The sequence below is a fragment of the Pecten maximus genome, chromosome 7 (assembly GCF_902652985.1).
Source record: "Pecten maximus chromosome 7, xPecMax1.1, whole genome shotgun sequence".
In the NCBI taxonomy this organism is placed as follows: domain Eukaryota; kingdom Metazoa; phylum Mollusca; class Bivalvia; order Pectinida; family Pectinidae; genus Pecten; species Pecten maximus.
In genome coordinates this window covers 20,470,153-20,542,241 of record NC_047021.1, presented here as the reverse complement: position 1 = coordinate 20,542,241, position 72,089 = coordinate 20,470,153, and the positions used below count along the sequence as shown (strand labels likewise).

At 35.2% G+C, this 72,089-nt stretch overlaps 3 protein-coding genes across 3 annotated transcripts; 1 reads left to right on the top strand and 2 right to left on the bottom strand.

The window, feature by feature from the left end:
• The first annotated feature begins 25,091 nt into the window (after positions 1-25,091).
• On the top strand, positions 25,092-28,475 carry LOC117331118. The gene is made up of 3 exons (XM_033889713.1): positions 25,092-25,147; positions 27,183-27,407; positions 27,899-28,475. Exons 1-3 carry the CDS (start codon positions 25,092-25,094, stop codon positions 28,473-28,475), a joined length of 858 nt encoding a protein of 285 aa, XP_033745604.1.
• A 4,332-nt stretch (positions 28,476-32,807) lies between these two features.
• Positions 32,808-40,828, bottom strand: LOC117331860 (transmembrane protein 168-like). The gene is made up of 4 exons (XM_033890814.1): positions 40,697-40,828; positions 37,837-39,104; positions 36,939-37,219; positions 32,808-36,249 (listed from the first exon to the last, which is right to left on the bottom strand). Exons 2-4 carry the CDS (start codon positions 39,039-39,041, stop codon positions 35,687-35,689), a joined length of 2,049 nt encoding a protein of 682 aa, XP_033746705.1. The 5' UTR covers positions 39,042-39,104; positions 40,697-40,828; the 3' UTR covers positions 32,808-35,686.
• A 4,927-nt stretch (positions 40,829-45,755) lies between these two features.
• Positions 45,756-71,833, bottom strand: LOC117331859 (carbohydrate sulfotransferase 4-like). The gene is made up of 7 exons (XM_033890813.1): positions 71,643-71,833; positions 61,120-61,209; positions 60,874-60,966; positions 60,613-60,702; positions 59,234-59,386; positions 52,645-52,831; positions 45,756-52,107 (listed from the first exon to the last, which is right to left on the bottom strand). The coding sequence occupies exons 2-7, from the start codon at positions 61,187-61,189 to the stop codon at positions 51,297-51,299; spliced, it is 1,404 nt and encodes a 467-aa protein (XP_033746704.1). The 5' UTR covers positions 61,190-61,209; positions 71,643-71,833; the 3' UTR covers positions 45,756-51,296.
• Between the last annotated feature and the right edge of the window lie 256 nt (positions 71,834-72,089).

Below are 72,089 nucleotides of genomic sequence, written 5' to 3'. Positions count from 1 at the left end.
GACTGAATTGTTCTGTAGTACCAATGTAAAAACTTTAAGAAATTTTGGAAAATATTTAATTCAGGCGACGGCCAAAAGGAAGTCACTGTTACTTAGTTAATAAGTTTTTATATGTTTGATTAATAGTAAATTAATTAGTAATTGCACAATAGTTTTTTCTTTATCAGAACCTCCTAGAGAAAATATGTCTAGGAATATAATTTCAAGTATGTGATTGTCTTTTTATGTCTTAAAAATTCGTGTATTTTAAAATTGCAATTGTTATATTGTAATTGTATGATATACACTTTTTGTGATGGCAAAAAAAAATATATTAACACATGCTTTATTGAAATGTATAATACTTGGTGTTACATTGGCTGTGTTCTCCGCCGTCTTGCGCAAATGTAAATTGTTGTCATGTGTATGTATATTGTGATCCTATATGCTATTTGCATACGGAATAAAATAATTGAAATTGAAACAGAATCTACATAATCCCTTTGATGATTAAAGCAGTGCGATAATTATACCCAAGTTATACCAAAGCTGGCGCCTCTGTACAGCTGTCTAGGTCACCATGTGCGTTCAGGCAGAACTGTCCGACACACCTGAAATCACAACTATGACCGGGTAACGTGTGAATTAATTCCAGGACTTCGTTTCTGATCGAACTATGATAAATTGTGCATTTCCTGCTGCTACTGCACTTGTCAACACGTGATCTGTGCCGATACATTTGTGTATGTATTATTTGCCGCAGACTTCGTATATTGTTTTTTTATGATTTTTAAAGTGATGAAATTTTGTGTTAATCTTCTCGTCTTTCACTCACTTAGAAATGGCATGTCGGACACGACTCCCAATCACAAATATACTGGCTTACTTGATTTCAAAACGATATGATAGTATTGTATCATATATAATTTACTTTTTAGAAATGTCGTGTCTAGCATAGATAATAAATACGATTTTGTTATGATTAGTATTTGAAATCAAATAGGCGTGTTTCTGTTAAGGATGCGTGTTTATGCAGAGACCTATAGGTCTCTGGTTTATGTAAATGATTTTTATAGATATAATATACTAACACGTCTACCTTGAAACTCGGTTAACAGGAAGACTCGGATAACTCGAAGTTTTTTCACGATCCCGACGACTTCGAGTTAACGAGGTTTGACTGTAGATATACATTGTATGTATACATGAGTATCTGCATGTAATGTTTTAATGTCATTTATTGTGTTATAAGATACAGTGTAGGCCTACATTTGTAGAGAAATAATTGGGTCCAAATGAAATAATACCAGTTAAAAAATATTCCCTTTAAAAACAACGATTTAGTTCTTATATTTAGCTTTGTTTTTCCCACTCTCTCTCCCTCTCTTTTTTTTTTTTTTGCTTTTATTTGTTTTTTGGGGTGGGAGGGGGGATTGTTACACTAAATTTCATCATTTCATCATTACTGTATTTTGTATCAGAATTATCAATATTTATCTCTATGAATTTAATTTAGACTTTTACTTTACATCAGTATATTATATGCATTTGTATGTAATCATACTGGTACAAATAGTAAAAAGTTCTTGTTGTGTTTGCCAAATTTCTGTGTATATATGTATGTATCAACTAAAATTGGATAAATTAGATTTTATTTCATTTAACATAATGAAATAAATGCGAGATGAAAAAGTGAAACCTTTTAGTGAATTTCAGTTTTGCAACAGTGGTATATATAATTAAGAAAAAATGTTGCACGGTATGTTTGTTGATAGAGTTGAAAAAGGATTACTGAATATACCAAATAGCTGTTCTTGAGTTATCTGGTTGTGAATTCTACAATGTTTGGATCATGGTGTGCTAGTATAGGTTGGATTCATACAAATGTAATCATGTTACTGTTAGGGCACATATCCCCAACCCCATATATATAAAGTTTGTATAGTGTTACTGTGCTTACTACAAATGGATGATGATCAACATGTGACACACCCCAGCTTTGGTCCGAATTCAAGCATTACTGTATATGTTGTATCAGACTTTTTTTATGTAAAATAGACTGATACATGTATAAATTTATACAGATATAGAGATATAGATAGATGCACATGTACCAGTAAGTATTCTATGCCAGTAAAGGCTAGAAACATTGTTGAAAGAAAATAATTTGAATAAATCAAACATAGACAGATACTGTGTTGGCAGATATGATGCTGGTTAGCTAGTAATTATCATTTTATGCTTCATTATGATTCATCCTCTAGGGATCGATGCACACAAGACAGAAATAATAAGTAATTACAAGTTTTCAGAGTTATTATTAGTGAGGAGGATGGCACTGAAGCAGGATTATAAACATGTATTTTTCAGAGTTTCCTCTGACCTTAACACCAAACATAAGACACTTTGATAGAAAGTTGTCCTTTATGAGACATATAATGATCTTACCATCAAAATGTCTTAATGTCTGGCAATAGGACAAGAAGAAACTTACTGGTGTGCTTATTTGGATTTTCAGACCATTGTTACATGTATGAGTATTTGAAACTCAGACTTGGTGATGGGATGGTCGAGTTTGTTTAACTTTCTAGTTTCTAAAAGTTCATTTCAAGGCTTTTTGAAATATTCCACATTAATAATCTCAAGTTAATTTGTTCTTGTATTTTTTAAAAGGACCATGGGAAATAGGATTTTTTAAAGTGAAACAAGCAATCAGTGGTATGTGAATATAGTTTATTTTGTATTTCAGATATTGCCCAATTACTTGTAAGGTCTGGAGCTGTCTCAATTTTACTAGCAAGCCTGGTGTACACAAATAATGAGAGCATTGGCTTATGGATGATTCTGCCTAATATATGACATCAAAGGTAAGCTAATAGATGTATCTTATTAATTATAAATGCACTACAATTAAAATGTTCATTATCTTATAGTTTTGTTTGAATTGATCATAACTTTTTGCTTTCCTATCCAAATATGTGAGCTCATTTCCTATACTTCATTATTGACTGTTTAAGTTTCATTTGAAATTTTGAAGTGTTCTTTAGAATAAATCTGTAATGCCTTGCAAATAAATTTTTTTTAATTAGTGTATATATCTGGATGCTTATGATATTGATTTTCTCCTATTTCAAACTTCAGGTACATCAGCTTTAGGACTTTATTTATATGGATATTTGTGGTGTGACCAATACTAGAAGATAAATGCCATCCCCTGCCACCAGAGACAGCAGATTTAGGCATCTTTTCCCTATAGCTACCCCTCCTACTATTCTGTCATTGATTAAAATTATATAACTTAATATTTGTGTTGGTGTTGTTTTTCAGCTGCTAACAAGCTGAATCATGCAATTCTGATCTTAAGTAAATTATCATTTTCAAAAACATGGTACATTAATATATATATCATTTATACCAAATATCATATTAAATAAAGTTCAGAATTCTTTATAATCCATAACCGACATGTAGCCAAGGTTTAAGTGTTTATATCAATCAACTTGTTTGTCTGCCAAACTGGATTATTCAAACTGAAAATTTCATCAATAACATATGTTCCTTTGTTGAATTTGGACTTTATTCACTTGTCTATATATTTCTACCTGTCTTTTGTCTGTGAATAAAGTCTAGGACTTCTCTACCAGGAAGACATTCACACACAGAATGATATGGGCAAAGATGGTAATAACCATTTGATTTGCATGCCTTCAATAATTTTAGTTTTTATTAGTATAATCTGTTTTTGGTATACTAGTTATACCAGATGCTAGTTATTATGACCTTCGTACTATCTCTGTGAACAAGTATCTAATTATGATAGGTATTGAAAAACTAGAACAAATACAACAAGTGAAGTAGATATGAAACATCAAAAGGGTCAGTTGCTAAATTGGTAGCCATGGCAACTAAAAATGGATACAGTATGTACATACAGTTGAAGAGAGAAATTACAATTTTACATTGTCTACATAATGGTAAAATTCGAATTGATAAAATCAGCTTCAATATCATGATTTGGCTACACATGGTAGCTGTTGACAAAAATTATAAAATAGGAAAGGAATAAATAACTAAATATAACTTTTGAAAGATTAATTATTAACGTTAAAACCATGAAAACAACAACCTAATTATAAAGTATGGTTTATGATTAACATTTATAATCCTAATACATTTGGTACAGCAGTCTAAGCTACAAACAGTTTTACATTAATCAGATGGGAGCATATGTGGATGTTTTTTCTAAGTAAAATATCGCATTTTTACGTATTATCACTTCTGGCTGCCATGGTAACGTTTTAAATCCAAAAAATAAAAGTTTTGTCATAAAATCTGGATAGGTCCTCTTTACAAGTTTCAATATATATATATATAGACTGCTGACTAAACCATTATACCTGTAATACAAAACTAAATTTCTTACAATGAAGGCTAGGCAAAGAAAACGGAAATAAAAACTTTTACAAAAATCACTGCTTTTATTTTCAGTCAGTAACCATGACAACAACTGAAAAAAATTGAAAATGCTACATTTATTTGTGTTTATCCTCATTCCTCAAGAGTCTGATATATCATTAATTTTATATATCAGCACTTATTTCACTCTCATCAGCTTAAAATGTATAAACATATGAAATAAGTAATTTTTGTCATAAAATCATAAATTTTGGTAACCATGGTAACGTCAATAATGCAAAAACACCAATTTTGTTATTTGATTTGAAAAGCTTATATTCTCAAGTTTTTAAATATATATGGGTTGTTTACCAAAAATGTTGACGCAAAAGGATGAAAAATCATGATGAACTAAAATGTCGGATTTTTTTCAGTTCCATTAAAAATCCTGGGAGTTAAGGGGTTAATGGACCATAACCAAACAACTGTGCCGAACTCTCTGATTTAATGGACCATAACCAAACAACAGCGCCGAACTCTCTGATTTAATGGACCATAACCATACAACAGCGCCGAACTCTCTGATTTAATGGACCATAACCAAACAACAGCGCCGAACTCTCGGATTTAATGGACCATAACCAAACAACAGCGCCGAACTCTCTGATTTAATGGACCATAACCAAACAACAGCGCCGAACTCTCTGATTTAATGGACCATAACTAAGCAACAGCGCCGAACTCTCTGATTTAATGGACCATAACCAAACAACAGCGCCGAACTCTCGGATTTAATGCACCATAACCAAACAACAGCGCCGAACTCTCGGATTTAATGGACGGTAACCAAACAACAGCGCCGAAATCTCTGATTTAATGGACCATAAACAAACAACAGCGCCGAACTCTCTGATTTAATGGACCATAACCAAACAACAGTGCCGAACTCTCTGATTTAATGGACCATAACCAAACAACAGCGCCGAACTCTCTGATTTAATGGACCATAACCAAACAACAGTGCCGAACTCTCTGATTTAATGGACCATAACCAAACAACAGCGCCGAACTCTCTGATTTAATGGACGGTAACCAAACAACAGCGCCGAACTCTCTGATTTAATGGACCATAACCAAACAACAGCGCCGAACTCTCGGATTTAATGCACCATAACCAAACAACAGCGCCGAACTCTCTGATTTAATGGACGGTAACCAAACAACAGCGCCGAAATCTCTGATTTAATGGACCATAACCAAACAACAGCGCCGAACTCTCGGATTTAATGCACCATAACCAAACAACAGCGCCGAACTCTCGGATTTAATGGACGGTAACCAAACAACAGCGCCGAAATCTCTGATTTAATGGACCATAAACAAACAACAGCGCCGAACTCTCTGATTTAATGGACCATAACCAAACAACAGTGCCGAACTCTCTGATTTAATGGACCATAACCAAACAACAGCGCCGAACTCTCTGATTTAATGGACGGTAACCAAACAACAGCGCTGAACTCTCTGATTTAATGGACCATAACCAAACAACAGCGCCGAACTCTCGGATTTAATGCACCATAACCAAACAACAGCGCCGAACTCTCTGATTTAATGGACGGTAACCAAACAACAGCGCCGAAATCTCTGATTTAATGGACCATAACCAAACAACAGCGCCGAACTCTCTGATTTAATGGACCATAACTAAACAACAGCGCCGAACTCTCTGGTTTAATGGACCATACCCAAACAAGCGCCCAGCGCCGAACAATGTCCAAAAATCCTGTATCAATACAAACAAAATTGCAATTAATTTCCCCACTTGTACCTCTACAAATGATGACATCTGTATGAAGTATGATAGCGAGCCAATCATTGTAGACAGACTATTTATATCCATGCGAACTCCTCGAATATGGCTGGCACAACAGCCAATTATAATGCTACAATCCTGATGGCAATAATCATTTGAAAAAGGTACACACGCTGACACGTTAAAGATTACATTATCGATACCCGCGCTTTTCGACGCATAGTTCTGACTCACTGTCGATATATTGCACCTGAAACGTACGTCCCTACATTTTGTCAGTTATATATTCATGCAACAAATAGACTTTTAATTGATGACAATAACATCACAGAATGTAAAAAGAATAAAGAAAAAGAACATAAAATAAAAACATGCTTCATTCACACCGTAAGAAAACATTAAAAATATGTCTTGTGACTTCGAGCCGGCTTTTCCTGAGAATTTGTTCCTATTTTTACAGTCGCGGTCAAATATTGCTTTGTTGTTTCCTTCTTTATATATCAAATGAATAGAAAATCGAAGCCTATCTATTGAATATTTGGAGCCTGAAGTTGGTTCCGAGTTCCGTTTAAGAAAAACTGATTATGTATGAGCTTTATTGGTTTTTGGTCTCAGTTCCGAGTTCCGTTTAAGATAAACGGAACTACTATGTAAAAGATTTACGGGTATTGGTCCCTGTTCCGAGTTCCGTTTAAGATAAACGGTACTAGGAACCAGCTCCTAGTTCCGTTTAAGAAAATATTGCATGTGTTGTAACTTCTGGGGAAAAGGATAACAACACGACTGGTGTTGTAAAATTACGAGACATTGTTGTGTTGTAACCTCCAAAAGAGAATGTTACAACGCAGTTTTCGTTCATGGTACATTTCTTTTTTTTACCCTTTCGTAAATTACAAGTAGCTTGTTAAAGCAGCTTTCTAGATATCGCGAAATGTGGGTCCATGGAGGGAGATATGAGTTTTTATTTGTAGTTTATGTATCTATATGTGTAAAGTTAAAGTACACAAACAAAGCAATAACTGCAAAGTATATTTCATACACCATTTTGTTTTTCTATATGGCTTCTACTGTTGAGGTGAAATGTCTATATGACGACGGGGAAAAAATGTTTAATTGGTATTACTGAAGTTTTATTCAACACAAATAAAAAAAATACAGTTTCATTGAATAATATTGAACAGTTCTTTCATTGGCACCTGGAAACATAGAAATACGCGGGGTAGCAGGAAACTTCTAAGGAGCTGTTGCCAAAAGCCTTCCTTGTTATTCGCTGTCAATGATTAGACTAAATGATTAGATTAAATCTACAATTTGTGATATCACTAATTCGAATATTTGGTATCATTAAATGATTTAACGATATCATGAATTCTAATTTATGATATTACCATTTAATGAATAAATTATATTAACAATTCGTATTGATATCACTTTATTCCTTGAATTAATGATATCAATAATGGAATTATTCATATAAATAAATCGAATAAATGATAACCATTAATTATGTCGCCCCCGTAAGTTTCGGAGAGACATACATGTATTGCTTTGTTCCCGCGAGGAGGGGATGCTTGGGATTGCATTTGAGTTTTGTAAGTCAGAGCTCACATGATCTGCTACTGAAAATATTAAATTTATTCATACGTTTGTTTCCGTGCGATAACTTGTATTCTTGTTAAAAAAATCGTCTCCATTTTTTTTTTTTTTTTTTATTTATTTATTTTATTTTTCAAGTTTTTCAGCATAGTAAAATACAAAAATATAACCCATATACGTTTATCTTAAACGGAACTCGGAACTGGGACCAAAACCCGTAAAGCTTATACATAGTTGTTCCGTTTTTCTTAAACGGAACTCGGAACTGGTTAAACGGCTGGTTCCTAGTTCCGTTTTTCTTAAACGGAACTCGGAACTGGGACCAAAACCAATAAAGCTAATACATAGTATTTCAGTTTTTCTTAAACGGAACTCGGAACTCGGAACCAACTTCAGGCTCCCTGAATTATTCCGATATCCTGTCATAGGCCTATCGTGAAATACATGTAGATGTTATATTTAACGGGAAACCATTCAACATTGTCTATCTTTATCTTACCATTCACTGTCTCCAAATGAATGCGGTATTAGTAGGATTGGTATATCATTCATAACACAGGAAAGTATTTTTTAACACTCTAACAAGTAGAAAACTGACGTGAAGATGTACTGTACTTTCACCAATGCCATTACCCCGATTCTGATTTTGAGAACGTGATATATGTATATATTTTATTTATTTTTTAATTTTTGAAGATTTACATTTACATAATACATTTACAATTCAATTTTTACATACATCATACACACAATCATTCCATTCCTCATAATTAGTTAAAATTCAACAGTATATTGAAGATGATATATAACACACGTCCTTCTGGACTCAATTTGGCGATATTAATGAGCTCCGAGGTCAAGATGATTATTATTTTTACCGTTTGTTCTGGAAATATGATAGTGGATGGCGGTATGCGAGTTTGGTGGTATAACGGGTGGCAATATAACGGGGTTTTACTGTAAATGATCTACAATGTTACTGCAAAACAATTGATATGTACTGTATTCAAGAAAGAAAGAACGTGATATAATGTAAATAATATATTTGATCCTTGATTTACGGGTATCATCGATGAATCAGAATACGCTAAGCATTCCGGAACACATGGGGTTTCCCCTGTAATCAATTCCAAAGTCTTAGTATGCATATATGATCTCCTCTACACGTTATTATACAAGTCTTCCCGTGGTTTTTGTTGTCCGTTGATATTCTTTCCCTGACTGTTCTTCCTTAATGAGAGAATTCTATCTTTAAAAGGCAATTATCATTTTACAAACACCTGATTAATTGCTTTGACGTCCCGGTAGTTTTGCCCGAAATGCAGGATTTTAAATGTATCGTTATTTTGAAAAGCATAGAGGTGCTAAATTATTAAGTCTAAGTATACCTGCTAATTGATATATCCTGTATACTTACTTGGTCGAGACATTGTAGCCTTGGTGTTATTGTAAGTACAGATATGTAATTCCGTGGATGTTTGTGTCTGTTACATCACTACTAAGAAAGTGATGTCGATCAGGTTCCGAACACATATCGTTCTTGACGAAGATTAACCTAGGCGGTCAGAAATATATGCGAAAACATGTATCCGAGAAAACCCGTGACGAAATGAATGCAGCCTAGAATATTTCTCTCTGGACTTGGTGTCTCCCCAAAAGGGCTTTTTTATATGGCTGCATTCTTTTTGCCGTTTTAAAACCTTTGACAGGTCTTGACAAAATGCAATATCAACATGAAACTAGTGAATTTTTTGTGCACGCGAGTATAGCATCGGCTATTTTTAACCTCATGGTATATAAAGTAATAGGGAATTTACCAGAAGCTGCAGAATTTTTTTACCTAAATATGTTACGTCACTGAACCTGGTGTCTAACTGGAGTCTCACTGAACCGTGTGTTTCCCTAAATCCGTTACGTCACCGAACTTGGTGTCTAACTGGAGTCTCACTGAACCGTGTGTTTCCCTAAATGTGTTACGTCACTGAACCTGGTGTCTAACTGGAGTCTCACTGAACCGTGTGTTTCCCTAAATCTGTTACGTCACTGAACCTGGTGTCTAACTGGAGTCTCACGGAACCGTGTGTTTCCCTAAATATGTTACGTCACTGAACCTGGTGTCTAACTGGAGTCTCACTGAACCGTGTGTTTCCCTAAATCTGTTACGTCACTGAACCTGGTGTCTTACTGGAGTCTCACTGAACCGTGTGTTTCCCTAAATCTGTTACGTCACTGAACCTGGTGTCTAACTGGAGTCTCACTGAACCGTGTGTTTCCCTAAATCTGTTACGTCACTGAACCTGGTGACTAACTGGAGTCTCACTGAACCGTGTGTTTCCCTAAATCTGTTACGTCACTGAACCTGTTGTCTAACTGGAGTCTCACTGAACCGTGTGTTTCCCTAAATCTGTTACGTCACTTAACCTGGTGTCTAACTGGAGTCTCACTGAACCGTGTGTTTCCATAGATATGTTACGTCACTGAACCTGGTGTCTAACTGGAGTCTCACTGAACCGTGTGTTTCCCTAAATCTGTTACGTCACTGAACCTGGTGTCTAACTGGAGTCTCATTGAACCGTGTGTTTCCCTAAATCTGTTACGTCACTGAACCTGGTGTCTAACTGGAGTCTCATTGAACCGTGTGTTTCCCTAAATATGTTACGTCACTGAGCCTGGTGTCTAACTGGAGTCTCACTGAACCGTGTGTTTCCCTAAATATGTTACGTCACTGAACCTGATGTCTAACTGGAGTCTCACTGAACCGTGTGTTTCCCTAAATCTGTTTCGTCACTGAACCTGGTGACTAACTGGAGTCTCACTGAACCGTGTGTTTCCCTAAATCTGTTACGTCACTGAACCTGGTGTCTAACTGGAGTCTCACTGAACCGTGTGTTTCCCTAAATCTGTTACGTCACTGAACCTGGTGTCTAACTGGAGTCTCACTGAACCGTGTGTTTCCCTAAATCTGTTACGTCACTGAACCTGGTGTCGAACTGGAGTCTCAATGAACCGTGTGTTTCCCTAAATCTGTTACGTCACTGAACCTGGTGTCTAACTGGAGTCTCAATGAACCGTGTGTTTCCCTAAATCTGTTACGTCACTGAACCTGGTGTCGAACTGGAGTCTCAATGAACCGTGTGTTTCCCTAAATCTGTTACGTCACTGAACCTGGTGTCTAACTGGAGTCTCACTGAACCGTGTGTTTCCCTAAATCTGTTACGTCACTTAACCTGGTGTCTAACTGGAGTCTCACTGAACCGTGTGTTTCCCTAAATCTGTTACGTCACTGAACCTGGTGTCTAACTGGAGTCTCACTGAACCGTGTGTTTCCCTAAATCTGTTACGTCACTGAACCTGGTGTCTAACTGGAGTCTCACTGAACCGTGTGTTTCCCTAAATATGTTACGTCACTGAACCTGGTGTCTAACTGGAGTCTCACTGAACCGTGTGTTTCCCTAAATCTGTTACGTCACTGAACCCGGAGAATCTCTAAAACTGTTATCTTTCTGAACCTGGAGTCTCCTTAAACCTGTTACTAGTACCTCCCTGTACTTTCTGTTTCTCTAAAACTATTATCTTTCTGAACCTGGTGTCTTCCAAAACCTGGAGCCTCACTGAAAATGGTGTCTGGAGTGTCTCTAAACCTGGAGTCTCGGTAAACCTGGAGTCTCCTTAAACCTGTTACTAGTACCTCCCTGTAGTTTGTGTTTCCCTAAAACCAAAATCTCTTGAACATTGAGTCTCGCTAAAACTGTCATCTCCCGAAACATCGAGTCTGTCTAAAACTGTCATCTCCCGAAACATCGAGTCTGTCTAAACCTGTCATCTCCCGAAACATCGAGTCTGTCTAAAACTGTCATCTCCCGAAACATCGAGTCTGTCTAAAACTGTCATCTCCCGAAACATCGAGTCTGTCTAAAACTGTCATCTCCCGAAACATCGAGTCTGTCTAAAACTGTCATCTCCCGAAACATAGAGTCTGTCTAAAACTGTCATCTCCCGAAACATCGAGTCTGTCTAAAACTGTCATCTCCCGAAACATCGAGTCTGTCTAAAACTGTCATCTCCCGAAACATAAAGTCTGTCTAAAACTGTCATCTCCCGAAACATAGAGTCTGTCTAAAACTGACATCTCCCGAAACATAAAGTCTGTCTAAAACTGTCATCTCCCGAAACATCGAGTCTGTCTAAAACTGTCATCTCCCGAAACATATAGTCTGTCTAAAACTGTCATCTCCCGAAATATAGAGTCTGTCTAAAACTGTCATCTCCCGAAACATCGAGTCTGTCTAAACCTGTCATCTCCCGAAACATCGAGTCTGTCTAAAACTGTCATCTCCCGAAACATCGAGTCTGTCTAAAACTGTCATCTCCCGAAACATCGAGTCTGTCTAAAACTGTCATCTCCCGAAACATCGAGTCTGTCTAAAACTGTCATCTCCCGAAACATAGAGTCTGTCTAAAACTGTCATCTCCCGAAACATCGAGTCTGTCTAAAACTGTCATCTCCCGAAACATCGAGTCTGTCTAAAACTGTCATCTCCCGAAACATAAAGTCTGTCTAAAACTGTCATCTCCCGAAACATAGAGTCTGTCTAAAACTGACATCTCCCGAAACATAAAGTCTGTCTAAAACTGTCATCTCCCGAAACATCGAGTCTGTCTAAAACTGTCATCTCCCGAAACATAGAGTCTGTCTAAAACTGTCATCTCCCGAAATATAGAGTCTGTCTAAAACTGTCATCTCCCGAAACATCGAGTCTGTCTAAAACTGTCATCTCCCGAAACATCGAGTCTGTCTAAAACTGTCATCTCCCGAAATATAGAGTCTGTCTAAAATTGTCATCTCCCGAAACATAAAGTCTGTCTAAAACTGTCATCTCCCGAAACATCGAGTCTGTCTAAAACTGTCATCTCCCGAAACATAGAGTCTGTCTAAAACTGTCATCTCCCGAAATATAGAGTCTGTCTAAAACTGTCATCTCCCGAAACATCGAGTCTGTCTAAAACTGTCATCTCCCGAAACATCGAGTCTGTCTAAAACTGTCATCTCCCGAAATATAGAGTCTGTCTAAAATTGTCATCTCCCGAAATATAGAGTCTGTCTAAAACTGTCATCTCCCGAAACATCGAGTCTGTCTAAAACTGTCATCTCCCGAAACATTGAGTTTGTCTAAAACTGACATCTCCCGAAACATTGAGTCTGTCTAAAACTGTCATCTCCCGAAACATCGAGTCTGTCTAAAACTGTCATCTCCCGAAACATAGAGTCTGTCTAAAACTGTCATCTCCCGAAATATAGAGTCTGTCTAAAACTGTCATCTCCCGAAACATCGAGTCTGTCTAAAACTGTCATCTCCCGAAACATCGAGTCTGTCTAAAACTGTCATCTCCCGAAACATCGAGTCTGTCTAAAACTGTCATCTCCCGAAACATAGAGGCTGTCTAAAACTGTCATCTCCCGAAACATTGAGTCTGTCTAAAACTGTCATCTCCCGAAATATAGTGTCTGTCTAAAACTGTCATCTCCCGAAACATCGAGTCTGTCTAAAACTGTCATCTGCCGAAATATAAAGTCTGTCTAAAACTGTCATCTCCCGAAATATAAAGTCTGTCTAAAACTGTCATCTCCCGAAACATAGAGTCTGTCTAAAACTGTCATCTCCCGAAACATCGAGTCTGTCTAAAACTGTCATCTCCCGAAACATCGAGTCTGTCTAAAACTGTCATCTCCCGAAACATAGAGTCTGTCTAAAACTGTCATCTCCCGAAACATCGAGTCTGTCTAAAACTGTCATCTGCCGAAATATAAAGTCTGTCTAAAACTGTCATCTCCCGAAATATAAAGTCTGTCTAAAACTGTCATCTCCCGAAACATAGAGTCTGTCTAAAACTGTCATCTCCTTGAATCTGGAGTATCCTGAAAATGGTGACTCCCTAAACTGGAGTGTCTCTGAGCACGAAGACTCCCTAAAACTGTCATATTCCTGAACCTAGATCAAGATCTTCATAATATGACATAGTATTCCTTTGATGTTAATCATATTGTGTATGTGATTTCCTCCCCCCCCCCCCCCCCCCCCCCCCCCCTCATTTTCATTTATTTATTTATCTAAATTTAATATTTTCATTTGCTTCGGTTTATTTGGGCATGATAAGAGTAAAGCAGTTACCTCCCTTTAGCACATTCTGCAAGTTTCTTTCAAGTTTCGACTTCTGAGCATTAATATTGATATGAACGCCCTCAAGGCATCAGCAACGGTCAGAGGTCAAATAATCCATATGCACAGCTCCTGTATAATATTTGTTTACTTATATATTTACGTCTCAACTCATTATCTTATATATAAACAAAATATCTACAACATTTAAAAGTACTGTACACGCGTTCACCGGTCATTGCACTAAATGAGCCATTCTAGATTGAATGATAAGAGACAGATTAAATACTATTAAAAATGAAATACATCACAAATGAATGGATTTTATGACAATTACATACAATTCATCATTTACACATTATCACATACACACATTATCAAATACACACATTATCACATGCAGTTTATCATTTACACATTATCACATACAGTTTATCATTTACACATTATCACATACAGTTCATCATTTACACATTATCACATACAGTTCATCATTTACACATTATCACATACAGTTCATCATTTACACATTATCACACACAGTTCATCATTTACACATTATCACATACAGTTCATCATTTACACATTATCACATACAGTTCATCATTTACACATTATCACACACAGTTCATCATTTACACTTTATCACATACAGTTCATCATTTACACATTATCACATACAGTTCATTATTTACACATTATCACACACAGTTCATCATTTACACTTTATCACATACAGTTCATCATTTACACATTATCACGTACAGTTCATCATTTACACATTATCACGTACAGTTCATCATTTACACATTATCACGTACAGTTCATCATTTACACATTATCACGTACAGTTCATCATTTTCACATTATCACATACAGTTCATCATTTAATATTTACATTTACACTGCAGCCCCACTCTATAACTTTCCCAAGCTCACTAGGAAGTTATGAGTCCATAACTTCCAAATCTTTATTATGACGTCATTATTATAGTGACGTCATAATTGTAACGTCGGCGATAACGAAAAATGGCTGTTGAAAAGGCTGTTCCGTCTTTGACGATAATAATTTGTTTATTCATTATCAGAGTAAAATTCCTGGATATAGTCTTTCAAATTCGTTGTCAAATGTAAATATAAGCATTGAACTGCTTTCATTTGGAAGTTATGGGCTGATGAATGCCAACTGGACGAAGGCAAATTTAATGAAGCGCGCTAGCCCATAACTTCCAAATGAAAGCAGTTCAATGCTTAACTCATTCTCACATACAGTTCATCATTTACACATTATCACATACAGTTCATCATTTACACATTATCAGATACAGTTCATCATTTACACATTATCCCATACAGTTTATCATTTACACTTTATCACATACACACATTATCACATACAGTTCATCATTTACACATTATCACATATATACAGTTCATCATTTACACATGATCACATACAGTTCATCATTTACACATTATCACATATATACAGTTCATCATTTACACATTATCACATACAGTTTATCATTTACACATTATCACATACACACATTATCACATACAGTTCATCATTTACACATTATCACATATATACAGTTCATCATTTACACATGATCACATACAGTTCATCATTTACACATTATCACGTACAGTTCATCATTTACACATGATCACATACAGTTCATCATTTACACTTTATCACATACAGTTCATCATTTACACATGATCACATACAGTTCATCATTTACACTTTATCACATACACACATTATCACATACAGTTCATCATTTACACATTATCACATACAGTTCATCATTTACACATTATCACATACAGTTCATCATTTACACATGATCACATACAGTTCATCATTTACACATGATCACATACAGTTTATCATTTACACATTATCACGTACAGTTCATCATTTACACATTATCACGTACAGTTCATCATTTTCACATTATCACATACAGTTCATCATTTACACATTATCACATACAGTTCATCATTTACACATTATCACATACAGTTCATCATTTACACATTATCACATACAGTTCATCATTTACACGTTATCATAGACTGTTCGTCATTTACATATCTTATTACAAAGTGGTGCCACTCCAAATCGACATTTTGTGGAACCTTTTTTTTTTATATGTTAATATGAACAGTTTGTATTGAAAGTATTACATACAACGGGAAAAAAACTTCCGCAAACTTTTGTATGCATAAACAGTGGTTATGTTTTTCTCGTACAGTTTTATTTTATTGTTCTTTTTATTCCTGATGGAAAAAGCTTAACAATCGAAAATAATCCTAAATCTCATCCTATCTAACACTGCTGCACTGCAAAATTCGTCCCCTTCAGGGTCTCTATGGTCATTTTACTAAATCGTTACTGTACACCACGAAGGGCGACAACTCTTTCAGGTATATGTGCTGAAGTTTGCAAATTCGGTTGCTTGCCTAGACAGGCGCGTTAACTCCGGGACGACCACAGTGGCGTAGGAAGTAGGGAAAATGTGAGGGGGCAAACAATTTGCTTTTTTTTCAAAGTGAAATCTTACATATGTTTTTTTCATGCACGTGTGTTACAATTGATTTATTTCTTTATTCATTGTATGTATGTGTGATGGACAAAATAAATTTTGCCTTCATTATTTCGTAAGTAATGTTTTTTTATGAAAAAAAAAGTTATATTTGAATCGGCCGTTATAACTAGAGAAATAAAAACTACATTTTGCATGGTAATTTTGATGCGTGTTAAGGAACGCGACGTGGCAGGAATTTTTTAATTTTTTAAAATTAATTTTTTATTTTATTTTTTATTTATTTATTTATTTTTTTTTTTTTTTGCCATACGTTGTTTTGTTTTTAAACCTGTTCACGCATAATGAAGATAAAATGGAAATTATAATAATCACACGTAATAGATCTGCATGATGCATTAGATGTGCAATTATCTGCCTCTGCAATAAAAACCATGTTCAACTCTGGAAAAAAATGGAAATAACGTTACTGGTAACTTAGTTACATTTTAAGTTTTTTAATTTATCTAGATACTTATTTTAAAACTAATTCATTTTTCCTTCCGTATTTTATAGGTTTTTAACTTTCCAATTCAAACTCATGCAGTCGACTGACAGGTCCGAGGATTGATATGGTACACTGTAGTAGATATTATTGTATAAAGTTCTGAACACCGACAGATATGATTCATTGAAGTAAACGATTGTATCAACTCATATTCAATATAACCATACAAAATAATAATTGAAATTCATATTCAATATAACCATACAAAATAATAATTGAAATTCATATTCAATAAAACCATACAAAATAATAATTGATTTATTTACTTTTAACACCACATAAGATGTTTTCTAGTTAATTATAATGGTGTTTTCATGGTCAAATGTTTGTAATTTTCACTTTGTATGTTCATTTAAGAATCAACACACAAAATGAAAACATATTATCGTGAATTATCGTCAATAATCCCTCATCCTCACCTAGACCGAGTCATCGTGAATTATCGTCATTAATCCCCTCACCATCACAAAGACCGAGTCATCATGAATTATCGTCAATGATCCCCTCACCATCACATAGACCGAGTCATCATGAATTATCGTCAATGATCCCCTCACCATCACATAGATCGAGTCGTCGTGAATTATCGTCAATAATCCCTTCATCATCGCATAGACCGAGTCATCGTGAATTATCGTCAATAATCCCTCATCATATATAGACCGAGTCATCGTGAATTTTCGTCAATAATCCCTCCCCATCACATAGACCGAGTCATCATGAATTATCGTCAATGATCCCCTGACCATCACAAAGACCGAGTCATCATGAATTATCGTCAATGATCCCCTCACCATCACACAGATCGAGTCATCGTGAATTATCGTCAATAATGACCTCAACATCACATAGACCGAGTCATCATGAATTATCGTCAATGATCCCCTCACCATCACATAGATCGAGTCATCGTGAATTTTCGTCAATAATCCCTTCATCATCACATAGACCGAGCCATCATGAATTATCGTCAATAATCCCTCATCATCACATAGACCGAGCCATCATGAATTATCGTCAATAACCCCTCATCATCACATAGACCGAGCCATCATGAATTATCGTCAATAATCCCTCCCCATCACATAGACCGAGTCATCATGAATTATCGTCAATAATCCCCTCACCATCACATAGACCGAGTCATCATGAATTATCGTCAATAATCTCCTCGTCATCACATAGACCGAGTCATCGTGAATTATCGTCAATAATCCCTCCCCATCACATAGACCGAGTCATCATGAATTATCGTCAATAATCCCTCATCATCACATAGACCGAGTTATCGTGAATTATCGTCAATAATGCCCTCATCATCACATAGACCGAGTCATCATGAATTATCGTCAATAATCCCCTCATCATCACATAGACCGAGCCATCATGAATTATCGTCAATAATCCCCTCATCATCACATAGACCGAGTCATCATGAATTATCGTCAATAATCCCCTCATCATCACATAGACCGAGTCATCATGAATTATCGTCAATAATCCCCTCATCATCACATAGACCGAGTCATCGTGAATTATCGTCAATAATCCCTCATCATCACATAGACCGAGTCATCATGAATTATCGTCAATGATCCCCTGACCATCACAAAGACCGAGTCATCATGAATTATCGTCAATGATCCCCTGACCATCACACAGATCGAGTCATCGTGAATTATCGTCAATAATGACCTCACCATCACATAGACCGAGTCATCATGAATTATCGTCAATGATCCCCTCACCATCACATAGATCGAGTCATCGTGAATTATCGTCAATAATGACCTCAACATCACATAGACCGAGTCATCATGAATTATCGTCAATGATCCCATGACCATCACAAAGACCGAGTCATCATGAATTATCGTCAATAATGACCTCACCATCACATAGACCGAGTCATCATGAATTATCATCAATGATCCCCTCACCATCACATAGATCGAGTCGTCGTGAATTATCGTCAATAATCCCTTCATCATCGCATAGACCGAGTCATCGTGAATTATCGTCAATAATCCCTCATCATATATAGACCGAGTCATCGTGAATTTTCGTCAATAATCCCTCATCATCACATAGACCGAGTCATCATGAATTATCGTCAATAATCCCCTCACCATCACATAGACCGAGTCATCATGAATTATCGTCAATAATCTCCTCGTCATCACATAGACCGAGTCATCGTGAATTATCGTCAATAATCCCTCCCCATCACATAGACCGAGTCATCATGAATTATCGTCAATGATCCCCTGACCATCACAAAGACCGAGTCATCATGAATTATCGTCAATGATCCCCTCACCATCACACAGATCGAGTCATCGTGAATTATCGTCAATAATGACCTCAACATCACATAGACCGAGTCATCATGAATTATCGTCAATGATCCCCTCACCATCACATAGATCGAGTCATCGTGAATTTTCGTCAATAATACCTTCATCATCACATAGACCGAGCCATCATGAATTATCGTCAATAATCCCTCATCATCACATAGACCGAGCCATCATGAATTATCGTCAATAATGACCTCAACATCACATAGACCGAGTCATCATGAATTATCGTCAATGATCCCCTCACCATCACATAGATCGAGTCATCGTGAATTTTCGTCAATAATCCCTTCATCATCACATAGACCGAGCGATCATGAATTATCGTCAATAATCCCTCATCATCACATAGACCGAGCCATCATGAATTATCGTCAATAACCCCTCATCATCACATAGACCGAGCCATCATGAATTATCGTCAATAATCCCTCATCATCACATAGACCGAGTCATCATGAATTATCGTCAATAATCCCCTCACCATCACATAGACCGAGTCATCATGAATTATCGTCAATAATCTCCTCGTCATCACATAGACCGAGTCATCGTGAATTATCGTCAATAATCCCTCCCCATCACATAGACCGAGTCATCATGAATTATCGTCAATAATCCCTCATCATCACATAGACCGAGTTATCGTGAATTATCGTCAATAATGCCCTCATCATCACATAGACTGAGTCATCATGAATTATCGTCAATAATCCCCTCATCATCACATAGACCGAGCCATCATGAATTATCGTCAATAATCCCCTCATCATCACATAGACCGAGTCATCATGAATTATCGTCAATAATCCCCTCATCATCACATAGACCGAGTCATCATGAATTATCGTCAATAATCCCCTCATCATCACATAGACCGAGTCATCGTGAATTATCGTCAATAATCCCTCATCATCACATAGACCGAGTCATCATGAATTATCGTCAATGATCCCCTGACCATCACAAAGACCGAGTCATCATGAATTATCGTCAATGATGCCCTGACCATCACACAGATCGAGTCATCGTGAATTATCGTCAATAATGACCTCACCATCACATAGACCGAGTCATCATGAATTATCGTCAATGATTCCCTCACCATCACATAGATCGAGTCATCGTGAATTATCGTCAATAATGACCTCAACATCACATAGACCGAGTCATCATGAATTATTGTCAATGATCCCATGACCATCACAAAGACCGAGTCATCATGAATTATCGTCAATAATGACCTCACCATCACATAGACCGAGTCATCATGAATTATCATCAATGATCCCCTCACCATCACATAGATCGAGTCGTCGTGAATTATCGTCAATAATCCCTTCATCATCGCATAGACCGAGTCATCGTGAATTATCGTCAATAATCCCTCATCATATATAGACCGAGTCATCGTGAATTTTCGTCAATAATCCCTCATCATCACATAGACCGAGTCATCATGAATTATCGTCAATAATCCCCTCACCATCACATAGACCGAGTCATCATGAATTATCGTCAATAATCTCCTCGTCATCACATAGACCGAGTCATCGTGAATTATCGTCAATAATCCCTCCCCATCACATAGACCGAGTCATCATAAATTATCGTCAATGATCCCCTGACCATCACAAAGACCGAGTCATCATGAATTATCGTCAATGATCCCCTCACCATCACACAGATCGAGTCATCGTGAATTATCGTCAATAATGACCTCAACATCACATAGACCGAGTCATCATGAATTATCGTCAATGATCCCCTCACCATCACATAGATCGAGTCATCGTGAATTTTCGTCAATAATCCCTCATCATCACATAGACCGAGTCATCATGAATTATCGTCAATAATCCCCTCACCATCACATAGACCGAGTCATCATGAGTTATCGTCAATAATCTCCTCGTCATCACATAGACCGAGTCATCGTGAATTATCGTCAATAATCCCTCCCCATCACATAGACCGAGTCATCATGAATTATCGTCAATAATCCCTCATCATCACATAGACCGAGTCATCGTGAATTATCGTCAATAATGCCCTCATCATCACATAGACCGAGTCATCATGAATTATCGTCAATAATCCCCTCATCATCACATAGACCGAGCCATCATGAATTATCGTCAATAATCCCCTCATCATCACATAGACCGAGTCATCATGAATTATCGTCAATAATCCCCTCATCATCACATAGACCGAGTCATCATGAATTATCGTCAATAATCCCCTCATCATCACATAGACCGAGTCATCGTGAATTATCGTCAATAATCCCTCATCATCACATAGACCGAGTCATCATGAATTATCGTCAATGATCCCCTGACCATCACACAGATCGAGTCATCGTGAATTATCGTCAATAATGACCTCACCATCACATAGACCGAGTCATCATGAATTATCGTCAATGATCCCCTCACCATCACATAGATCGAGTCATCGTGAATTATCGTCAATAATCCCTTCATCATCACATAGACCGAATCATCGTGAATTATCGTCAATAATGCCCTCATCATCACATATAGACCGAGCCATCGTGAATTATCGTCAATGATCCCCTCACCATCACATAGACCGAGTCATAGTGAATTATCGTCAATGATCCCCTGACCATCACATAGACCGAGTCATCATGAATTATCGTCAATGATCCCCTCACCATCACATAGACCGAATCATCGTGAATTATCGTCAATAATGACCTCACCATCACATAGACCGAGTCATCATGAATTATCGTCAATGATCCCCTGACCATCACAAAGACCGAGTCATCATGAATTATCGTCAATAATGACCTCACCATCACATAGACCGAGTCATCATGAATTATCGTCAATGATCCCCTCACCATCACATAGATCGAGTCGTCGTGAATTATCGTCAATAATCCCTTCATCATCACATAGACCGAGTCATCGTGAGTTATCGTCAATAATGCCCTCATCACATAGACCGAGTCATCGTGAATTATCGTCAATAATCCCTCATCACATAGACCGAGTCATCATGAATTATCGTCAATAATCTCCTCGTCATCATATAGACCGAGTCATCATGAATTATCGTCAATAATCCCCTCATCATCACATAGACCGAGTCATCATGAATTATCGTCAATGATCCCCTCACCATCACATAGATCGAGTCATCGTGAATTATCGTCAATAATCCCCTCACCATCACATAGACCGAGTCATCGTGAATTATCGTCAATAATCCCCTCATCATCACATAGACCGAGTCATCGTGAATTATCGTCAATAATCCCTCATCATCATATAGACCGAGTCATCATGAATTATCGTCAATAATCCCCTCATCATCATATATAGACCGAGTCATCATGAATTATCGTCAATAATGCCTCATCATCACATAGACCGAGTCATCATGAATTATCGTCAATAATCCCTCATCATCACATAGACCGAGCCATCATGAATTATCGTCAATAATCCCTCGTCATCACATAGACCGAGCCATCATGAATTATCGTCAATAATCCACTCGTCATCACATAGACCGAGCCATCATAAATTATCGTCAATGATCCCCTCACCATCACATAGACCGAGTCATCGTGAATTATCGTCAATAATCCCTCATCATCACATAGACCGAGTCATCGTGAATTATCGTCAATAATCCTGCCATCCTAACATAGACCGAGTAATCATGAATTATCGTCAATAATCCCCTCATCCTCACATAGACCGAGTCATCATGAATTATCGTCAATAATCCCTCATCCTCACATATACCGAGCCATCGTGAATTAACGTAAATAATTCCTGATCATCACATAGACCGAGTCATCGTGAATTATCGTCAATAATCCCTCACCATCACATAGACCGAGTCATCGTGAATTATCGTCAAAAATCCCTCATCATCACATAGACCGAGCCATCGTGAATTATCGTCAATGATCCCCTCATCCTAACATAGACCGAGTCATCATGAATTATCGTCAATAATCCCTCATCATCACATAGACCGAGTCATCGTGAATTATCGTCAATAATGCCCTCATCATCACATAGACCGAGTCATCATGAATTATCGTCAATAATCCCTCATCATCACATAGACCGAGTCATCGTGAATTATCGTCAATAATCCCCTCACCATCACATAGACCGAGCCATCATGAATTATCGTCAATAATCCCTCGTCATCACATAGACCGAGTCATCATGAATTATCGTCAATAATCCATCATCATCATCACATAGATTGAATTCAATATCAATGTATTATAAGCGCCAAAAAACTACAGAAGACCCGCGATAATCCGAACGCCGATTGTATTTACCTAATCCCTTGCCCTCAGTCGATATTTTTCTCAGATTAATATAATCATGTATAGAGCAAAAACATTGTATTATGTAAAAGAATAGCAGCTGTTGGTATAATATTGAATGTGGTAATAAACCACAAAGCTATTTTATCAATATTGAATCTGATGATAACATTCATATTGTCATTCATTTTAAACGAAACGAGAGCAACAACTCTCACGTTCTGATCATTTACACTCCATGTCTTCAATGTCCTTAAGGTAAAGCATAATATTTACAAATATTTACATGATAGGAATTGCTCAGAAATCGCTTTTTTGATGAAAGTCATTTTACTAAATATGTAACACACACAGAAATTTGATTTCGGTGCACACTTGGCTATTCCTTGCTGAGAATGTGTTTATCAAGTAAAAAATTATTATTTTCATTTGCGCATTTTTAACTTTAAAGTAGTTTGAAAGCAAAGTGACATAGCAAACAAGATGTACATGTATGTTTTATATCAACACATTAACCATGGAACTGGAATGATGGAGGTAATTAACCAAGTGCAAACAAATATTGGCAGATATCCTAATTGTTGATGAGATAATTTTCAAACCGGTACTATTTCTGAGCTAAAACATTGTCACGGTGGTATAATTATCTATAGGTATTTCTAAAAGAAATAAATGCGTTTATATTTATTTCAATCATTTCATTTCTTCAAAACACTACTAGCCAAATTCTGTTAATAATCTACGTTTGAGACTGGCCATGCCTGTTTTGTAAAGCTGAGCTACGGAATATTACTGCAGATCATACTGAATGAACTGAAACTCCAGATCTGGGCCCCGTCATTTACACACTGGTCTTACACAGCATATCAATTCCTAAGTAGCTTACAAACATCATTATTGGTGTCGTCGCGTTAGGCTATATATACGACTAAAGGAGAGAACAGGTTCTAGGTATTGTATTGATAGTTGAATGGGACACTTCTTTATTTTTGTACAGCTTGTTTAACGTTGAGTAATTTAATAGTAATACACATGTCAAACCTATTTCGTGTACACCTCAGAACCTATCACGTCAACAGATATCCAAGTGTTATATATATTCTGGTGTCTTTTTCAAGTGCTATCAATTACACTCAAGACCTTGAGAAAATAACCCATACACAGAAGAGTAGGGGACATATACTATATACGTATTTTTAGTATTTTAATTGAACTCTTCACGTGACAAAAGCAATTAATGATTTCATATCCAGATTATAGCAACACTACTAAGAACGTTGACTAGAGCTTGGATATAAACTATGATGTTTATATAGTGTTGCTGCTACCGTTAACATGATAACCGTACGTAAACGATGTCGGTGGGTAGTCATCCTCACAACGGGGATTCTGCTGTTGGCCGCATGTTCAGGTAAATACTTAAATACTCTTTTGCACCTTCCTAGCCAGATTTTTGCATTCTATTTACTTTATTTTTATTCTTATGTTTGGTTGTCTGCTATCAATTACTCTTTGGCACTTAGCAGTACTGACGAGTCTTAGAATGACGAACCGAAGTCTTATCTCATTTTGCTTATGTGGTGTTTTTTTCCTTTATAATATGAACAAATCTCACTTTAATATAAAATATACGTAAACGTAGAAAAGCAGTTACACCATAATTTAACCATTTACACACGTACATACGTTTCGTATTGCTATTGGTGTTCGGTTTACATGGAAATGAATAAGCCATAAGATGGTATTAATTATACCTTTATTAGAAAGTTAACAAGAGGATTACCTTGTTTGTTATTAATGTTTTTCTTTTTTTTTTCAGAAATATATAAACTGGGAGCAGAAACAATTTCTTACAATATAACAAAAGCCGGCAATGGTAATGTATTATTTATAATGTACATACAAAGCAACACCGACACCAACACATTTTTTACACTCGAATGCGCATTATTTACATTAATATCGCTATGTACTATCATAACACAAATTACGAATGTTATGACCAGTGCCCTCACCGGGCTTCGAACTCACGATCTACGGCACCTAATGGCCTAGCCAGAAAATGGTGCAGTGATGGTCGACTGATACCCTGACATTAACATAGTGACAACTCGTCTCCTACATGATATGGATACCTGAATCGCAATATATATATATATAAATATTACATACTTTGAATATCTATGTTTCTTTTACGTAAATGAATATGCCCCCTTAATTCGTATCCGGAATGTGTATTTGTATGCTGCTGCCTAAGAGGGCGTGTTAAGATGCACGGCACATATACATAACATATATATATATATACACATGTATCAAATTTGACTCTCTACCTGTTTATGAAATATCCATTATACATAATTATCGACTGATTCAGCTACGCTCTTAGTACACTTACCCCTCTATATCCATTGAAAATAGTACTCTGTTTCTCCCTGTGAATACCATGCTCCTATCTGAAGATAAGGTTACAACTGCACTGTAATGTGGTGTGTTGATATCAAATGATAATCATTAGCTGGGTCAAAGTACAGTATCAATATCTTTTACAGATAATACCTGTCGCCCACACATATCGCACACAGCAAAAAAAATTGATGACGGCCATATCATTTTCCCAATACAGGCTTCTTAAATCGGAGCCCGGTCCAATTTTTTTTCTTTTTTTTACTACTTTTTTTTCGGTCTATTTTCTGAGTTAAAATGCAGTGCAAATACGTCATTGAGAAACAAGTAAACCAACACAGTAAAATTATAGCAGTATTTAGATTTTTCATTGGTTCCTTTATCTAAAATGCTTCTGATGAAATTACTAGTAGATTTAAGGGGAAAACAATCTTAGTGAAAATTAAGATGTATTTTCATAAATTAAAGAATAGCGCGATGAAATTATTTCTGGCGAGTTGATGATGCTCTGTCGTAACTGATATTGGTAAATACTGTCATAATTGATATTAGTTAATACTGGAATAATTGGTATTGGTAAATACTGGAATAGCTCATATTAGTAAATACTGGAATTACTCATATTAGTAAATATTGGAATTACTCATATTGGTAAATACATATACTGTCATTATTTATATTGGTAAAAACTGTCATTACTCATTTTGGTAAATGATGTCTTTACTCATACTTGTACATACTGGAATAATTGATATTGGAGACATGCAATCCCATCCTTTTGCAAAATAAGTTTCATATGTAATAAAACAAATGAGGACCTTTGATTTGGTAGTGTAAAACCGTCACATGGAGGAATCTAAAAATAGTGATCTTAAGGCTTCGTCCTCGGTTAGTATTTGATTCTACCAGGTTGGTACAACACCATATTTTCTTCACCAAATGTCCCTAATTGATAATTATATCACACACACATTCCGGACTATTAAGTTGTATCTTTATATCGTCTCAACATGAACGAAATACAACAAACAATCAAAAAGCACGCACTTTCTGTCCATATTTGTAAATCATGATATAATTTCAGAAAACAAAGGTCCCGTCCCGGTCCTTATTATCAGCTACATGAGAAGCGGGTCAACTTTTACTTCTGACGTCATAGCAAGCCATCCGTCATCGTACTACATATTCGAACCATTGATACATAGCATACCGAAAACACAAAATGTAGGACGCAAAATTGAATTGATCAACGGAACGATCATAACGTAAGTCATGTTGTAAACAAAATCTCCTAGCACGATCAATACGTCTAGGGCTCCATTCTGATACATATATATACATGAAATAACAGATAATTTAATGTAATGGGAGTTTTTTTTCCAGAACTAAAGTTGATGATAAAAAGGTATTACAGTGTATGCATTGGTATTCAGAGACTACACAGTGTACAACCAGGAGTAAAATACATACAGAACGAGATATCTAATTACTTTCTTTTCCCTAAGCTCCTGCAAATTTATTTAACCATATTATCAGTTTAATTGCACCACCGTACATACACAAATTAACGGAAAGTTTTGTCCGCTTATCTTTTTAAAAAGAAACCATAATTGCCAGCAATAGTTTGTTATTTTTTTAGATACAGATGCTTACTCTTACCATCTTTCAAACCATCATTGTACAAATGTATGTCATTTTTGGTATGCATGGTCATTCTATTGGTTTTTTTGTTGTTGTTTTTTTCGTTTCATTTTAGATCCGATGATGAGGCTGTCTTGGTTTCAAACTTTTTATTTTCTTGGCTTACTTGTCAATACGATGGACTAGATAAGAAATCTGTGCTCAGTCTTACACACACGAATACTACGACTCCGTTTAAGATGTGTTTAAAAAAGGGCAAGAGTAACAACAACGAAACAATATTACAAACCTGTCTGAAAGTGCTACAGAAAAAGTGTGAATCCAGTCAAATACGTTTAGTTAAGACAATCCGTACTAGAATGAGAACTTCTGTTGAAATCTTGTTGAAAAGGATTCCCGGATTAAAAGTGCTTCACTTGTTTCGTGACCAAAGACCGCGACTTCTTTCGGCGGAAAAGACACCAATGATGACATACTTAAAGTTACAAAAAACGGCAAAATTGGAATGCTCTCGTGTTTCTGATGACATCGCAATGCATCAGATGCTGAAAAAACAACATCCTGGCCGACTGAAAACTCTTTTGTATGAAAGACTAGCTGAAAATCCTCTTTGGGTTGCTAAGCGTATTTTTGATTTTCTTCTCTTGCCATTAACATATTCAAAGTATCACATCGTCATCACGCGAGGTTAGATGCTATTTTTGTACCAAACGAGCGAATTCTAGCAAGACAGCTCACGCCTGGAGAACTAAGAACGACTCAAATTTTAAAAAGATAAAAATGATAGAGTTAGAATGCAGGAATAGTCAAAACGTTCTCGGTTATTTGCCGATAACCAATATCAAGGAGCTGAGGAATATTTCGATCAATTTAAGAGTTGTTACTCCATTTACTGCTGATGCGTTATAGATGTACTACTAACCTTATCATCTCCCCAGTCAAACTTTGACAATTGGAAACATAAGATAGTGCTGTTCACCTAATTACTCGGTTCTTTTGGTCACATGTCTGCAAATTATGAAGTTTTTTTTTCACTTTGATTTAAAATATTGAGATATATGTAGTAACAATAAGACACAGATGTATGGTGTCCCTAACATCACTGACAAGTCCTAGAACGATGAAACAGCTGAAGGATGTCCCTAACATCACTGACAAGTCCTAGAACGATGAAACAGCTGAAGGATGTCCCTAACATCACTGACAAGTCCTAGAACGGCGACACAGCTGTATGGTGTCCCTGACTTCACTGACGATTTCTAGAATGACGACACTGCATGTGTGATGTTCCTAACTTCACTGACGAGTCCTAGAACGGCGATGGCAAGAATCTATATGATTCCCAAACATGGCTACATTACTAACAAGTCCTAGAACGACGACTCAGCTGTAAAATGTCCCTAACTTCACTGACAAGTCCTAGAACGACGACTCAGCTGTATGATGTCCCCGACTTCACTGACAAGTCCTAGAACGACGACACAGCTGTATGATGTCCCCGACTTCACTGATAAGTCCTAGAACGACGACTCAGCTGTATGATGTCCCCGACTTCACTGACAAGTCCTAGAACGACGACTCAGCTGTATGATGTCCCCGACTTCATGACAAGTCCTAGAACGACGACTCAGCTGTATGATGTCCCCGACTTCACTGACAAGTCCTAGAACGACGACTCAGCTGTATGATGTCCCTAACATCACTGGCGATTTCTAGAACGATGAAACAGCTGTATGATGTCCCCGACTTCACTGGCGATTTCTAGAACGATGAAACAGCTGAATGATGTTCCTAACTTCACTGACAAGTCCTAGAACGACGACACAGCTGTATGATGTCCCCGACTTCACTGACAAGTCCTAGAACGACGACTCAGCTGTATGATGTCCCTAACTTCACTGACAATTCCTAGAATGACAACACGGCTGGATGATGTTTCTGACGTATACTTATCCTTTAAGCGCAGGCAATTTCAACAGTATGATTTACTTTGTTCCATTTTATAACCGAATTTACAGCATACGAATAACATTTGCTAATGCATATGGTACAAGAAATATTAACTAGAAATCTATGTAGAAAATGCAATCCAAAATGTAAAAATCATGGATATCTAGTTATCCATAATGACGGTGTTTTACCTTTTCCAGTTCAACATGCAAGTGAAACGATAATTAACAAAACTGTATTTAAAAGATTTACAACAATTTCGGAGAGCAATTAAATTCCTTTAATTATCATTAAAAATGACATCGAGAGTAAAAACCACAAAGAGTCAAAAGAAAAGCACCGAATCATTAAAGTTTAATCCAAATTATGCTTGAACATTTGTACAAACATAACAAATTACATTGTAGTATGTTTGAAATTACATTGTACAAACATATAGGCATCTAGTACATTGTATAGACAGACATTTACATGTAGTTTGTTTTATATTACACTGTACAAACATAGGCATTTAGTATGTTTTATATTACACTGTATAGACAGACATTTACATGTAGTTTGTTTTATATTACATTGTAAAACAGACATCTAGTATGTTTTATATTACACTGTATAGACAGACATTTACATGTAGTTTGTTTTATATTACATTGTAAAACAGACATATAGTATGTTTTATATTGCCATTGTACAAACATAGATATTAAGTACATTGTACATGTATCTTTGATACTAGTATTTCAATTTTACGAACATAGATATTTGTATGTTCGACACTATCGTAATGTAACTATCGGGAACATTTATGTAATAAAGACAAACACAAAACAGTTATCAATACCAGCTAGCTTCCCATTTTCGTTTTATATGGCGTTGGACTTTATGCAGTATTCGAGTTGTATCAAACTTAATTCAAGGAGTAAAACAATGGGAAATAATTGGTACAATCTTGCTGTTTTTCGGAGTTTTGTCATCCTATCGAATGTCTTCTGTTGGAGAAAACATAAAAGTGTCATATCCATTCATTTGTTAAATACCTCTACATATAGATTTATTCGAAACAAGATGATACCGTTGATAACAATCAGAATATCTACATTTCTAATCAAATCATAATTTCTCTTTAGGCCATCTGACCCAAAGGGTCAGGATGACCTACATGTATAGCCATATTGTTACGTCCGTCGCCGTGCGCCGTCCGTAAGACTTTTTATTTCAAAACGCTACTCCTTCTTAACCCCAAGACAGATTACTACCAAATTTGGTTTGAAACATCACTGGGGATGACGATCATATTTTATATAAATGGCTGGTCCGGCCCCAGGGGACAAAGAGGCGGGGCCCTAAAAGGGGAACTTTGGTGAATATTTACTTTAAAACCATATAACCGTGTGAAATATCATACGGGGACAGCATTCATAATGAGGCTGGTGTGACCCCTGGAGACAGAGAGAAAGACCACAAAAAGGGAAACTTAGCAAAATTTTGATTTAAAATGCTACTCCTCCTTAATGTCCTAATGGATTACAACCAAATTTGGTTTGAAACATCATAAGGGGACAGTTATCATAATTTATATAAATGCGACAGGTCCGACCCCTGGGGAAAGAAGGGCGTGGCCCCTAAAAGGAGCTTTTAGGTTAAATATTGCTTTAAAGTGCTACTCCTCCTGAATGCTTTAAATTATTACAACCATGTTTAGTATGACACATCATTGGGGAAGGGCAATCCTAGTTGATATAGATGAGGCTGGCCAGACACATAGGGACAGAGGAACATGGTCAAAAAATGGAAACTTGGGCTGAAATTATGCTTTAAGATACTACTCCTCATTTCAGCCGAAATGGATAAAACCAAATTTGATCTGAAACATAACTGGCTGCGAACAGACAACTTATGGTAATGATGTTGGATTGAGGGGTGTGTCCCTGCTGTAAGTGTTTGTCAGATGACCGTTTATTACAGACAGTTAATTATTTCTACTTCCCAATCTGTAAACAAAGAACGGGGTGATGACTTTAACAAATACAGTAACATTCATTAGATGGCAAAATACTTTAAATGTGACAAATTATACTCATATTTTTCATGCAACTGTACTTTAACTAATATCAAATATAGCTATCATCCATTTTTCTAATTTATGTGAAAAACATCAGTCAAACAGTAAAATATTAAACATGTATTTTCAGAAATGAAACTATTTTCAAATAAATACAAAAATACCTTTGATCATGTCATGCTGACAGCTAATCACTAACAAAAAAATGTTTTAAAGATGATGCATCGCTGACAAAGAGTAATTATGATGGATTAAAAACAATTATAGGCTGTTGTACATGTACATACTTTATGTTATTGTCGCCATCCATTTAGTTTTTCTTTCTTTTTTATCTTTTATTTTTCGGTTTTATAGGCGATCGTTTTAGCATGTTGTTACTTTTTTTCATTGGTTGGTGTTAATTAGATGTCATTTATGCATATTCATGACAAGCTGTGTATATGACATGTAGCATCTTTAATCATTGTGTTTCAGCACCAAATTGGAAACAATATAACATTAAATAGTTATATAATATCAATCCCATATATCAACAACAAATGTACATACTAAAATATAACTTATTTGTGGAAGCACTTTTATTACATTTTTACCAGTGAAATATCAAAAATTATTCATTCTATAAAAGTGATATTTTTCACTAGTGAAAAATATCACTTTTGCTGATTTGACCAATCAAATTAAAGATTAGAAAATACCAAAATAATTGACCAATCAGAAAGCCCGACATATATGTCAGCACCTGGACAGGGGAAACTACTGTTTTTTGTTTACAAATTATCGCTGTAGTCCTACTTAGCATACGGGGTAGGGTTTTTCGTTGATAAAAAATGTAATAAACAGAATATCTAACAGTGTCTTCAGTAATACCAAATATATTTCACGAGTGTGGCTAATATTTTGATATTTTTCACGAGTGCGCAGCACGAGTGAAAAATATCAAAATATTAGCCACACTCGTGAAATATATTTGGTATTACTGAAGACACTGTTAGATATCCTCTATATACTCAAGGAAATGTCCTTTTTTTTTTTTTTAAGTTTTCAAAGTGTCATTTGTCAAATACATTGATTGCAACTACACAAAAAATGAACAAAAATAAATATGTGTCTTTGCTGACATTAACAGGAACTGGAACTGGTTGACAAGAAAATGTATACAATTTTATAACTAACATTTAAGTTCAGAATACAGTACAAAATGTTAACATAACAAATGCATCATTAAACGTTAAACATCTCACAAGACTTATGATAAGCAAAGCTTTAAACTGTAAGTTGTACCATAAGGCCTCTAAATGCATGTACAAACACATGTAAAGATATAGTAAATACACAGCATACGAACATTGATTGTTTAGGTCTAGTGCCATATTAAACGATACATCATATATATATATATATACAGTACAACATCCAACATAAACTTATAAGGAGGAATTATATTCCATGAACAAATAATACTGATAAGAAGTATTTCTTTGTGATTTAATGATTTAATGATGCTGTATAAGTAAAACGTCTATAAAATGTGGGTACATATTGTTAACGGTATCATTAGCTGTACAAATGACAAGAAATAAAGGAATTAAAAGCCATGGACCTGTATGGCAATCACACTGCTATCTTCATCTGTTAAATGATATACATGATCTGTCACAGAGAAGTAATGTACAGGATGGCCTTAAACCATCTTAATAATTGAAGGAATAAATACTTGATTTTCATGATGATATACAATAGTATCAGATATGGAATGTTGTAATGATCTGGACAATCAACATGATCTTTGAGACCCTCTGCATGCTTAACTTGAAGTAACTAATATCCAGAACTGCAATGTATGAGAACTGGACCCTGTTTCATCAACATTTTTTAACTTAAGGAAATTCCCTAAGATCTGTACCTTAACATCAATGCTTTCCTATGGAAAACAAAGTATGAATTGTTATCTTCATTTTAAGCAATTGATAAAAAAACTGGGGCCTGGGATGGTCAGAGATGGCTAAAATATAAATCTATACATGGGACCTAGTTACATGACCTGATGTCACATTTCAGAATCTCGATAAGTCTGTGACATTTGTACTTGGCCATACTGTAAAATTATGAAAGTACAAAAAAAAACCTTGAAACTCTTAAAGAAATGGAAAACTTCTCAATTTGGTAGAATGGACAACATGAAAGTAATAATAGTAGATAGGTAACACAGCGGTATCACAGTAAAAATTAGGTGAAAGCTTCAATACATCAAAAACAAAAGCTACAAATGTACCCTGTAAATATCATCAGGAATTAAATAAATGTGAACTACCTTGTAAATATCACAAATAAATTTGATCATGAACAGGTAAGAAATACTAATTAATCAGTGCATACGTTATAATGAGTTTTAAGCATTGATCTATTAAAGAATAAATAAAATTATAAAAAATGCTTACATATTCTTATGAAGAATTTTAGATGTTCAAATACATGCATATGTGTACAGCATGTTCATGGTCTGTACCTTTTTATTAAAGATGACTAGCCAAAAACAAATAAGTGATAAACGGAACAGGGTGAATATGTAACCTGAGGTTTAAATTAAAACAGAATTTTTACCATTCCTTTGTATCCCGCTGTCATAGGTAGTCATACCAAAGATAAGCATGTACTGGTAATTTAAATTTAATTATACATGTACATTACAATTTACAATTTTGAGTTGCAGCTTGTGATTGTATGAATACATCTTAGATCACATGACAATCATTAATGCTTTACACTTCACCTCAGATACCACTCCTTACAGCTTTACATAAATCACTTAGATGACTTTGATTTTCAATAAGCTCTACTAGAAAATAAACAAAATTTAACAAATAAGAAAACATCTTTACAATTTGATGAAATAGACATAAACATATTTCAAAATAATCTCTGAAATGAAAATATTGAACAGTTGTCAGATTTTTTGTCAATATGATTATGATATTCATTTTCTTCATATATGTCACCCACACTACATTCATATTGGCAATAAATACAATTCAACATCAGTTCAGAGGTTAATAGGAACCTGATTCTGACATATTGGTGATATTGTTCTGTGATAACTTTGATTAGGACAGATACTGAAAGAAACTTGAACAGCGAATAAAAGTTGGCAAACTTAAATGATGTTGGGAAATCTCTAATAAAAATACAGTCGGAGCTGGGTGTTATACAATGCATATCCAAGGCACAGATTTAGTGATTTTTTTTTTTTTTGCATGACTTCTGAAGCCTCACAATTATCTACTTTTGTTTACAAAATCACGTCTTTACAAACATTACAGAGAAAGAGTATACATGGATTGGTTTAACGCCCACAATAAATATTTATTAGAATAAATAAATAAATGAATTTGATCTTGAGCAAGAACAACAGTATTTACACTTTCTTTAATTGTGCTTTATATCTTCAAGAATGAATGAAACAACCATATTATAAAGAACTTTGGAATTACACATGATGATATATTTCAACCTTTATATTACACAAGAAAAATAATAAAAGACATAAACAAATTTGATATAAATAAGCACAGAAGGGAAACAAAAATCTAAGCCAGAGACTTCAGTTAAACTGGAAATGTAAACAGATTTTTTTCAAGAGACTGTGCGATTCAATAATTTTATCCATTTTCGCCTTTATTTTATCAGTTTTGAGTTTAGAATAATGCTTCTGTTTGCATAATGTTGATAGTCTCTAAACAAATTCCTGAACTAGTCCCAATTATATAGAGTAACTCTCACATATCTCTATATAAAACACTTACTACAGCATGTGGAAATTTCAATTTCTATATACGAATATTCTGGAAGGACATTTTATGTAAACTTAAAGTAGTCACCATCTTTTACATATTATGATTGGACTAGTTTGAAGCCATGCTTAGTATCCACCTCTTTAGGGGGGAGCCACCTCATCCGCTTGCGTTTCATGCACCGTATAACAACATCACAACAAAAACACAGCGACACCCCATGACAGGGAACTCCACGATAATTGACTACTTGTACTAGAGGCTTCACTAGTTTGGGAAAGCTAGAATCACAGTGATCAGCGATGTCTCTTTCTGTTGGCATGTGGAATGTGAAATCTGTCCAGCGTTTTGAAACACCATATATGGCACGTGTTGTTCGTTCTTTGTCCAACCAGTCTTGCTCAATGGCGGCATCCATGTTGTAATGTACCCAGTCCTGAGAGAATGATCCAGCTGGTGGTTTCTCTCCTTGTTCTAAGTCCTCCTGACGGAATTTGTAACGACATGTTTGGATAGCGACAAAGTCATCACGAATGTACCGTACTTCCTTTGCCCAGTGGTACGAGTGTAGGGAATCCAGTACAAGAATCAGACGTGCCCCAGAGTCCAGATTTTTCTCTGACCACCATTCAAGAAGAGTGTCCAGTTTAAGATTCTTGTTATCTGTATTAAACATTTTCAGAATTATTTAAAAAAAACTCTATAGGACTAAATCACTTTAATGTTAACACAGATATTCTATTATTTACATGTTGGAGCTGATCAGGGAAATTATATACTGGCAATCACTCAGATCGGCAAAATATTATTCAAGACAATCATATCAAAACAACCATCTAATCTAACTATCCACTAACTGTTCTTATTATAATTACCTCCCTTTGACCGTATTCATAAAAGATGTTTCATCTCCATTGACTTAATTTATATACATATTTCTTATACTTCTTCACTTTCAATTGTTTTAGTTTAATTCTACTATTGTTCTGTTTGTATTGGGGAAGACTTATGTAGGCCTAGCCTGCTGTCTAACCCATTTGTATAAATGTTATACAATAAAATATGTTGAAATGAAATGAAATGAATAAAACAACCATCCAATCAGGACATGATATTCAGATGAAACATGCTCTGATGGTTGAGATATAAAATTTAACATTTTATTACTGGTGTATATGAATATTCTTCAGTCAAAATTAAATGTATGTCAATTATTTGGTGTACACCCACAATCGACCAAGAAAATATGAAGTTTTTGTACATGTACCCCAGCAAAAATGGAGTTTTCTTGAGACTAGTACACAAAAATAACACAAAAACAAAACCTACAACCCAATATTCCACATATTTACCTGCCAAGGCCCAATCCCCGGTGTCGTAGACATCGCCGCTGTAATACAATAGATAGGTATCATAACGAGGTCCATTCTCTCCCATACAGCATCGACCAAAGAATGCCTTCACTTTGGACTGTAGAAACTCCTGACTCATCCCACTGCTAGAAAAGTCGGTTCCAAAGTTGTTGATCATGTGGAAATCAAAGAACTGACAGATTTTGTTCAGGGTCGCCATAGCATAAGATCCCATGTCCTGAACACTGCTTGGAGCATACAGCTTAACCCCAGCTCCTGGTCTGATAATATAAATATAAATAGTCAAAACTTACACAATGTATAGTAAATGCCACTTTTCATGTTTTTTTTTTTAACTCTGACAAAACACTTTCAGCATAACTAACAATATTAATACATTTTTGAAAGTAACATTTTATCAAAATACTGAGATAAGTTTTTTCATAAAAAAAATTTCCACATACATATTATCTTTCAAAATAATTTATTCAGTATTAGATCAATATCAATAGTTCAATTTCATTTTTTAATATTATTTTTCTTTTTTTGTGATGGTGTAGTTGGCATTATATTGTCAAATCGAAGTTAAACAAGCTGATGGTTGCCTTAACTACAGTCAATCATAACTGATACGAATATGCATGGACGGTTATGTACAAGTACAATTACCTTAACTAATATTTTTACAGACTGTTACCATGACGAAAGGCAATCCCTACATGTACTTGTAATATAACTTCCCACATTGTTACTCTAAACAAGAAATGTTTTATTTCAGGAACACAGGAACTTGGCACAACTTTGAAACCTATGGTACCTAATATGTATTATGTGCCAAATATGACCATGGTTTCGGAACTATGTGTCAAGTACTTGTGGTCAAGAATACTTTACTGACCTTTGACCAGATACGGGACTGATAATTGCATATCCAATGGCTGTTCCTCCAAGAGAATCGCCAAGTTCTCTGAAGAGACTCAAAGTCATACACTCCAATGGAAGGACTACAAAGAGAAGCGCCTGGCTGTATCCAGTCCGAGTTGTCCATCCCAGGCCAAACAACACCAGCGTTGTAACCAAGGTTACACAAATAAGACGGACAGATACCAGGCTGAAGTGACGTACACCCTTGGAGGACATTATCCTGTTGAGACTCCTTCGTTCGTCAGACATACTTTTGTACACGCTGTTGCACTCGGTGACCTTACTCATCAGTTTCCAACAGGATATAACATAAATAATGTGGAAACATAACCAAATCAATGAGAAAACGGCAAATATCGGTACAACTACAAACCACTCCTTGTGTGAAGTTATCTGTTTACCAATAAACACTGCTAGTGTAACATTGACTATAAATGTAAAAAACACACAAAGATGTCTTAGTAATCTGGAATAATTGAAAAATTTCTGCCATCTATCCAGTGTTGTCAGATCTGAGAAATAAAGGTCTATAATAGGTGGACATGCGTGTCGACCAACAAAGCATATCAGTCCGTATATATTTATATAGAGTTTTTCATCTCTGAAAAACACAAATGATACCACAATCATGCCGATAAAACTTGCTAGTCCAAATATGGATTTGAGTCGGATTGCCATCAAGTGGCATATGACAGAAATGATAAAAAGTGTGATTGGAATGGCTTGTTGTCCTGTAATGAGTGTTGCTATTGATAAGCCCAGACACTCCAATAGTTCCATAGATTCACAAAGCTTTGCCTCATGTTTGATTAACCTCATGACTCGTTGGGTGATTGCCCAGAAACAGGACACGATGAGACTGGTCATAAACAGAATATTCATGACTTCTTGTGTCATAATGTACTCAATTTCCTTCTGTTCTCTTGAGAAGACTATCACACCTAATATACAGCCTAGCCATATATGTAGGATGGTACGTCCAAGTGACTCAAAATTGAAGTAGTATTGACAGGCACAGGACAATCCAAATACAAATAGACCAAGTATCGCGACGACTAGTATAACAGTATTCTGGCTATACTGCCATTGTGTATACAGTCCTAGAGCTAGCGCTGCCACCAAAATGATGTTTGGCAGATAGCCCATGTAGCTAGTCAGATGCAGGTCCTTCAACTTCATGCTGGCAAGTTTAAATTATCTATTATAGACAATTGTTCTCTAGAAGAAAGTCTGACATTTGATCTGAAACAAGAACAAAAATATATATACATGTATATATATATATTTACAACTAAGACCTAAATGAAAATTAATAATTTGATTATTGTGTAGCAGGCCGGGTTTTAATTGTAAATACTGTACATAGTTGTATGGTCGCCTTCTAGCTTCCGGCTAGGGGGAATTTCCCTTTAGCTCAGTCGGTAGAGCGGCAGACCAGTAAGCCGAGGGTCGCGGGTTCGATCCCGGCTGGCTGCACACTACTACTCCTTGAACTTTTACATTGGTGCCACAGACCAATCCAAGTGAAAAAGCAAGAGGCTTCCTTGGAGAGAGAACCTGGGTTGGTGTGTTCGTGGGCGAACACGTTTGAAGGAGGGAGTAGTGTAGCAGGCCGGGTTTTAATTGTAAATATTGTACATAGTTGTATGGTCGCCTTCTAGCTTCCGGCTAGGGGGAATTTCCCTTTAGCTCAGTCGGTAGAGCAGCGGACCAGTAAGCCGAGGGTCGCGGGTTCGATCCCGGCTGGCTGCACACTACTACTCCTTGAACTTTTACAATTGAAAGGACAGAAAGAAATTGATTGATTTAATTTCAATTTAAATACTTATCTAATTCAATTTTTATTTATCTAGTTAGATGTGCTGCACTCTACAGACAGGATTTTTACAAATACCTCATTTTTTCCCTGAAAACTTGTACATTGTAATCCAACTTTTTATCATTGTGCAGTAAACCTTTTGATTGTTTTTTTTAACAAAACAATGATGGTTATCTCAGATTGAGAAAAAAAACATCTTGGAAAAAAAATCTAACAATTTAACAAACAAAATAAACAGTGCCCATCTAAAATAACTTGCTACAAATTAATGTAAACAGTACATATACATTTTTGTAGGCCTATAATATATATGTTTATCAACATGGGTTTCACTTAACCTATGATGTTTAAGTTAGGATGGATAATCAATTGTGATTCTCTTCACGTTACTATTTACGGACGACACAATTAGTAGATACTTAGCAGAAAAAGTTAACACCATATGCATAGTCTACAATTGTACATGTATTTTAGATACTTAAATTGCTATGCACAATGCTACTTGTATATTGGTGGTTGGGTGGTACAGCTAGTGAATACGAGACAGCTAGTACACTTGAAGACCGGTGGAATATTCTGTCACATGTTCTCACCTTGTATGTCAACATATTCAACATACGGTCGGTAATACCGTATCTCAATCGGCATAGCGAAATGAGGCAATTATATACTGAGTGTAAGCCTACACAAAATACATGTTACAGCATGACACGTCCACATACCCACAGACACACGGATATGTTGACAGTTATTTACATATCAAACAAAGTTAAGTATATGGAGTTTCGATATTATAATACATGTATAACTAATAGTTGAGTATTATATTGAATATGACATCGAAATTTAGGTCTAAATCGTTAGTTTCCGTCTTTGCGTGTGTGATCTTAAAATTAAGTTACAACTTTTCAATTCAAAGTACATAATCACATTTCATCTTTTGTAAAATATCAAGAAAACTGTGTGTATTTTGACGATACTAATATGGTAAGAAGATATTACGATGTACATGTACCTTGGTATACACTTTCAGTCTGCTTTCATCACCATGATTTCGGTTATCAATATTTTGGGAATTCCCTTTTCCATGCTTAGGTTACCGGTATCCACTTCCGGAAATCCTCGTCGAACTTAAAAATAGATCGCCACTACGCAATCGGTTTACGCCTTTCAAGCGATTTACATTGATTTGCTTTGCAGTTTCCATCGTTTTGTTATGCTAATTGATATCTAAAAGGTAGGGTTACAAAATGGCATTAGAAGCAAATACCATATCTTGTAAACGTTGTTGATATAGCCCACATACATGTAGTCCTACAAATACGCAAGAATAAAGCGCTCTTTTTTTGCCAAGAATGAAAAAAAAGGAGTTTGGTTTTGGGGGGATGCTACAATACCAATTTCTTCACTATTTTGAGAAAACTAAGCATAAACAGGCTGATAATAACTTGTTAGATCTTATATATACAAAGCAAGAAGTTACAATTTTGAAAAGACATATTATATTAGGAACAGGAGATCAAAATGTGATGGATTGTCAGCGAGAACATGCTCTTCTTACACAAGCAAAATTTCGAAGGTAAAAAATACAACAGTCCATTCGAAACAATATGCTTAAAAACATCTCCAAACGGTATAAAATAGATTGCCCAAAAAAGTAATTAGGAGTTTTGTGCAAAGTAAATAAAATTGATTGACAATATTGTTATGCACTTTTTAAAAGAAAACGAGCATAAGGAAAATCTTTTTTAAAAGAAAACGAGCATAAGGAAAATCTATTTTGCACTGAAATATTGTAAAGTGAACTGAAATAGAATATATGTATACTTGGTTTCATTATTACACAGGGACTGACACCTACACTTATAACCAACTAAAGTGAAATTTTCACTTTGAAAATGGACGCCACAATCCTTTATAACTATAAATATTAAATGTTCTTACAACTGCTGAATCAATTTTCTGACTAGAACACTACATGAAAGATTTATGTTTGTTTACACATTTAACCACCCAATCTGGAATCCAATCTAGCTTCCTCGTAATAGAATCTGATTGGCCATCTTAGTGTTGGTCTACATCGCAGTTTTAAATGTGACGATTGGTAGCGAAATCTACATTACTTTAGGTCTGTCTCAAACATTTTGGCTGCTTCACTGGTTTCCAAATGCACGTATATAGTATAAGATACTGGCTACGCGGGCACATGGTTCTCTGTCCAGTAGTAAACTGGCAATAATGATTCTGTATGGGATTAATGGTGTCCGAGCTGTCAAGCTGGATCCAAACATTGTGCTTTACACTGCTCATATGCCTCGACAAGTGGTCTGACATCGTGCATGCACAGTGAGTGCCGATATGTACGATGGCCGATAGCGGCCGCCAAATAACAACTACAGAGTAATAGATTTGTGTACATGTACATTTTCTAGACGTACAGTACAACTACTCAATATTGCAAAATGCGTACATGTACATTTTGCAACTTGTCATGTACAGTACAACTACTCAATATTGCATAATGCGTACATGTACATTTTGCAACTTGTCATGTACAGTACAACTACCTAATATACATTAACATTCCTAATTAACATTCGAATCCAACATTCCACGATTTGACGGTATGAAATTGAGGTTACTTGGTGTATAGGAGGATACGTGTTACATAGGGTAGAGCACGTGGTAACAAACTTATATTCCGACTGCCTTTTAGTCCAAAGGCACAACAGCTCACTCACGCTCTCCGCATTTATATTAATCGCGAGATTTGTCACGGAGCCGAGAACGAGGCTTTAACAACGTGTGCTGAACATAAACTACATACATGGTCGTTGTTTACATGTCGAGCATACGTGAACTTTGCCTTATAATGCTTTCATTTAAACATATTAACAGAATATTCACGTAATACCAAGGTAACTGAACGAATTAAACAGACATGGTTAACATTTAAATACTTAATTTTAAAATGTAGCAATATGCATACAAAACATCGATAACATTTTAGACCGGTGAAGTTGACAATGTTCAAAAGCTAATCAGCAATCCAATAGACGTCCGGCAAAATCGGAATTTGAGTCTTTTCCTTTTCTTTTCTCGCTAAGTTCGAACGAATCATTTCCTTTTCTAAGGAAATACTCGGGTTTTGCCGATTCCACTCACTTTTGGCAGAATCTGTCTGCGTTTTCCCAGGTCCACGCTTTCGGTGTCCCGCCATTTTGTATGGACTGTAAAACCCGCCGTTGCATTAAGGGACTAATTTTCAGAGAAACTTGGCCCGGCATTTTTGGGGGGAATTCCCCGTATACTTTCATAAATACACATTTTCTTTCAGTTTCTGATTCACGATAGTCTGTTAGGTATGTATTAAGTCCAAGAACTGTAAAAAGCTCAAAATGTTTGTGTTTACGCGCCAAGAACTCTTTCTGCTTTTTTATTCTGTTTATTTCTGTTGATTTTTTCGCTCCAAATCTTTATCTGTGAAAGTTTCTTTTGAACCATTTGATTTTGAATCTGTTTTTATCTTTAATTTCTTATTATTCACAATAGGGTTAAAAAAAGATTTAATAAAAAATTTGAGTAATGCTAATATAAAACTAAATATCAACATTACTGCACAACGTGTATAAGTATATTACGGACTAGCGGCCCTTCGGACTATCGAGCCTTTGGACCGTTGGGTCTTCGAACTAGAGTCTTCAGACTAAAAGGCATTCGGAATATAAGTGTGTCACAACGTGCTCAACCCTATGTAACACGTATCCTCCTGCACCAAGTAACCTCAATTTCATACCGTCAAATCGTGGAATGTTGGATTCGAATGTTAGGAATGTTAATGGATATTAGGTAGTTGCACTGTACATGACAAGTTGCAATATGTACATGTACGCATTATGCAATATTGAGTAGTTGTACTGTACATGACAAGTTGCAAAATGTACATGTACGCATTATGCAATATTGAGTAGTTGTACTGTACATGACAAGTTGCAAAATGTACATGTACGCATTTTGCAATATTGAGTAGTTGTACTGTACGCCTAGAAAATGTACATGTACACAAATCTATTACTCTGTAGTTGTTATTTGGCGGCCGCTGTCAGCCATCGTAGATATGTCTAAAAACTCGTAGTCACCATCATCACTGTGGTGCCCACTGATGCCTACTGATGTAGCCAGCTACCAGAGATATTTGGTATCACACGTGCCACAGGATATTGTCTGAATGTACTTTAGAAAGTCACAATTACCCGCAGTCACATCTAATTTCTCAAAAAGTTACTTTAATTGGCCCACTGGTAAGATCTGGCTCATCTTTCACGACTTTTGTCTACCATCACCCTATATCCTCTTGCGTCTCGTTCTGGTATTCTAATATATATGAATCCTGGATTCCATTTAGACAGACTTTTACCTTTAGTTATTGATCTATCAAGATAAGCTTATAGGTCGTCATGTTGAGTGTGCCCAAGTTTTAGATAAGACTGCATCTTTGTTGTCAAACCACGATCCAGATCTCGCAAAATATCCCCTACAACCGGCGATCAACAACGTCATTGTTATCTTTCTCAACTCAGGAGAGACAATCCATGATGGCTTCCAGGTAAAGGTCCTACGTCCAGAATGCAACTATTAAGCGGAGTTATGCTCAGGTACTTCAAACGTCGGGAAACACTGTGTTGTGCTCCAGAATGTTTTCTCTTGTAAAATGTTCACGTCCATGGACCAACGGAACAATAGTTACTACAAAAGTATTTCTTATGCTCTTACTTTGGAATGAAATGTTTTCTATATACATATATACTGGAAACTGAAATGTTAAAAAGATTTGATCATGGTTTCCTCGTTGTTTAGGGTATAAATACCACTGTCAATAGAGGACGAACTAATTTCTAGAATCTGTTCTTGTCTAGCCTGTCCAGGCTTTACAAGCTTCATCATCCAGTAAGGAGACACGCAGAGTAAAGAAAAACTCATTAACAGCATATGTGATATCATCAACAGATCATTGGTGATTTCCTTTGATCTGGAAAGTAGCCGAAGGGCAATATTTCTCTTTCATAAGTGCAAATTTCAACGGTAGGGAGATCTTGCCTTATGAGATGACGCGAAGAAATACGTAAGCACCAAGGGCGAGTTGGTGTATTGTACGGCGGCCCATATACGCCTGGACAATATACCCATAAGCGATCGATGTTTGTCCGAGGTTTCCAGAAAAACGTGGTCGAAAAACTGCATATGCACTTGTTTTTTGCCCAGTGTCGGACTGATTTTATCGTTAGATTTTGCTTTGCTTTTTGTTTATTTTTCCAACGCAGTGTTGGCCCATACCCGCCTTTTCGAGCTTTGCTAAGGTAATTAACATACCATTTGATAAATCCCGACTGCCTGATGAAGCACAGGTGGCCAATTGAGACAGCCCATTTGACCTTGTAAGTTCGGGTGTAATGTGTGGGTAAAACCATAAGGTACAAAGGTTAAGGGGAGGAGACATGCATATAGTCGGATTCAAAGAATGAAAGGTTGGGCAACCTTGATTGTCGACCACAGGAAAATACTACGTGCAGTCACAATGGACGAAGAATTGAATGGTGCATCCATTATCTCGGTGGGCCACCTGTGCTTCATCAAGAGTAAACGAATAAGTAATGAAGGAAGCGAATAAGTAATGAAGGAATCGAATAAGTAATGAGAGAATCGAACAAGTTGCTTTCCTTCAAAAAGGAAAGCAATACGTGGGGCACATGTAGTGTCTCTTGATAAAATATTATCGATGTTGTTGTACTGTAGTTACGGTAATTTGAACAGCATGAAAGTTTTGTTCATTGATTTTAATGACCACACCTCCGTTATGTTTAACAGTTTTGCTTTGTCCGGTCAGAGATGTATTGGCTAGTTATACAACAGGTGCAGGTGTCAATATTTGTTTACAGATTATCAATTCAAGTACGTATCCTAAGAAGCATAACATGTTTTCTCTGTTGAAACAAGTTTGTATCATATACCTAATATTGGTAATCTTATAAGCATTTACTATTCACATGCATTGAAATTAAAACATGAAACATGTATAAATGAAAGTAGTGTTTTATTTCTATAATATGTTTTTCAAATACATCGATATGATTAAGTGTTTATGGCATCCAAGTTTAACATTGGTTCAAAGAAGTTAGTTTGAATACAAATATTTCTAATGTTATTTTTTGTTTGTTTTAGAATAGCATCAGATCTATATGTATCCAATGTTGTCAACAACAAAAAATCCTTTCCATATTTGACAAAATTTTCTTATAAAACACTTAATCACAAGGTTGATCAATATGCACAGAGAAATGAGGAAAACTTTCAAAAGCAATACAATTAAACCATAGCAAGGATTCAAAATAGGATGTCTTGTAAATTTATCTATCAAATATCTATCCTTTCAAGACATAATAGAGACTAGACCAAGGTCAGACATAGTATAGACCAGACCAAGGTCAGACATGGTATAGACCAGACCAAATTTATCAGCGTCCCTGTTTTATCTCAGCCAAACTATTTGTTTTTCGGGATGGGGTCACCAAGGGAGATCGCCGGTACAGCTAAGAACTGCTTTGTGCTATTTAGCCTAGTAATAAATTCCGTGCTGATAGGACATTCGGCGATAAAACAATACCTGGGCTGCTCCAGCTTTATAATGAATGCGGTTAGTGTCAGGTTTTGTCGGTCTGTTTAATATCAGTTAAACTGAAGCATGTCCTTTCAGATATTTAATTATAAATAGTCCGAAGAGTTCTTACAATCTGATCCGCTATAAATCTTTTCACTGGAGATTTTCCCCCACATCGGCAAAAGATGCTGCCGATGCATGCATGCCCTTTCGGATATTTAACTGACCTTTTCACGGAAGTTACTGATCCTAGCACATGCGCACACTCGCTTTTCCCCATTGGCAAAAGTGATCAAATTTCTTAACTCACCGATGTATTACCTGCGTGGGGCCTGATAAGTAATGAAGGAATTGAATCAGTAATAAGGTATGGATAAGGAATGAAATGGTCGACTGGATGATGGGAATGCTTAATGATAAGTTTTGAACCATTTAAAGTGTTAATAAGTAAAGAGAAATCGAATAAGTTATGAAGGAATTAAATAAGTAATAGCGGAATTGAACAAGTAGTTAGGTATGGATAAGGAATGGAATGGTGGAATGAGCATTGGGAATGCTTAATAATTAGTTTTGAACCGTTTAAAGTGTTAATTAGTAAAGAGAAACGAATAAGTAATGGAATAAGGAATAAGTAAAGAATATGTAATGATTGAATCGAATAAGTAATGAAATAAGGAATAAGTAATCAACTTCACGGAGGTGTTTGGCATTAGTTGTGCCCCGGAGTTGTATAATAAAATTATACAACAGGTTCAGAGAGATTGTCCAGGTGTCAACAGTGTATTTGACGACAGTGTTGTACATGGAGCGTCACAGAGGGAACACAACCAGAACTTGGATAAACTCCTACAAACACTTCGTGAGAAGGGATTGACATTAAACTTGGATACATTTATGTGAAGAAAATGCAGATTGGAGTAGATGGGATATATTGTTGCAAGATTTGTTTAGTCATTATCGCTTATGTAATATATTGTATTAATTAGCGTCCTGATTATATTTAACAGCGATAGTTAAATACGTGTCTACATATATCGACATTACTTATATGCATGCTGTTTGTTGTAATATATTAGAAAAGGTATATTAAGGTATGGAGTGTGACAGGGTTGTCTGTTATGTCCACTATCGTTCAACAAGTCATCGGGGTGACGCACATCAAAGCCAAAAATCAACACTTTGCACAAATGGTAAAGTTTTTATCTTTGGGCAGGATGAGGGTAAGTGATGAATCTCTCTATACGCTAAATAATTTTGGATGGACTGAATATGGACTTACAATGAACTAAAAATACAAAGTGTCAAAAATCACGTTTTTCCCCAAAAATGCTTAAGATATGAATATAATCGGCGGTATACTTACTGGTTTAGTATTTTGGAATTTAGGTTATGGTTAAAACTTTCCAAATTCGTTAAATAAATAATAATCTGTTTTGTGACAATTTGTGTTCTTACTTTAATCATTTTAGATTATTTAATTAGGCAACTGCATCATCGATTACTTTGCTGGAAGCCCCACCTTTAAGTGTTTAACTGGATCAAATATACATGTCGCAAAAATAGTTGTCGTTTTGTCAGATTATCATCGAAACAAATAGATAATACATAGATAATAATGACACTTTTAAAATCAAAAGTATCAATTGTATATAATTATATTATAAAAGATCAATTCATAGTAACAAGATACAAGAAACTTTATTTTACTATATTCTGTAACTTAAGCTCGAAAGAGACAAAAAATTCGGTAAAAAAATAACACCCTGGTGTTCATAACCTCCAAATAATGAACACTATGGGGGTCATTATAACCGAATTTTAACCTAGCCCGCAAAACGTCTGAAAATGTGCTATACATACTAGGGAAGGTCTAAATACACATAGACTGTAAAATTCTCAGGTCTCTGTGATCGTCAGATGGAGACAGTTATTGTCAATGTTTTCATGAGTTTTGAAATGTAATACACATATAAATATCGTGTCTAGGATAAAAGAACATATCTTGATAAGCAAACACAAAAGGCGTTTAAAATATGCCATCCGGTCAGATATCGTTGTAGGAAATGTTATGGGGTTCTGCACGTGCTGCCCGAGTTTTCATCGAGCACTGTACAACTGTGAATATAACATTCAGCTTCGAGCTTACGGTATCTATTAACATCAGCTGAACATCAGCTGAACTTGGAAAACACAAATCAAGTACAAAAATGTACTGCTCTTTTGAAATAAAATCTTTGATATAGAACAAACGATTGGGTCTTCTAGTAGACCAGGAAGCTTATTTCGATTATGTAAAACTAACGATAACTGCCTCTAAAACAGAGACTGTGGAACTAAAATAATACATCAACAACATTGTCAAATAGACATCGGTCTGAGACTCGAAAATGACATTAAAAATAAAAACAAAATAATCAAAAATTGATATATTGGTTAACTAGCTAAATCCACGAGGGCTCGGGATCGGTTTCGGGATTTTTAGTATCATATGACGTCAGTTGATAAACAAAACACTATAAATCATACGCATTCTGAGACCTTATAAAAATCGGAGTTCCCCTCTTTTCTATACGTCGATAACCCCGAAAATGAGCACCTGTAGCTTAACCAAGATTATACTTTTGTATTTCTCTTCAGGTGAACAGTGTGAAAAAAACTACTTAAGAGAGTGATATAGGTAGAATGATTAACAGCAAACTAAAATTCAACCGCCACTTGAGTCAGTCTGTCAACAAAGCACCAGCCCATTATCAAATTCTCTTATCCTGGGCCTCTTAGTTATTGTGAAGAAGTTACTTAATGAAAAGGTTTACGCCGGACAGTCGACGAACGCCGCACTACGGCATAAGGACAGGTGCATCTGCTGAAAACTGTGCAAAAAGCTAAGTAGGACAGGATTTAGTAGAAGAAACTCCATTTCCAAGTCAGTAGTATAAGACTTGCGGATTCGTTGATTTCCATTACTAACAAGGAAGTAGAAGTCATCTTTAAGGTTTAACTCTCCTCCACACATTTGTTACCGTCTAAGTTTTATACCAGATTGTATGCTACATGAATATGATAGGTAATGTAAACATTAAGCCAGCCAACCAAGACGCGCCTCTATTATCTACTGCAAACTAATTTTAAACTTTAAATATTTAAAGCATTAGGTTACCGCGTGTCATGCAATTTTATGAGACAGTCGGGTTGATTTTAGATTTTCCATGTGACACTTCATCTGTTGATTTGTTTTCGGTTTTAAACTGGTTGCCATTAGATTACTTTTATCAATTTAAGAGAGGGACACTGGTGTGTATATGTATAAATCATCTTTCTCCAGAATATTTATGAAATTATTTCGATTTGCAGTCTGATTATTCCTACCAGATACACCAGATCACACCAAAGCAATCTTTTACAGATCGTACACCGTACTAAATTTTATGGATATAATTTTGTGGTTTCAGAATGCCAGAAATGGAAGAAGTTACCAAATGGAATTAGAAAAATCTACAAGCATAACTTCGTTTATCTGTTCCCCCTGTATCCATCTTAGGAAACCAAAATGATGCCTTTCATCATTAATACCTGGTATTGTTTTCAAGTGATTTTTAGCTCAAAACGACTTCTTTGGTTTCATTAAATCACGCTTAAATCACGCTTGTTAAGTATATTTATTAAGTTTACAATAATTATCTATATACCTTTTATATTCTAATCATTTATGTAAGTAATAATGTTGTTGGTAGAACTTGTGCATGCAGTAGAAATTTGTAATTAATAAAACGTTTATGTAACTTTTCTGCTGCTTATTGTTTACATATATGGTTCTTACGCTAATTTAATATTCTAATCATCAAAGCTATTGCTTTTAATGTTTCAAAAGCATGATATTTCATACTGGTGAACAATACAAGGGAAAGTAATTCATAATTAATCTATTTTTAGAAACTTCTCTTTTTTTTCGTACGGCCGGCCAATATGACTTTTTATTGGGAACGAAGTGCCACTATTTTAGCCAATCAAAAAGTGTAAAAAATATGAATTTATAATAAAAACACTTTCTTAAAGCATTTTGCAATACGAGAACAAATAAGATCTACGAAATAGCTGTATGATATATTTGATTCATGTTGCTCTCTCTAACGTATCTAACTCCTAATTTGTTTTTAGGTGTTTTGAAGCTATCTTCCATTTGGCCCACTACATCATGTTTGTCGGTATAATGCATAATGTCTTAACCTTTTGCACCAATTTGTTATGACAAAATAAATCTTAAGAATTTGTGTTGTACAGATATATTATCTCTAAACAGAATACGTGTATACGGATATCAATACCATCATCATCTTTATCATTTTTGGCACTTTTCTTGAAAATTATCGGTTTTATACACGTAATGCAATTGCATACCAATGCTTACTCTCAACACAAAACATCACACGAAATAATATAAAGTATCATACTTCATGATGATTATTTGACTAATGCGTTCTCTCATACATAGCTGAGTCCTTGTGCAAGACATTTTACCCTTACTGTTCTGGATGGCATGCGATTGGCCTTCCATATGCTGTTCAGGGAGATAGTGAGGAATTATTTGAATACCATACCGGAAACGAATGTACGCTTGATCTACATACATTTGTACTGTAGCACTTCGGGTTTTTTTGCAATCATCAATTTATATATACATGTAAGCTAACAGAGACAAGTTTGTCCATTTAAATATCTAATTAAAAAACAATTTAGTTTTAAGGAAATCATTTTGTCAATCCTTGTATCATCATTTTTTTTCTAAACATCTGGCCCTATTCATTAAAGCATACAATTACTGTACTGTCTGCAATATGAAACATTAGCAAGCCGTAACAGAAACTATTGCTTGTATGTTTTCAAAGTGGTATTCGTATCATCTAGATGATATCGAATACTTATGACGAATGTTTTGTACTTCCTTGTTTTAATCGTTGTTCATCTAGAGTACATCGGCAGTAAAGGGAGTATCAATTCTTAGACTAATTGAAGTGTTCCTCAGCTGTTCTATATTCTTTAACGGTAGATAACCAAGAATGTTTTGAACGTTTTTACATTCCTTCTCTATCATTTTGATTTTTTGGAAATTTTGTGTCTTTTCAGTTCTCCATGCATGCGCGGTTTTTGCAGAATCACCTTTTTCGGTACAAAAAGCACAACGAGTCTCTTTCGACGAAGATGTCATATCCTTAATTCTTAAAGTTGATTCTTTTGTTAATGGCAAACCAAGGAAATTAAATATGTGCTTTGCTAATCCGATTGGATTTTCAGCTAGCCTTTCATACAAAAGGGTTTCTACCTGACCGGGATATTGTTTTTTCAGCACTTTCTGAATAGCAATGTCATCAGCGGCATCAGCGCATTCAATACGTGCTGTTCGTTCTAATGTATGAGCCAACATTTGAGGAGTCTTTTGTGCTGAAAGAAGTCGTGGTCTTTGGTCACGAAACAAGTTAATCACTTTCAAACCAGGAACACTTTTCAGCAAAATATCAACAGTAGTTCTCATTCTGACACGGATTGTCTTAATTACACGTATTTGACTGGATTCACATTTTTTCTGTAAGACTTTCAGACAGGTTTGTAATACCGTTTCGTTCTTGTTACTTTTGCCTTTTCCCAAACATATCTTAAATGGAGTAGTGGTTTGCGTGCCAATGAGCTTGATTAAAGCTTCCTTGTCGAATCCGTCAAACTTACAAGTAAACAAACCACGTAAAAATTCAGCGACCATGAATGCTCCATTGCCGGTTCTAAAGTGAAAAGAAATTCAGATAAATTAAATCTTAGTGGCATAGAATACAGAAAACAACGACGATTAACGACTGATATTAAAACGGACCAAAATTTTAATTTCAAAATGTTCTTTTTGCTTTTCACGTAATTCACAATTATCTGTTTGTTTCCCTACCAATCAATTATCTTAACCACTGACGAATTCTCTAACTATTATTGTAAATTTAGCTCATTTGAAGTAAATGGATATGTCAGTATTTGAAAAAAAAAATATTGAGGCAAGTTTTGTACCAAAAACATCTGCTATCAAGTGTCATTTTACATGTAAATACACCATTTACATTTACAACATACATTTTTATACATATATTTTCACCAATGATTAGACATTTAACAAAACGACTTCCTCCTTTCTTTGTTTTGATAAGCATCAAACTGACAAGGATCTCTACAAATATCAGGTGACAAATTCTTCACCTCAAAAGACCACTCTTCCGATAAAAACAGTTTTCAGATTAGATGATAGTCGTTTTTAAGTCCAAAACAATACTTACGTTGATATAGTTGTCCCATTTATCAATTGAATCGAGGCATTTCGTTCTATTTTCTGCACACTTATTTTGATTGGTTCAAATAAATAGTATGATGACGGATAGCTTGCAATGACACCAGCGGTGAAAGTTGAGCCGCTCCTCATGTAGCTGATAATGAGTACAGGAACAGGGCCGGTGTTTTCTGAAACTGTACACCAAACTTTTCAAATCTCGTACTTGTGAAGTATGCACATCTAAATCTGTATTTTTGTTTATATCTTTTGATCTGTTTTTAGTTTGAGTTATGATTAGGTTATTATTTCGGTATTATGTCGATATTTATGAAGTGAAATTGTGAAAAATGAAAAGAAATAAAAAAAATAATAAAACGTTGCATAACCAAAAGTGAAATTATAAATATCTCAAACTTTATATGCTTTGATGTCTACGTACATGTACAGTTTGACTTTCTGAACTCTAAGGTTATTTGAAAGTCAAATCAGTCATTTTCCCGTTCACAGAAAAATATAGTAGAATTCCACATTTTTAATTATTAGTACTGGAATATAATGTATTCGTCTAACCACTGATCGCTCGTTCCCGACAGTGTCCTCTTTGTAAATTGGTATTATTAACATCTTTATTTGTAGAATACCCTATGTGCTCTGAACTTATATCCATTCTCCTTCCTTTCATGTATACATATATGTAAGCAGCGTGTATGTACTTTATTGGCGATTTTTATTGATTTTTTAAAATCAATAATTAGGTCAATGACCTTGACCTGTGAGACATTAGTCTTTGTTTGAGGAACACCTGTGAAACAATGACCTTGGACTGCGTGACAGTGGCCTTTGAGGAATACTCGTCATCTTTTGTTTGAGGAACACCTGTGAGACAATAGTCTTCATTGATGTTTCTTAACTGACAATTAGGTCAATAGTAATCCTTTGTTTGAAAAAAGAAACCACCTGTGAGACAATAGCCTTTATTTGAGGAACACCTATGATATTTTGTTTGAGAAACACATGTGGTACATTACAATAAGGTCAATCGTAGTCCTTTACTTGAAAAAGAGAACACCTGTAAGACAATGGTCTCTGTTGATTCAAGAATCGGTTTCCAGTGGTCACCAGCTGGTTAAATCAATAATTGAATCAATAAGGACAAGTTACTATAACATGTAAAAGATCTCGAGTCTTTTTTCAACATATCTGTTTTCATTAAAACATAGGCGGAGTAAGGTTTTACTTGGATAGCAAAGACATTGACCACTGTAACTGCAATTCAATTAACCGAGTGCACTGGTCAGTGTGACATCGAGATTTGATAGAGAGAGGTTGGTCTTACGGCTTGAAAGTAATATCAAATTAACATATCATCGATTAAGTAAGCATAGAAAGAGACATGTTGGGGGACGGATATTGCACGTCTCACGATTACTAAGAATTAGTATATTGTCTTAAAGACCACATCGGTTACATTCTCCAGTATTAGCTGTACAGAAACTAGTGCCTTAATCATAGATTTAAGCCACAATGTTCGATGCATGGATCTCGGATAAACATTGGTATGGCATCCGGATACCATTCTCTGACTTTCCGTGGAAATGTACCGAACCGAATACGCCACAAAACTCGGCGTCTATATAAACCCTACGGAGCAACATATTATACATGAGTTTGCCAGAAGACCATTGAAAGCTCAACAGTCTCTACGACCTCTCCTAAAGTAAAATGGTCGGAACTCCGTCTTCACCAATCCTGGTGCATGAACTTTCGCTGAGAAAAATACACCAACCACGACGCAGAATTCTTTATACAGAAACAGCTAAAGCGTTGCGATAGAAATTGTTCATTGACGAAAACGCCAGAGAAGCTTTGAAGATAGAGAAGTACTGAACATCGCCGAAACTCCAGTAAAATGTTAAGTAGAACACGAGAGGCCTACAATGGTTGACAAGATACGCCATAACAACGAACGTCCAGTCAAAAAGATACATACCCGGAGTCTTACAGCGACAGGAACGGATGGCTAGTGTACGGAAAGAACATTTGTCAGCTAGACATTGTTCGGTTTGGTTGACCTGACAGTGACGTCACTGGTAGTTATCGAAAGATTGGCAAAAGAATCAAGTATCAAGATGGAGGCAAATAACAGAGACTGTGGATTTTTTTTCTTCGTTCTGAGAGTATAAGTCCTAACTGGAACAAATGGAAAATCCTGTTCTGATCAAGGTCTAACGTCCCGTGGAGAGATACATATAAGTGGAGTCGGGAAATGATCATACCGTTTTCGTTCTGGACGACATGATGACTCAATTGGCCAAAAAAAGGACTCGCTGCACTTGTTTTGTGTAACGGCTCACCATAAACGTAATGTTTCTCACCCAAAACCTCTACATGCCCGGAAAGTATGCCAGGACTATATATCTTAATTGTCACTATGGCAACTTGATTAGAAACGTCAGAGATGCGCGACAAACCATAACGTTTGAAAGTCAATTATTTCCCGGAGAAAATGGTTTCTTTAATCAGGCAAACGATAAAGCTCTGAGTATTTCGCCATATCGTCCGAAAACAAATACAGGCTGAGCACGCACATCTTACCAAATCAGGATACCCTCGTGTTTATTTACCAAAACAATCAATAGCATATATACCAATAAAATCTGAATGACTAATTACACGATGTGCCCTCAAAGCCTACAGACTTTACAGTATTTCGTTAAAGAAATTAGAGGAACGCAATAAAAACAAATGTTTTTATTTATTTATTTATTATTTACATAGAGAGACAGACGGACAACTATATGAATACATCTAGGTTGTTTTGTTTTACGGAGCTAATAAGGTTACAAACTAGGACACTTCTCAACACACAAACAGGATAAAGTGGTATTTAAATGACATTGTAACCGCATACTATTCACGACATTCGTTACCGCTTCTGATTTAAATGACCCTTTCAGCTCTCATTATGGGCCGGCGGGAGCCGGGCCATTGTATTGTATAGTTTTAGATAAAATGCATGCGTTACTGCGGAGCTAACATATATTTTAATTAGCTTGTTTAGTAGATTGTCATTTGGTCTAGTTTAAGTATGCTATTATAAACTGAAACACACATACATCCAGCAGACTACTCACAATCTATTTTTAGACATGTACAATGTATATTTTTCACTGCTATCAGGGCTGCACACCTACGATGGCCGACAAGAGCCTGGCAAAATGAAATGAAAAAACTGTAACACTTGTTTCAATGGTAGAAAAGTGTACCATGGTACAAAAAGATGTGAAAATTCAAATCATTTTGTACTATTTGTGTTACAGAAAGATTATAAACTACACATGTTTATGTACCAATAGCCGGTATCAGCCGGCAAAATGATGTGAAAGTTTTGTACCGCGTTACACTTTTTTCATTTCTTTTTGTACCATTTTTGGTACAAAAAGATATGAAAAAAGTGTACCAAGAAAAAACGTTACAGTTTTTTCATATCTCTTTGTACCATCCGTAGTACAAAAAGGTGTGAAAAACTGTACCATCAGAACATCGGAATGTCGTTATCCAACACCATGAGGGCTGACCCCGAATAGCAAAGGTTTGATAACACCGTCACAACAAGTCGCAAAGTGTATTAATCACGTCTGAGGACACAAATCGAGTCGAAACTTTAGTGTAAGTATTGGGGTGTACCTTGGGGCTAAAAATTATTAAATATAAACTTGTATAATGTCGCCATTTCTATTTTAAAGATAATCAATGTTCAATGTTCAATGTTCAATGATTGAAAAAACATTATAGCATTTCTATAATAGTCTTATAAAATATATATATTCCTCGATGTCTTCAGTAAAACCAACTATATTTTACTAGTGGGGCTAATATTTCGATATTGGCGCATTCGTGAAAAATATCAAAATATAAGCCACATGAGTGAAATACATTTGTTATTATTGAAGATGCTGTTAGATATGCTGTTTATTACATTTTCATAGCAAAATATACCGGATCATCTTTGAACTTTTTCCATTGTCGTTTGTATGCAGAGTTTTGATTAAATATCACTTTTTTTGAATGATTAATCTTCTATATTTCACTGCTAAAAGCGTGATAACGAAACCCATCGGTGTCTATAGTTTCTTTTACTCGAGAAGTTTTTATTACGTAATAAAATTGACGGTCCCATTTCCCCAAAACGGACCCCTTCGGTGTCTATAGTTTCTTTTACTCGAGAAGTTGAGGCCGATTGGATACATTGACAATGTAAGTACAAATATTTCGTCACTGGAAAAATTATTAAAGACGTTATTTTTAAAATGAAAAGTCATTTAGAAGTTTAAATGGACAACTGATCATTTTGCAGGCCCAACATCAATATACATGACGATTGGATCATCCAGTAGCCAGACATTCCGGATACTAATTGGCAGGCTGTGTGATGACAGCTTTATTTGGGAGTCATTTGTCAAACTCAGTAACCCTTATGTCTGGCCATTTCATATGTTTCTGTACCATGGCTGTTTTCGGCCGCTTTTTGGTACAAAAAGATACAAAAGCGACTCATTTCAACTCTGCTTTCACATCTTTCTGTACCATACAATGGTACAAAAAGATGTGAAAAAAATGTACCATAAAAAAAGTGTTACAGTTTTTTCATTTCAGTTTGCCATGCTCTTGTCGGCCATCGTACACACCACAAGGCTGTGCCATGTATACAGGGACACCCCCTTTAATTGCTGCGGGGCTAACATGCGGTGGAGCAGTGTGATCAGTAGAAAGACCGTATAAAAATGTACTGTATTTCTTAAATAAATATATTATCATTCCCATTTTTTTTTTTTTATAAATATTTGTTTTAGTTTTCTTTGTTAAGTAAACAAAAAAATAGTATATTTTACAGTTTGTTGCAATTCAATATTCAACTGGTTGTGTTCGTCCATTTGGTTTTTGATTTATACATATATTTTTATACTGTGTTAGTTGTATATTTTATGATTGTTGTATGATTATAAACGAATATATTACATTGGAGAAATAATTAATTGAAGACATTAGTAAACAGGTTTTAAGATTTAAAAATTCCCAAAAATTATTGGAAAAGTTAATATCTCTTATTCATTATTCTTGGTCCTGTTGGTCCTTTCTTTAAATTTAAATACAAATAACTTTAAATATCTTGCTGAAAATGCTGTTGTAGTAAACCTTGCATTGGTATGTGCAGCAAATGTACATCTATATTCTGTATTCCAAGTGCCTTTAGTTGAATAAAAATTCTGTATATTGTATTTGTTATATATCAGATAATAAATGTTATTTTCAATAATAATTTATTTCTTTTAAAAGTCAATATATACAATTTATGTCTTGCCAAATTTCCATTTGGGAAAACGGGAGAGTGACAGCACAACAATTACATCACCTGTGATCAGTTAATCTATAGATTTCTCAATACCATGGTCATCCTCATCGATGAAAAAATGAACTAAGCTACATATGTGAGCATTTCATTTACCATACATTTAATTCTGATAACACATCCTTTTAATGAAGGGAAGTGGGGTCAATTTTCATTCTGTAAGTATTTTGCGGCCCACTTTGACGCTTGCGTCAATAATTTTTCTTGTTTCGCCTTTGATAGAAATGGCATCCTGTTCATCCTGTTGAAGAGTATATAGGCATCAAAACACAAGGATTTACTATGCTTTACATGGCAATATTGATTAAGAACATTTTTGATGTCAGGATGTATATTGCCTTTTTTATACCCCACCTGACCTTGTCCGCTTGACCAATAACGAATTATTTTACTATAAAGGTTTTCGTGCAGCATTTGTTCAAAGTGCTCCCTCCTAAGCACTTAAAGCAAATCTTTCTTACCAATTAATTTTATGATTGAAAATACATTGTTTTTCTTTGAAAATATATTTTTTTCTCTTAAAACCTACTGGTAAAAAATCAATGTATGAATAGCAAATGTGTTTTACCGGTTACTATTATAGATGAAATTACTATTTCTCGTAAACCTGTCAGTAAAATCAATGTAATCTTCCTTCAACATTGATAGATTTTCAAACATCAAAAACAGATAATAACTCCACTTATACCAAACGTCGTCAACGCAGTGATATAAATTGGGAATTTCGACTCTTCCTTTTTTCAAGAAGCTGATTTCGATCTTTTGAAAAGTTAAGTATCCTTGATCATTTAAACCGACATAAACCGCCATACAAGCTGCTTATGCAAATTATATCTGATGGTTAGATGTAACTGTATCTATTTTACGAAACAATTACGAAACAAGTTATATCAGCTTATATTTAGGGAGGGGAAGTGTTCTTACTGTTGGAAGTAACCAGAAAACCTAGGGGAACCCAACATGGTCGGGCACGTGACCCCATATTTTTTTTACGTCCGATCGGGTAATCGAAACCCGATCGCCCAGGAGAAAGGCACACTTGTTGCCACGTACTGTGGCATCGACCACACGAAATTTGGTTTGATGACGAGAGTAAACACGGGAAACCGATAATCAGTAATAATTGACGACAATATGCTAGAAAGCAGGTCAATGCAAATATATTGAGCATCTGTTTACTACTTACCCGACTCGCTGCCACCACATAAATTACAGGTTTTATAACAGCCCATCTTTCTGGTTGCCTCTTTATCGTTGCACAACTTCAAGTGATTATTGTAGAAAGCACAATCAGGTGACTTGTCCTCACATGATTCCGAATTGGATGAAGCATAAACAACTAGAACAGATCGAAAGAATTTCATATACTAATAGAAAATGTCATCCCTTGTGAGTGAGACATCGGGATCTCAACCCGAGTGGGGAATTCTTAAGTTGCCAAACACGAGTGTTTTCGAGTGTTTGGCGATTTAAGAATCTTTCACCGATTATTTTTCTTTTATCCTGTTTACCCTCGCATGTATCTTATATTGTCGTTACATCAATGCAAGACAATGTTGACGTGACTTGCTTGTATTGTCGACGTGACATTGTATGGTTACCATGACGTCATACGTTTAGAACGTGCAAAGTTCACATGTAGCTTTGTCTCAACCCTAGGGTGAGTAAGAAAATTTGTATCGGTAAAATTTTGGATATCCCTGTCCATGGTAAGGAGAGGAAATAAACGCAAAACCTACAAGCAGGACAATAAGAGCACGTTTTCAGGAAAGAGATGCTTCTTTCTACTTTCTAAATTGTTCATTGATTTCAATCAGTGAGCTATACATAGAGGATCTGGCACTGGTGGCTATGTCATGTGAACTTTATTTCTCATTCAATAATTTGATATGCCATAAGCCTATGATTCTATTAATCACATAACTACTATTTATGAGAATATAAGCAAAATAAACTTTCAATTTTCATTTCTATATAAGACAGTCAAAATCCGGCTCAGGTGGGGCGTTATCGTCTACCCAGACAATCATGCGATGTCATATATTTATTATGAGGTCACAATAGTGTTATTACACATGTGTCTTACGATATTTATGACATGGCCGTATGACATGACAGAACTAGCCAGTTATGTGATAATTGTACTTTATTCATCTTTCCAAGTAAGGTATTATGCCAGATCTCAATAGATTTAAAGCTGCAACAATGATTGAAAATGTGCATCAGTTCTGATCGATATGAATTAGCATGTGTTTGACCATTACAAAAATACATAATCGTCTTCTAAAGAATAATTAATCTTAATGCATACCCCTTAATTCGTTTATCAGGAAGTCGAATGCTCTTCTTTATGAAGACGTTTCCCCGCCGGAACATCTGGTCCTGTCATCCGTTTTGCAATGATCTCCATACAAATCTATATTATCTATAATATTTTGCCCTTGCTTTATTTAGAGTCAGAATTATGGTATCAGTATTATGATGGTATTCCCTTTGTTTTTTATATACTTAAAGGTGCTTTGTTTTGCAACTGAGTATGAACTTGATTTTGAATATTATAATTACCTGAACTGTTGTCTGAAATCTTTTCTGATCTTGTTTTCGGTCTACTTTTTTTTAATGCAGTAGCCATTGGTCTATCAGCATGGAGTTTTTCTGGAATAAAGATAACCTGATTAGTTAATTGTTGATATTTTGCCTTTGCTTCATCGATTTAGAGTCAGAATTATGGTTTCGGTATTATGATAGTATTCTCTTTGTTTTTATATACTAAAAGGTGCTTTGTATTGCAGCTGAGTATGAATTTGATTTGAATATTATAATTACCTGAATTGTGGTCCGAGATCTTTTCAAATTTCATTTTCGGTATAATTCTATTAAATGCAGTAGCCATTGATCTTTTAGGTTGCTTTAAGTTTTCTGAAATAAAGATAACCGGATAAGTTAATTTTGTAATCATCTGTAAGCAGGCAGCCGTACAAAAATCCCGTTTACATACACGCAATACATTAAAGTGTCGTTGTTAATAAATTTATTCAAGTCAATAATGAAAATTCAAGTTAATATATTTACCTGATAACAAAATCAACAGGAGAAGAACAGCTGTTGTTAGCAGAAATAGGTACCGACTTCTTGTACGCATGACTATTTTGTCTCAAGCATCTGTAAAGATACAATCATGTCATTTCACTAAGACTGTATGTACACGTATAAGTTATAATCGAGGTTTCGTGTCACTGTCCAGCACTGATCGGTTTTATATGAACTTGGTCCCTATCATAAGTGTTTTCCTCCTCTGATAATGTATTTTTTTGTTATTTGCTATTGGCAACTATCACCACCTAGTTATCCTCCTGACAAACTTAAACCCTTACTTAGTCACAAAATCCATGATCTTAGAGACAGGAATAAATAACAATAAATTATTTTATTAAGATATTGTTACATACCTAGACAAGACAATACTTACACAGATATTAGATTCATAAATGACCTGTCTATAATCAACATGATTACTGAGTAGAACATTATAATTTATCTTCATAAGAATTCAGAACAAATATATCAATAACAGAATTGTAATGTGAAAAATAATATCACAGCTAGAATACAGATCAGAAAGCAGGTGATTGGGTAGTCCCTACCTAACAAGCTTTCTGCCCTAGTGTATAAATATATTGATGTTTTAAGATAAAATATTACAGCTAAAATGATTTAGTATGTGTACTGTTTGGGATACATGTGTATATCATTTTATAGCTTTCGATTCCCATCTCATCATATATATGTGTACGAGAATGCCTCTACAGAAGCAAAATTTTAATCCCAGAGACGGACGACATAAAGAGGGAATAACTATAACAATGTAAAAGTAAATCTAAGATGAGTTATCCATGAACAACGTGAACAGAGCAATACAGGTAAGGTGAAAAGTGGAGGATAATAGAGGCAGGAGAAATACAGCCAAACGAAATGTTAAGACCGAGCCATCATTCTCCATATAATGACATCCTTAACCTTGGTAATGGGAAACATCTCAGCTCCGCGATGAACCTTTGTCAATAAGGCACCTTATAAGTGTACCTGTATATCTAAAATCCAAGAACGACCGTCTTTATAAAAGAACGTTGACCAATTATTCATATTAGTTGTTATGATGAGATTTGGAACACTGGTCAAAAAGAATCGAGGTATATTTCTGCCACATGTCTGAAACAACACTAGATTACAAACCGTACAAACAGTATTGCATTGTTTGGTTGATTGGGACAAACCAAAATCATTGAATAGGGAAACTATATACTATATATAGAGAGATCACAGAGTTGTCTACATTACCTATGAGGGAAACGAGTAGGGCACGAAATCATAACACATAAACTGGAGATGGTGAAAAATAATCACTCAGGGCAGGCAATGTTATAGCGCCTTTTATAGGATGCTATGGTATGATCAGTCATGCGATAAAAACGGTTTTGTTACAACACTATAAAGTATCTTTTAAAAGCCATCATCCCCACCCCCAACCCCATTAATTCTGTAATGCGTAATAGGGAAAATGAAAGTAAATGGAGTTTGTTCAGTTAAGGGACTTTGGTGAAACTATTTCAAAGTCGAATATCGACGGTCGAGCTTGATATTTTTTGAACGGGCCAATATACTGTTAGACGGTCAACATACGATCTGGGGCGAGGAATAAACAATGTCTACCTATCCGAACATTTATTTTGATGAAAGGCGACTATAGTTGTCGAATCATTGAGCCGGATACAATAACCTTTATAACATCGACAACTTCAAGTAATAAAACTGTTTTGTTCATTTTTTTAATCGCCTTTAAACGTTCAAAATCGAGCATTTTAAGTAGAATGTATTTGTTTGATTTGATTTAAACATATTTTTATTGTCATAAATTGTTGACAATTGGGATTGGACACAAGTTTTTCCAACTTAGTGACGCCCTCTCCCTAGTACATAATATAAATCAATACATAATGGACAGCAGTGAATGCAATATATATATATATATATATATAAAATCTATAAAGGAGAGAAGGCGAAAAAGGGAAAGATGGAAGAAAAAGAAGGGGGGGGGGGGGGTAATAGTCATTTCCTATGTACAGATACTCTTTTACATACACATACATATAAACAGTAGCGATAAGTTGTAAATAGTTATCTGACAGGCTGGAAAACATCGATCAATACACTTTCTTAAAACTTTGTCCGTTATGCACATTCCATGAAAAACTTTACTCTGTAGATCCACTCGAAACCATTCCTTTCCTTGAGTCGTTCAATCATACCAGCCAGCAGATACATGTACAAATGATATATACTATTGACATGTATAGAGTATAACATATAATTAATTAATCAATTAATTATTTAATTAATTAATTAGGTAATAGCTAAGATACAGGGTAGTTAAAGGAAATGGGGTAAGGTGCTCAGAAAGTCAAAACCTGCCAGTACTGTCAATATAAAGTTGGACTGCTTTTGCAATACTAAGATTTGCATCGTTTTCTAGATCCGCATCACCTCTTAGAAGTATATCTAATGAGATATTACCAGGGTACCAATGGAGATCATTTAAAAGCGTCTGTCGTATAATGTGATATTTAGGGCACGCAAAGAAGAAGTGATACGAGTCCTCGCACGCGGATCCACATACGCATCGTGCTGAAGGCAAAAGATTGGATCTGAAAAGATCGTAATTCAGAGTACTTGCTCTATTTCTCAATCTACAGTGGAGAATATTTAGCTGTCGAGTACCAAAATTTAGAAAGCATACATCAGTTTCTGTAAAGAACGTTTTACTAAAATTTGATTTAAAGGAATTTAAAGTTGGAGAATTCCTAATAGATATATCTAAATTATTCCAAAGAGAAGAAGTTGAAGGAAAGAAGGAGTTGTTGCCGCACTTGCTGGGAATTTCTTAAGTTATAATTTGTTAAGACTCCAATATTATCCGGTAAGATATCACATAAGTATGGGGGAGCTATGCTATGTTTTATGTTATAAAAGAGGGTTAATTTTCTTATCTCTCTCCTCTTGGCTAATGGAAGCCATCCAATTTCTTTATATATAAACTCTATTTTTGTATATACTGGTAACCCTGTAATAATACGAGCCGCCTCAAGTTGCAAATTTTCAAGATTATTGGAATTGGTAACACCACAATTATCCCAAACTTCCCATGCATACTCTAAGATAGGTCTAATGTAAATTAAATACATTTTTTCTAATGTTTTTCGGCTTAGTAGAAATTTCAGTTTACGAAGAGTTGCTATATATTTAGAAACCTTCTTGTTGATTTCATGTATATGTTTTGACCATTTAGTATCACTAATTAAAATTACTTAAGTAAGTAGTGTTTATGTTTTTCTGTTATTTCTATAACTGTGTTATTGAATATAAAAAGTGGCTGGTAAGGAAGATTTGAAAAGGATACTAGCATGATTTCTGTCTTTTTGGGGTTGAAGGACATAAGCCAGTCATTTGACCATTTTTCAAGAGCTTTTAAATCAGTATAAACAACACGTGTAATATCATCTAAATTTTTTTGAAGAGTATGATAATGAAGTGTCGTCAGCAAAAAGACGACATAATGATGTGAGTTCAGTGGATATATCGTTGATATAAATGAGGAAAAATAGAGGCCCTAGGACAGATCCCTGTGGTGCACCAGCATTAATATTTTTCAAAGAAGATTTGGAATTATTTATATAAACAGACTGTTTCCTGCACGACAAATAATTAACTATCCAGGTAAGTAAGTTTCCATTTAGTCCATATTGTCTAAGTTTGTATATGAGGCCTTTATGCCAAACTCTATCAAAGGCTTTGGAGAAGTCGCAAAAAAATAAATGCTATGTGTTCATAATTTTCCAACGATAACAGCATAGAGTGATACAATTCTATCAGTTGGTGCGTGCAAGAGTGTTTTGGTAAGAATCCTGATTATAACTTGTATATGACATTGTTTTGGTTGAAAAAATTGTAAATGTGTTTGTATACTAAACGCTCAACACAACTTAGTAATGATTTTGGCCTGTAATTAGATACACTGTGTTTATCCTCACCTTTGAATATAAATATGATAGATAAAGGTAGAGTTATCTCATTAATAATCAATTTCAACATTCTATGGCTGATTCCATCAGGCCCTGTTGCTTTATTTATACTTAAAGTACTAATATATCTTTCACTTCGTCGGATGTAATAACTATATCGGTAAGTATGGAGTCAGTTAGTGTATCAAATGTAGGTAGGTGTTTGCCTTGGTCATCTAGTGTCGATATAGATGTAAAGTAATCGTTTAGAAGGTTGCATTTTTGTGTGTCATCAGAAATATAGTTCGATGAATGTTCACTATAAAGTGGAGATATTTCAGTGTTTTTCTTCCCTTTAAGTAAAAGTTTGCGCAATTTCCAATACGTTTTAGGGCCAGAATTGGATCTATCAATAAGGTTATCAATGTTTTCATAGAATATTTCCTTGGCGCGTTTAATCATATTATTAACTTTGTTTCGTACTTTCTTGTATTTCGATATGTTATGCATATTGTTGTGTTTTATCATTGTATTTTTTAATCTATTTCGTATACGTATTTGTTTTCTAATGTTGTTGTTGCACTAATTTTGACGGTATACACATATCCATAGCAGTCGTAATACTAGTAGTTAAGAAGTCACACATGTCGTTAACATCGGTACACGAGTCGAACTGTTCCATTGTATGTTATTAATGATAGTTTTTAGCTGATCGATATCTGTTTGATCGTAGATCCACACTTTACGTTTAACTGATTTTTCAAAATCTCTTTTCACATCAATTATTGCAAAAACTACTTTGTGATCACTTATTGAGTTATCGACGTTAATTACATCAGAAAGATCAAAGTAGATGAGTTTCCAACCATTGTGGTTGGTTCCAGTATAACGTTGGTTAGGTTAAATGATGTAAGTATATTATATAATTCTCCTCGGTTTAAGTTTAAAAAATCTACATTGAAGTCTCCAATTAATATTATATTGTTAGTAATGTCAAATGCATTGTCTAGTGAGTGTTTCAAGCGTTGCCAAATACCATTTGAATTTGTTATATTTGGAGGTTTGTACAGATTTGCAACTGTATATGTTGAGTTATTATAGTATACTTGTGCCCAAATAATTTCATCATTTGCAAATTCAAGATCGTTTCTTCGCTTTGCTATAATAGAATTTTAGAAATACATAAGAACGCCACCTGCAAACATATTTCGGTCTTTACGGAATGGCTCGTCACTAAAGCCGTGTATATGAATATCTTCGTTTGGTATTGTACAATCTAAATGACTTTCTGTAATGCAGAGGATATCAACATCGCTTGATATAGATTCAACACAATTTATCTTATTACGTAAACTTCTAATGTTTAGTTGCATTAGGTTTAAAGAGTGAAAAGTAGATATGTCTATGTTATCTGGACCAGGGTTTGGATGGATATCTCCGGCCATAAGTAAACGAAGCAGAATAGGAACTGTAATATTTGTGTTAGTAGTCACTTGAAGGATCGACAAGATACAGACTAGGGTAGTTTGCTGAATATTTGTTGAGAGTATCAAGAAAAATGCTGCTATTGTCGTTTTGAAATAATAGCTAACAAGAATCTTACACATTTTGGAATAAAAAGAACCTATGGAAGCCCTCCACGAATCAACATCAGTACCCATCATGGTGGATGAAAAATATAATCACAAACAGATGCGAGAGGAACTTCTATTGGGTAAGGATATGTGACGGTGCATGTAGGTTTGGCTAACTGAGCACAAGACAGGATAGGTAATACAAAGGGTTGGGGGAAGGAAAGACTTAATAAAAGTACAGAGCACAGTAGGGAAAGAAAAAAGAAGGGAGATAACTTTGAAGACATCAAAGTAAAGGTAGAGCACTGGATAGAAGAGTGTGCTAATTATAATGAAGTTTTCTTTATGTTGAATTTGACTTAGATTTGACCAGACATTTTTACTTAAAAGTAGATAACAACCGTTAGGTAAAAAAAAAACATTAGTTGGTAAGATCACATCAAAATATCGGGTACATGCGTACAATTTGTATATCCATATATTTACATTTACAAATACATACATTATTACGTATACGCGCCCACCCACACATACACATATAACCATAATACGTACAAAAGCCTACACATAAATGCATACATTATACGTAAGTACATGTTCGATTAAGATAATCAGATGATAATTTTATTTGGATTTCAAAAGCATTTCATACGATATACAAGTACAGTGGAGTGTAGACTAAAGGTTACACCCAAGTGCACTCCGAGTGCACTCCATTTGGACTTGGAGTGCACTCCGTTTGGACTCCAGGTAAACTTGGAGTGCACTCCAAGTGGACTCCGAGTCTACCTGGAGTCCTATAAGACACCATGCCTATACCCCAGTTCTATAATCAGACTACATGTGTATATCATATATACATGTATTAATACTTTGATGCTTTTAATATAATTCACATATAAATAAATAGATTTTTACAAATTACTTTTGTTCTCTTAATATTACTATTAACATTCGTTTAGTCTACTCGGAATATTTATTTTATTGTTAATACATGGTAATAATGCCTACATGTTAAATTTATATTTATTAAGATCCATAAAAGACAGTTATACAATTTATGCTATAATCAGGTTTCTATGAAAGTTAATTGCTTATTATTTCATATTTTATTAAGATGTAAGTGAATTGTATTTCATTCTGTTAAGGAATTGAAAATTATTTTAATTAGAATATTTATTACTGTACATATATCATGACTTTAAAGGAAGTTTAGATAATGTATCTATATTATGTTATTGATTATTCAAAATATTGAAAGTTTACAGTATTTAATGAATTATGTGTTTTTTTAATAAGACATTCTCTACATATATGTACTCAGTTCAGGCAAGTAATTATAAAATAAACATAATCATTTTAGTTTATATAGGTTATATATTTAAATGTATCATTAGAAAAATATACATTTACAACTACATATTTATGAGCATTACCTGGTTAAATTAATTCTCTTACATAATGTAAACACAAGTATGTAGTTCTGGACTACCCATAATGAATGAAAGTATCTGTTTAATTGCTATTATTATTGGTCATGCATGACTAACTCTGGCCTGACACACCTGAGACCTGTGCCAGGTGAGTTTTAGGAGCCAGCTACAGGTACTGTCCTGGTTTCACAGAAATACCTATGTCACTTTTGTCACTGTTAGCCATGGCTTCAAATGATGAAGCTGTGCAAAGCAGGGTGTGTTATAACCTCAGGCCAATTAACAGAACAGTAAGATTATCTCCTGACTTGAAGGAAAGGATTGTAGCTCTACATCTGAGAGGCCTTAATCAGACCAAAATTACATGTATAAATGAAATACCAGTGTAATTAAGGTGGAAATGTAACGATAAGCTGTAAAACCATTAACAAATTGGTTAACAGGTTTAAGAAGACCAACTCTATTGAAATGAAGTCATTCTATACTGAAATTAGAAAGTAAAAATAAGCTGTTTCTTATTACCAGAGACTTGTATATGTGATATACAAGTCTCTGTTATTACATTGTAACCTGTCTAAACCGTAAGTCATTGAGACCAAACGTATTGGCCGGTTTATGCAGGTGTCCGGTATGTAGAGGTACAATGTTGAATGATATAAGTTCAGAAAAAATTAATGCAAATCAAATTAAGAAATGATGCAGTTCTTATCTTGTTATATTCAAAAATATAAAGACATTGCTTTAAAAAATTAATTGTAAAGAAAAAGATTAATGTAAAAAAAAAATCAGTGTAATTCCAAATGGTATAATGAATGTAAATTCACCATTTCCCAAAACCAACCTATCTAGCCTTATACCCGTAATTAGTACACATTGTTCTCGTCCAGGAAATAAGATTATAGAGCCTGAGGTACAATTTGCCTCAGGGCAGTTGGACACGGCAACCTATGTACCATTTACCTGTAAAACTGACCTGTTGGAACTACATCGTTTTCTATTCCCATTCAGTCAATATCTATCATGATATGTGTCACTCATACATTTTATGTAACAGATACAGGTCATGAATGTACAATGGTTGTTCAAGCCAATTATAAAATCATAAATTTAAATGTTCAAACTTTAAAAAAAATAACATGAGGCCAGCTGCAGTTGGTCAGAGACATATATACAGAATATATGTCTCTGAGTTGGTGTATGGAATGTTTGATAAGTATTTACTTAACTCAAACATGAGAATTATATTAATCTATGTTGATTTACATATTGACTTCTAATACTCTATACATACTTCCATTATAATATCAAAGACATAAAGTAATAGTACCAGTTTGAATTTTTTTTTTTCAAATATTTTTTTTTATAATAATGACTTATAACTGTTTTGATAATACTGTAATAGGAATGGACAATCATATCATTTCAAAAGTGACAGATATCGACCGTCACAAGTCTGTACCTATATTCTATATGACCTTGGTATAGGTCAGCCTGAGTTTCCTCTAGCCCTCGACACCATACCAGACATGGTGTCAGGGCTAGAGGAAACTCGGGCTAGGTAAAGGTAAGGTGTGATGTCCAGTTTCCATCTAACAATTAAGGGGGTCTTTATCTAGTTAGATGACCATGTGTACACCTGTCCAGATCTTCACACCTTATAAGGTAAATTGGAGGAAGGGGTCCAAATGGAAATGTAAGTTTGATCTTAAAGTTTAAACTGTAAATCAATATTAGACATTGGATCCGGAATATGCTATTAAGGTGATAAAAAAAAATTCGTTTGTATTGTATGTTAAGATAAATTTAAACTGTTGGAAGAAAAGTATTTGAAATATTAAAAACAGTAGTACTTCGAGTACAAGATATTTCCAGTACACAATCAAACTCTACATTTTGAGAGACCACAAACAACTTACCAAATATGTTTTGTTTATTACCAATTTCTATTAATTTACGTGGCTTGTTAAAACTCTTCAAATCAAAGGAATGCTATCATGCATTTTTCAACGAAGTGCCAGATCTATTCATTTTATATAGGGTTTACTAATAGAAAAAATCTATTATAATAGATATTGTTAGTTAACCAACTAAAAATGAACCAACAAAATAATAAGATGATATATACAAAGATAAAACAGTAACACATATCTTATTGTTACATGTTTAAGGAGTCTAAATGTATAAGAGTATACATCTATCTATAAACATTGTGTATGTATAGGCCTGATAGGACTCCAGGTAAACTTGGAGTGCACTCCGAGTGCACTCCAAGTTTACCTGGAGTCCAAACGGTGTGCACTCCAAGTCCAAACGGAGTGCACTTTGTGTAACCTTTAGTCTACACTCAACTGTAATCACATATATACGTGAACACATACACGCACACATGAACACATCTGTATGCATCCTAGCGCACATATAGGCGACTGCAGGTGGAATCGAACACGCTTGAATAACCGTAACATACGTATATATGTATATATTCGACAATAGACTGCCTGCGTTTGGATACATACTTACGCAGGCGCACATGATCACATATACGGTTACGTAATTTATTACTACAGACGTTTCTATGTAAAATCGATATATGTGCATGTAGGTGTGCGATGATGCGTATATAAGAAGACTTTACATTTACAAATGTATAGATTGCAATAAATCGACGATCACCGGCATACGTATATATAATTTCGCACACAAGAACTATTACACAAAACTCAATTTATTGCATCAGTGGATGCCAAATTATATACGTACTACGCGAACATTACGTATACATGTAGCTTAGAAAATGTTATGGTTTTCCATTTTACACTTTACATGTAAACATGATTGCTCGTTGGTACATGAAGCGAGTAAATTTGTCGAACAAATACAGTCTGCCTCTAGGTATACAACTGAGTTTTCGATTGTCACTCATAATACATGTTTAGATACATAGACGGTTATTTCACAATTGATTGCATATATAGATGTAAATGTGCACATATGTGCACAAATGAACAAATACATGTAGGTTCACGCATACATGTATATGTACATGTTATTTTAACCGAGCGAACACATGTAAACATGTATAATGGAATAGTATCATGTTACAAATGTATTTGTCTTCATTATTATACTCGCCTAATTGTTCTGACGAACCGACAAGTATTAAAATTAGCCTAGATAAGGACTAATGATTGCTTCATAATACGGAAGAAAATACCATTCTATTCAGTGGTAATTTTTCGTTTCAATAAACATCGATTTAAACATAAATAAGGTTCAACATATCTAACATACATGTATGTACATGTAGGATAGTTCGTGTTCGTCCATGTATCATTTGAATCCTTGTCTGTATCAGAGACCTTATATGTCTCTGTCTGTATGCACGGGTATACGGCATGGATGAAATACACAACACACAAAATAACAAAAATGGCAGAAAGCTCAACCAGTTAAGATAAAAGAGAGAGTAATTCATACAAAAAACATTGTTTGCGTGATATAAACTACAAGACACGTATCAGTCGAATACTTACATCTTGGAATTTATTCCTCCGGTTATGAAATGCCGTTTGTCATGGAGAATTCACACAGGACACCTGTCCAGGTTTAGTGGGTAATGTACTGTCATTGGATGCTAAAAATAGGAAAACTAGTCATGCTCGAAGTCTCAGTATCAGTATGTTAAATGCACAAGCCTTAAGCTAAGAAGAATAAAAAACATATTTAAGTGTCATGTTTATTTTTCTATACTATTTCAAAGATAACTAGTTATATTTTATAGACAATTTGACGGGCTTTTTACCTACTTAAAACGAAAGACCTAAAGGCTTTATATTGTCAAACATAAAAACTAATGTAGAATATTTAATAGGCATACCAATTCTGATTTTCTCTCAAGTCTCCTATAAAACCGGAAGCGGAGATGGAAGAAAACGCTCATACGTGTCGTATAACCAAAATGTTTAAATCATGTTGCAAAA

Excerpts from the sequence above, each read along its gene's own strand:
- LOC117331118 (XM_033889713.1), top strand. The coding sequence starts at position 25,092 with ATGTCGGTGGGTAGTCATCCTCACAACGGGGATTCTGCTGTTGGCCGC. Across the intron at positions 25,148-27,182 it reads GCTGTTGGCCGCATGTTCAG|CACGCACTTTCTGTCCATAT; the intron begins GTAAATACTTAA and ends ACAATCAAAAAG. Across the intron at positions 27,408-27,898 it reads ATCAACGGAACGATCATAAC|ATCCGATGATGAGGCTGTCT; the intron begins GTAAGTCATGTT and ends GTTTCATTTTAG.
- LOC117331860 (XM_033890814.1), bottom strand. The coding sequence starts at position 39,041 with ATGAAGTTGAAGGACCTGCATCTGACTAGCTACATGGGCTATCTGCCA. Across the intron at positions 37,220-37,836 it reads AGTCCCGTATCTGGTCAAAG|ACCAGGAGCTGGGGTTAAGC; the intron begins GTCAGTAAAGTA and ends TTATATTATCAG. Across the intron at positions 36,250-36,938 it reads CGGGGATTGGGCCTTGGCAG|ATAACAAGAATCTTAAACTG; the intron begins GTAAATATGTGG and ends TGTTTAATACAG.
- LOC117331859 (XM_033890813.1), bottom strand. The coding sequence starts at position 61,189 with ATGCGTACAAGAAGTCGGTACCTATTTCTGCTAACAACAGCTGTTCTT. Across the intron at positions 60,703-60,873 it reads GATCTCGGACCACAATTCAG|AAAAACTCCATGCTGATAGA; the intron begins GTAATTATAATA and ends TCTTTATTCCAG. Across the intron at positions 52,832-59,233 it reads ATGTGGTGGCAGCGAGTCGG|TTTCAGAAAACACCGGCCCT; the intron begins GTAAGTAGTAAA and ends TTTGGTGTACAG.